This window comes from Macaca fascicularis, chromosome 5 (assembly GCF_037993035.2).
Source record: "Macaca fascicularis isolate 582-1 chromosome 5, T2T-MFA8v1.1".
Taxonomy (NCBI): domain Eukaryota; kingdom Metazoa; phylum Chordata; class Mammalia; order Primates; family Cercopithecidae; genus Macaca; species Macaca fascicularis.
This window is the reverse complement of record NC_088379.1, coordinates 189,738,548-189,809,692: the sequence shown is the minus strand read 5'-3', so window position 1 is coordinate 189,809,692 and position 71,145 is coordinate 189,738,548. Positions and strand designations below refer to the sequence as shown.

At 48.0% G+C, this 71,145-nt stretch overlaps 1 protein-coding gene and 3 long non-coding RNA genes across 6 annotated transcripts; 3 read left to right on the top strand and 1 right to left on the bottom strand.

Moving 5' to 3' along the window:
• Positions 1-102: 102 nt before the first annotated feature.
• Positions 103-2,129, bottom strand: HELT (helt bHLH transcription factor). Its single transcript, XM_074039152.1, has 4 exons — positions 1,971-2,129; positions 1,566-1,730; positions 1,218-1,437; positions 103-784 (listed from the first exon to the last, which is right to left on the bottom strand). The coding sequence occupies exons 1-4, from the start codon at positions 2,127-2,129 to the stop codon at positions 285-287; spliced, it is 1,044 nt and encodes a 347-aa protein (XP_073895253.1). The 3' UTR covers positions 103-284.
• Positions 2,130-13,980: 11,851 nt separating this feature from the next.
• LOC123573674 (uncharacterized) lies at positions 13,981-50,438 on the top strand. 3 transcript variants are annotated; one of them, XR_010587106.2, is made up of 3 exons: positions 13,981-14,084; positions 16,211-16,354; positions 17,064-28,772. It is a non-coding gene; the product is annotated as an uncharacterized lncRNA (long non-coding RNA). The 3 variants fall into 3 exon arrangements; XR_010587107.1 differs by having other exon boundaries at positions 16,211-26,829; positions 28,119-28,748; XR_012435276.1 differs by lacking the exons at positions 16,211-16,354; positions 17,064-28,772 and adding an exon at positions 46,101-50,438.
• Positions 36,083-44,684, top strand: LOC135971047 (uncharacterized). Its single transcript, XR_010587105.1, has 2 exons — positions 36,083-36,369; positions 43,841-44,684. It is a non-coding gene; the product is annotated as an uncharacterized lncRNA (long non-coding RNA).
• A 2,247-nt stretch (positions 50,439-52,685) lies between the features above and the next one.
• On the top strand, positions 52,686-59,966 carry LOC141410365 (uncharacterized). Its single transcript, XR_012435277.1, has 2 exons — positions 52,686-53,350; positions 58,026-59,966. It is a non-coding gene; the product is annotated as an uncharacterized lncRNA (long non-coding RNA).
• The last annotated feature ends 11,179 nt before the right edge of the window (positions 59,967-71,145 follow it).

Genomic DNA, 71,145 nt, shown 5'->3' with positions numbered 1-71,145 from the left:
ATTACTGAGGGCTGTTACCTTGAGCCCTGTCAGCCTTGCGCCCTTGGCACCGCGGAGGGGATGGGTTGGGGATGAGCAGAAGATAATAAATAAATCCCTCTCTTTGGGTCTTTATCAGAAAACGTTTATTACCAGGGGGAGATCCTTCAGAAGACTCATTCGCTCTTTGCCTCCCCCGCCCCGTTTTTTTTGGGTACAATATTTACACAATATATGTACAATATATACAGCATTTCTCCTAAGCAGCGCCCAAAGCGCAGAGAAATCTGGCGGGCGAGTGGGCGTCAGAGTACCGGGGGGTGCTGGGGCGTGTGCAGGTTAAGGGCGTTGGGGTGCGCGTGGCCGATCAGGTTGAGGTAATGCCGGTCCAGGCCCTGCACCGGCGTCAGGAAGGGGCTGTGTTGCTGCGCTGGGCTCGCGAGCTGCACTGACGCGCTGGGCAGGTAGGGCAGTGCGGGGCTGCGGGCCGCGCCAGGCGGCCAGGGGAAAGGCCCGGCACCAGAGCCCTGCGGCAACACAGCGGCCTCGCCCGGGCTGTGGCCAGCGAACTCCGGCCCCGCAGGGTGCAGCTGGTAGGAAAAATCCGGCTCCGGGAGCGAACCCAGCGGCGGAAAGGCGGGCTCCGCGCCCAGGCGGGCCTTGGACTGCAAGAAGGCAAGGATGCGCGCGTACTTGGTGTCCTTGGTCTCCATCCGCTCCACCGTGGTGAGGTAATGCACCAGGTTCTTCATGCACTCGTGGTAGCCATAGTGGAAGTAGTTGGCAAACTCCGCTAGAAGTTCTGCTGGAGGAACGAGAAAGCCCACAGGACGGACACACCCTGAGCGCCCCTTTGCCACGGGAGCCCAGAGCGGGTGCAGGGCACCTCCCACCACATTTTCTGGCCAAAGTTCCCATTTGAGGCCCGCCCTCTCCTCTGCGCAGTCTTAGAGACTGGCAAGGAACGCGCAAACGCCCCCTTTCCCTGAGAGCCTGACCCCACCCACCCACCCCACCCGGGAAGAGGCGATGGAACCAGCCTCTCTGGAAACCAGTTCTCCCTCGCCGCCTTGCTGTCGCCGGGCCGGGAGAGGCGCCTTCGCAAGACCCCTGCCCTCCGGGAGAGTGGAGCTCCAGTAGAGCTCTCGGGAACGCTCAGTCACTCCCCTCCCAGCCCCAGGGTCTCTGGGTGGCGCAGGCGCCTGACCCAGGCGTCCCATTCCCTAACCCGTGCCCACCTTTTTCCCTTCCCCGGGGAAAATCAGCGGAGTGCAGTGCTCTCAGGTACTGAACGGTCATCTCGAGGATCTCCGCCTTCTCCAGCTTCCCGGAACTCTGCAAAAGGAGGAAGGGCCCCTCGCAGCGGCCCGGCGCCTGCTGGGCGGGCACTGTGGCTCTGGAGAGGACCAGCCAGCGGGCGCGGCAGCGGATCTGCGCCAGAGCCTCCTGAGGCTCGCCCTGCGCTCAGGCTCCCTGAGAGGGGCCCGCAAGTGAGGCCCTCTGTGTCTGCAGGCTCGGGCGTCTCCGCAGAGTGGCCGCAGAGGCCTCCCAAAGCCTGGCACCCGGCTCCGGGCCGCCAACGTTACCTGCTTCGCCAGGGCCATGGGCACCGTCTTGCCCAGCTCGTTCAAGCAGCGGTTGATCCTGTCCCTCCTCCGCTTTTCTATCACTTTATGCGAAACGGGGGTTCTCTGCGAACAGAGGGTTGTACGTTTAGGATGGCTTTGCCCGGGAAGTCGTCTAGGGCGCGGCTATAGCAGCTGCGTGCTAACCGCCTCTCCAGCCGCGCACACTGCTCAGATTCGCCCTAGGAAGGGACTCCTGGCCCGCCACGCTCGGGCCGTTTGAGCTCTGCCCTCTCACGACCGCGCTGGCGCGCTCCCCTTCCAGCCACCCTACCCAGGCCTTTGGGGAGGTGGCCACCAGCCTCTGGGCACGGACGTCTCCCTGGTTCAGCACCCTCCTCTCTGTATCCCACCCCCTTCCCAAACCACTCGAGATTCCTCCACACTCAAAGTCCCGTGTAGGCACTTCCCTGCCATCGGTCCACACAAGTGGCGGGTCGCTGAGTCAGACGCCTCCACCACCAGGGCGCAAGTGCCATTTGGGCTCAGCCGACTCACTTTGCGTTCCTTGAGCTTGTCTGACATCCTGGTTAGTACGCGCCCTCGGGAGAGGCGGTGGCGCGGGGCACCCGTCCACTTTTCCGCCTCGTGTGCCTCTTCGAGTGTCCCAGGTAGACTGCAGCCTCCCAGCTCCGAGGGTTGCCTTATAAAGCGGCCATCTAGGGCTCCAAGTGCATTCACGAGTTGAATTATTCCATAGGATTAGGGGAGCTGCGTTTGGAGGATGTATGCATTCAAGATCAGTTTTAAAGAAGTTCAGAAAAAAAATTTAGCAGCCGAGGGGGGCGAGCTGGGGGCAGATCAGCTTTGTTAATCCACGTGGCCCTTCAAAGGACACGTGATCGGCCCGGGAATAACATTTGCATGGCAACAGCCCCGGCGGGAAAAGGAGGCGGTAAACGGGCCGGCGGGCGAGCGAGCGCCTGTAGCAGTCGCGGGCGCGGAGCGCAGGGGCGCAGTGGCCGCGGGCACCGGGGGGCGAGGACCCTCACAAAACAGTGTCGCCTCTTTTAGTTCCACCGCTGAGTCTCACACGATCGCCTGTTTACAAATCCCAGCAAGCCCGCGGTCCCAGCGCCGAGTGCGTTTTAAAGCCTGTCCAGAGTCATTAAAGTAATTAAGTAAGCCTTTAATAGGCTGTTCCGCCGGGTTCAAGGGAGAGCTCTTGGAGACGGAGGCGCCCCGTTTGTTCCCAGGCTTTTCTCACACGACTTGCTGACACGTCCTTCTCCCCCCTTTTTGTTTACACCGCTTTATTTGTCCGGACATCCCGGCAGGTGTGGGGCTGCGGCTGGCACACGAGGCTCCCGCCTCGCCTCGCCTCGCCTCGCCCCTCCCGCCGCTGTTTGGCACGCGACGCTCCCCCCTACCCCCTGACCACGTCGCTGGCTTTCTTTTCTCCCCCCCCCCCTCCGGCTCCCTCTTCGCAGGGGGAAGAGGCTCAATTTGTAGCCTATTATCCTATACGAAAATGTCCATTGAAAAGTATGAATAGTTTCATTGGGTTAAATTTTAATAATGCCAGAGGGTGGGGGAGGAGAGACTGGCGGGCGTCCGTGTGTGTTTGTGTGTGAAGGGGCGGGTGGGAGGATTGGGGGGCAACACGGAGAAGAGTGGGCCGAGAAGAAAAGGGGGAATGCAGCTGGCCCAGGCGAGCATTATGCGACGTCACCTGCGAGAGGGGGCGCCTACAGACCCCTATTCATTTGCCTAATTTTGGTCAATTTAACAAACTTCAGGAGAAATTATTGTGGCTTTGTCAGGGAGGGTGAAGCCTTCTGATCGAATTAACAGCATGTTTTGATCCGGTAAATGTCATTAGAAAGGGAGAAACAATCGCGCTTAGAGGGCTCTGAGTAATGCGCCCAAGTGGAGACGCCAAAGCGCACGGCTCACAAAGGGAGCAAGTAGCTGCCACAGGGAACTTTTGTACCCGCCCATCGCCCAAGTTTTGACACAAAAAGGCATTATTTCATACTTGAATACGTTTAATCCAACGATTGTCTATTTTCTGCAAACATATTTTCACAGCATTGTTAACTTTTTATGTCTCCCTTTCGCGGCCCTCTTTTCTTAACGTTTGGGGGCGGGAGAGCGCAGACACTTTGGGCATCAATATTTGTCACTGAAAAGGGCCCCGTGAAGTTTGGGAAGTTGATCTCTTTTTTATGGTTTTAGAAAGCGAAAATATCGGGGGGAGGAGGAGGGAGGGAAGGCACGAACAGAAACGAGGGAGGAAATTTGCTGGACGGGCCCAAGGGGAAGGAGGGGGGCGGCGGCGGCTGGGAACTCTCTTGGACGCCTGCGCCTCTGCGGGCAGCCTGGCCCCGCGGCCAGAGGCCTCCTCCCCCAGGACTGGCCTCGCTCACAATTGCTGCCTCGGATCCCATACTCTGGGGGCTCTGAGCTTGCGGGGTGTGGGTGTGGGGTGAGCTTTCCTGCAGATGATTTTTGTTTTGTGGCCCTTTCTAGAGCCACCGAACTCTCACCTCTCTAATCTTCTCCATCTGGGAACAGCTGAGACCGCTTCTCACATCTTCTTCTTTTCTGCCTGCCCCCGACCCTGTCTATATTCTCTCTACTCTGCAGGGCAATGGCAGGGCCCAGCGCCCCCAATGGGGTCGTTAGACCTTGGCAGAGGTGGGTAGGCGGCTCTCCTCTCGTTGGTGGGACCTGGAAGCCTCAGGGCGCAGAGCCAGGCCTGGGGTGCCAGACCTCCGGGAAGCCATCGGCTCACCTGCTTCGGCCTGGGAGGTGTGAGGGCGCGGTCTGCACCTCGCGCCCCTAGGGTGTCCCTCTTGATCCTGCCTCCAGTCTCCTCACGACGTTTCTTTTCTGCTTCACGCCAGATTGGACACGATCCACACCCTCCCAGGTTACTCTGCCAGCGGAGAGTGCCCTCTCAGGGGTTGTCAATTTCAGGATATTCACTCGCACACAAAGGGATTAAACACGAACCCTTATCATCCAAATTAACTAACGTGAATGGGTAAAAGGGAGCGCGCACACTTCGCACTCCCACCCCCATTTTTAAGCCAGCGGCCCGGGCGTTGATCCTCTTACTGCCAGTGTTAACCGCCAGCTGCAGGCACCTTCCACCGGCCACATTTTATTCCATGCACAGTTTAATTTCCCGGGCTTGGTCTCGGCGCTGGGCTCAAGGCTTGCCCAGGGCCAAAAGTACCCGCGTGCAGGTGAGGAGGCAAGGGAAGGCGGGTGAGTGGAGACTTGGGCGCAGGTGCGCAGCCTCGCCCGGTCCTTCCGCTGCTGCAGCACTACCTGCGAAACCTGGAACGCCCCCCGCTTCAGGATAGGGAAGGAAATACTTCCTTTCTCCCTTCTCGGCCCGGGTCTGGGTCACACACGCTGCCCCAGAGTGGGGCGCCTCACAGCTGTCTTCTCTTTGCTCCTCCTCAGGGGGGTGATCAGGAGTTCCCTGATCCTGACCTAGTTACCGCACGAAATAAGAGCAGAGTAGGGAAGAGCCGAGGTTTGCTGGAGCCAGCCAGCCTGTTCAGATCCCGGCCCCACCGCCCACCAACTGGGCGAGACTTGAGGCATCTCCTGAATCTACTGTCCCTCAGTTTCCTCATCTGTAAAATGGAAATAATGTGTCTACCATGTTACCGGCTGGTCACTCCAGTGGAATAGGTAAATACAGACGAGGCACCTAAAAGAAGACTGGAGGGTGCAGTTAGGGTTTTATTTTGCCTGCAAATCTTTCCTGTGGTGGCTTTTCTGTGTTTTATAGGGTAGTGTGGAGTTTGCACTGTTTCATGGTTTTTCCACTCATTTCATTTTTTTGCCCTCATCCCGGAGAAATCTCTAGCCCCCCTGAAAAAGTCACAGTAATTCCTCCTGAAGTTTGTTTAATTGACCTAAATCAGGCAAATGAATGGGGGCCTTTGGGCACCCAGGTGACATCACATAGTGCTACTGGCCAGCTGTGTACTCCCAGTGTGTGTGAGGCTGAAAGGGGCTCTAATCACAGGACCCTCTCAGCATCCTGAGATGCAAATATTAGCATCAAAATCAAAAGAAAGCTAGGAAGCAAGACTGCCTGGAAATTAGACAGTGCTTACTAAATATTACTCTGAGTTTAGCCTCCTGGCATCTAAAGACCTCTACTGGAGAATACAGCAATCACAAGCCGACTGTGATTATCATTATCATTATTTTTAATATTAGTTCTTTGGCCCCATAGGTTTGACATGTAGATTGCAAACACTGAAAGATGGTTTCTTTTGTGTTTCCTTCCAATTTTTAGAAACTGAGGATTTGTGGGCTTGGGGGAAGTGGATGGATGGAAAGAAAATAATACGGTAACTTTAGACAAATTGCACTAAGACAAAGAGTTCTGGGTAATTTCAAATCCCTCCCTCCACCCTGCCTGCAATACACAAGTTGACTTTCTAGACACATTAACAGTACTGGAGATTTCATCAAATGTGAGGAGCCCTGGCTGAGAGCAGGAGAACACCAGCATGGCTGGCCCTACTGACTTCTGAGGTGCTGGGAAGATGAGGCCTGGAGGGAGCCCAACTCCCGGGCTCTGTTATGAAGTGAGCAGGATGTCAGGCTGCTCCCTCTGGAAGGGCCCACAGGAGCATGGCTCCAGCACCCCACTTCACGCTCGAGGGTCCTGGGGTACCACGAGGAGCGGCTGCCTGAAGTCTCCCATTTAGCATTTGTTGATTCTCTGTGTGAACTCCTCCAGGGCTGAGGAGGAAGGCTGGCTTCCTCCTGTCACTGTGAAGGAGGACTGGTCAGATTCCTGTGATTAGGGCTGGCAGCCGTTCTGTGGGACACCTGCTGCACGTGGCGTGTGTGTGTGTGTGTGTGTGTCATCATTGCCAGGAGGCATCGGCTGCGTCTATGCCCCCGTTACTCCTTTTTCTACCTTTCATGAGTCCCGTGGTAATGGCACATGGTGAGCACCCACAGTGAGTCCAAGCTGGCAATTCCAAGCAGAAAGGGACTTGGTCCTGCCTATTACAAATGTGCGCTTGAAGAAGGAAAAAGTATTCATACTGATGGTCCCAGGACAGCAGTCTCCACACAACAGTCACTCCCAATGTCTGTGGCAGCAGCCGTGGGTGGCACTGGCTACCCCGTTGGGCTGGCAGCTTCTCTGGACTTTCCTTGCTCAGCACCTCTAATTCCTCTGCACTCTGGTCACCAGTAGTATTCTCAACCCAACAGCGATGCCACCAGGAAGAGCCTGCCAGGAGGTGCTTGTTGGTGCAGTCAGGTGGCCGTGAGAGGGCTCCTGGGGAGCACTTCGATCTCTCTAACCATGAGGACACACACTGAAGGTGTGTGCTGCTATCTGAAGCCCAGGCCTGAAAGGAGCCCAGAGACATGAGAAACATGAATCCAATGCGAGGGGATTTCCCAGGGCTTTCATTTCTAGCCCCTCTGTTCTTGTCTCTGAGCAGCTTAGTTCTTTGCTTTCCAGTGCTCTTTTTAGGTTTAGTACCTGGCAGTGAAGGTAGCAGCAGTGACCACAGTCGCTCATCAACACCACAACCTATCAGATGATTCAAGTGCTTTCACCTTCTCCAGCCTTTGGAAGAAGCATTGGGAGCGTTACACACACTCCACTAGAATCTCATGCCTCCAGAAGTTGGGTTTGTTTTAAGTAAAAACTAAGCGCTCTGATTCTTTGCTACTGGAAATGTGGTCCTCAGAACAGCAGAATCTCACCACCCAGGAGCTCGTTAAAAATGCAGAATCATAGGCCTCTCCCCTGACCTCACTGAATCAGAACCTGCATTTGAACGACACTCCCAGTTGGGGTGTGCATTGCAGAGTTTGAGAAGCACTGCTGCAGCTGAAGCTGGAAGGCACCCTGGCTACCCGACGAGCAAATCCCAGGGGGGGATTGGCCACCCCAGAAGGATAGTGGGGAGCAAAGGTGAAGGAACTTTCAGGTTGACCTAACTGGCATGAATTAACTGCACAGACGAAAAATCTTCCTATGCACAAGATGGGTTTTGCAGCACTCCTTGTTCAAACACTCCAGAGGATATTTCCAGGACTTCCGCCTACTCCTGAATGCAACAGTTTATTTCTTGCATGTCGCTCCAGACTTTGCAAGTAGGAGATGCTCAAAATGGTTGTTGCGTTGTTTTTTTTGTTGTTGTTTTTGAGACAGGGTCTTGCTCTGTCGCCCAGGCTGGAGTGCAGTGGTGAGATCATAGCTTACTGTAGCCTTGAACCCTTGAGCTTAAGCCATCCTCCTTCCTCAGCCTCCTGAGTAGCTAGGATTATAAGTGCATGCCACTGTGCTGGCTAATTTTTATTTTTTGTTTTGTTTTTTGTATGGACAGGGTCTCATCTCAAACTCCTGGCCTCAAGCAATCCTCCCACCTCAGGCTCCCAAAGTGCTGGGATTATAGTCCTGAACCATCTTGCCTGGCCTCAATATAGTTTTGTTGAATGAAGAAAAACTGGGATGGGGACTTCAAGAATTATTTTGGCATCAATTTTGCAACAAATTCTGTAGGCAGTCTCTCACTTGGTCACATTTTACAATTTATTTTTGGACTTTTTTTTTTTGAGACAGAGTTTTATTATTGCCCAGGCTGGAGTACATTGGCATGATCTTGGCTCACTGCAACCTCAGAATCCTGGGTCCTGGGTTTAAGCGATTCTCCTGCCTCAGCCTCCTGAGTAGCTGGGATTACAGGCACACACCACCACGCCCAGCTAATTTTTGTATTTTTAGTAGAGACGGGGTTTCACCATGTTGGCCAGGATGGTCTCAAACTTCTGACCTCAGGTGATCCACCCAACTCGGCCTCCCAAAATGCTGGGATTACAGATGTGAGCCACCGCATCTGGCCTATTTTTGGACTTTAAAAGGCACTCAGGGCCAAGCAGTGGCCTGCACCTGTAATCCTAGCTCTTTGGGAGGCTGAGGCAGGAGGAGGGCTTGAGCCCAGAAGCTTGAGACCAGCCTGGGCCACATAATGAGATCCTGTTTGTATAAAAAATTTAAAAATTAGCCAGGCATGGCAGTGGTGCATGCCTATAGTCCTAGCTACTCAGGAGGCTGAGGTGAGGGGATCAGTTGAGCCTAGGAATTAGAGGCTGCAATCAGCCATGATTGCACCACTGCACCGTGAGACTCTGTCTCTAGAAAAATAAAAGCAGTAAGTGGAGGGAGCATACATATAAGGATTGAGAAAGAATACTTCGAGGGAGGCAGCAGAATAGCTGGAGGTGTTTCTTTCCATATTTTGATGTTAACATCACTTAGAAAGCGTGTTGCAGGTGCCATTAATTGTGTTCATTATGGGCTCTGGTTATTCTCGGCCACTGCCTTTTTCCTTTGGGCTGATAGTTACAACTTCTTGCACTGTGTTAACTGGAGCAACCATCCAGCAGTCATTGCCCTGCAGAGCTTTGGCTTACTGTGTTGAGGGGCATTTTTTTATGGCTCTCAGGGAGGTGAAGTCAGCACTTCACAGAAAGATTTCATCTGTTTTCTGGGGCTCATAATTTGAACTCCTCAAATTTCTCCTCTTTTTCTAATTGCCACTGGACTTTTGAACATGTCGTGCTCATGCTGGCCAGGACCTGGGATGGAGAGATCTGGATATATATCCTGCCTCTGCTCACTGAATGGTCTCGGGCAAGTTGCTGAGTCTGTTTCTGCAACCGTAAAGCAGTGATGATGGCATCCACCTCCTAGGCTTGCTGAGATGACTCAATGCAGCGGTATCTGTGAGGTACCTGGCATCACACCTGGACCAAGAGGGGCACAGGGGCTGAGATGCTCATGCGTTGATCTGGGCGAGTGCCTGCTAAATCCTGGATCGGTGCTGGATCCCATATTACCATGGGGGCAGGATGTAGTCACTGCTCTCGGGGAGTTTCTGGAGTGAGGCAGACACAGGAAGGGAACTTAGTATAAGCCGGCAAGAGGTGGGTGATGACGGAAAGATCAAGGGAAGGCTTCCTGGAGTAGGTGTTTCATGAACTGAGTCCTGAAGAATTAGAATATTAGTTTTCTAGAGCTGTTGTAACAAATCACCACGAACCTGGAGAATGAAAACAATGCAGACGTGTCCCATCGCAGTTTTGGAGGTCACAAGTCAAAAGCTGAGGCAGTGGCACGCCATGCTTCCTCTGAGGGCTTTAGGGGAGGTTTTGCTGCTTGTCTCCTCCAGCTTCTGGTGGCTGCAGGGGCTCTCCAGTTTGCAGCAGCATCACTCCCATTCCACCTCCATCCTCACTCGCCTTCTCCCTTTTGCATGCCCATGTTCTCTTTTCCTATCAGCCCTTGCCATTGGATTTATACTGCCTGGATAAGCCAGGATGATCTCATCTTGAGATCCATAATTTAATCACACCTGTAAAGACCCTTTTCCCAAATCAACTCACATTCTCAGGTTCCAGGTGGACATATATGTGCAGCGGGGGAAGGCGGGAAACCATCCGACCCACTGCAGTGCGTAAGAGGGCACCACACAAAGACAGGTGGGAAGGGTGCTTTCAGGACAGGGTTCGGCATGAGGAAGGGCACAGGGGCATGAATGAGCTCTTTGATCTTGGGAAACCACACGCAGTCTTACTAGAACTGTGAGGGAGAGTGTGGTAGAAAGTGAATGAAGGGTCAGGTCAGGGTGCAAAGATGAGGGGTGGTGGACTTGGCACCAAAGATTTTAACTTCTTTGTGCCACAGTGGTTCAGGTAAAGACCATGAGGTTCTGAATTGGGGTTAGGGATGGGCTGAGCATGTTGGAGAGATAAAATCGGAAGAACTGGTTGGAGGATTAAACATGGTGGGAGAAGAATAGGAAAGATGATTGCTGGCTTTCCTGTCTGGGAATGGACTAGGTGATGACTCTGTTGATTAATATCGGCAATAAGGAGGAAGACAAAGTCATTTTCAAGAGGTGGGTATGTATATGTGGACAGTAAGAGAAAATGATTCCTTTAATTTTGGATATATTTATTCTAAAGTTCAAATGGACACCCCATTAATGGATGCCTGGAAGACAGTTGAGATGTAAAACTGAAGGTCAGGGATAACAGTGTCAGCTGCAGGACAGGGAGCATGACATTGGATGAAATCACTTAAAAAGAGCTCAAAGGAGCCAGGTGTGGTGGCTCATGCCTGTAATCCCAGCACTTTGGGAGGCCAAGGCAGGAGGATCGCTTGAGCCCAGGCATTTGAGACAAGTGTGGGCAACATAGCAAGATCCCATCTTTACAAAAAAAAGTTTAAGAATTAGCTGATCCCAGCCACCTGAAGGCTGCGCTGTGAGAATCGCTTGAGCCTGGAAGGTCAAGGCTGCAGTGAGCTGTGACTGCACCACTGCACTCAAGCCTGGGCAACAGAGTGGAATCCTGTCTCAAAACAACAGCAATAACAACTGCAACAATAAAAACAAAACAAAAAGCAAGAGCTCAAAGGACAAGGTCAGGGTGCCCAGGAGAGAATCGTGGGGGACCCTGATGGACAAGGAGAGTAGGTGAAGGACTTCCACCAGGAAGATGGATAGGAAGGAAAGAGAAGGAGAGCTCAGAAGGCTGCTAGGATACCTAGGAGCAAAGGCGCAGGTGGCTTAAAGGAGGAGGAGATGGTCAGTAGCATCTGGAAGGAGAGGTACAGAAAGGGCTTATAGGATTCTAAAGACCCATTGGATTGAACACGGAGGTCATCATTAAAGTCTGTTTTTGGCTGGGCACAGTGACTCACACCTGTAATCTCAGCACTTTGGGAGGCCGAGGCAGGCGGATCACTTGAGGTCAAGAGTTCAAGAGCAGCCTGACTGACATGGTGAAATCCTGTCTCTACTAAAAATACAAAATTAGCTGGACGTGGTGGCACGTGCCTGTAGTCCCAGCTACTCAGGAGGCTGAGGCAGGAGAATTGCTTGAACCTGGCAGGCAGAGGTTGAAGTGAGCCAAGATCGGGCCGCTGCCCTCCAGCCTGGGCAACAGAGCAAGACTCTATCTGGTCATATGCCAGCTGGAGCTGAATGTGAAATATGTTGTAATAGATCCGAGACAGCCAAGGGTACTGGCGCCCTGCAGGGGGTGGTGTGGTGCCATCCTGCTCTTCTTTCTCATAGGCTGATCATGATAATGGTCAGGTGCAGAGCAGCAGATACTCCTCTGGGCACTAAGCTGCTCTTCACTCATTTAATCCCCACAATGGTGGGATGGGCAATGTGTTTATTTTACATAAGGAAACTGAGGCTTGGGGAACTCAAGGACGCCTGACTCAAGGGCACATAACTGTTAGGTGGTAGAGCAGGATACCAGTTGAAGCTGATCTGACTCCAAAACCAGTGTCCCTTCCAGCAGTGTGCTGGGCCTTGCTGTCGCCTCAATCCCACTGAGATTAGAAGTCATAGGAGGGATTTCTCAGCCAAGAGACTTATAATCACCTTCCAAAGGCCAAGTGTAGCTGCTGCGTAGTAAAGCAGGGGAGCATGGTCTCAGTATGTCTGGGGACCTTGGAGATTTGTTGTCCTTCTTATCATTCCCAAAGGTACAAATCACCAAAAAGTCATCAAATATTCATATTCAGTCTGCTCTCCCCATTTCTGATACCGTTTTATACACCAGAAACCTTTTGACAACACACATTTCTAGAGCCCATCACAGACCTAAGGCTATTAAAAAGAATCTCTGTGGATGTCACCCTGGAATCTGTTTCTTAAAAAGAAAGAAAGAAAGAAAGAAAAACCCCTCAGGTGATTCTGATGCACACTGGGATGCACTGGTCCAAGGTCCTGCATTTATTTGATACCATTGCTATACAGCGGCTTGTCAATAATGTGAGGCTATGTATGGCTATGTATTGACATTAGACATTAGCAGTTAGTTAGGATAATGAGCAAAGATTTTAAAAAATCTTTTACATATTTTTCTGGTAATTTATTAATAAGGCAACCTTTGGTCTCTTTTCTCTGTATTACGACAGCTTGACTCCCTCATCCCGTAACTTACTGACTCAAGTGTAAAGTCTGTTCATGAATGGATAAAGAAAATGTGGTTCTTGGGCTGAGTGGGGTGGCTAACGCCTGTAATCCCAGCACTTTGGGAGGCTGAGGTGGGCGGATCACCTGAGGTCAGGAGTTTGAGACCAGCCTGGTCAACATGGCGAAACACCGTCTCTACCAAAAATACAAAAATTAGCTGGGCGTGGTGGTGCACACCTGTAATCCCAGCTACTCGGGAGGAGGCTGAGGCACAAGAATCTCTTGAACTGGGAGGTGGAGGTTGCAGTGAGCTGAGATCACACCACTGCACTCCAGCCTGGGCAACAGAGGGACACTCTGTCAAAAAAAAAAAAAAAAAAAAAAAAAAAAAAAAAAAAGAGAAACAGAAAGAAAATGTGGTTCTTATACACAATAGAGCGACATTCAGCCACAACAAAGAAAGAGATCCTGTCATTTGCAACAACATGGATGGAACTGGATGTCATTACGTTAAGTGAGATAAGCCAGGCACAGAAAGAGAAACTTTGCATGTTCTGTGGGATCTAAAAATCAGAACAATTGGCCGGGTGCAGTGGCTCCCGCCTGTAATCCCAGCACTTTGGGAGGCCGAGGCAGGCGGATCACCTGAAGTTAGGAGGTTGAGACCAGCCTGGCCAACATGGCGAAACCCCGTCTCTACTAAAAATACAAAAATTAGCCAGGCATGGTGGCGGGCGCCTGTAATCCCAGCTACTAGGGAGGCTGAGGCAGGAGAACTGCTTGAACCTGGGAGGCGGAGGTTGCAGTGAGCTAAGATCGGGCCACTGTACTCCAGCCTGGGCGACAGAGGGAGACTATGTCTCAAAAAAAAAAAAAAAAAAAAAAAAAGATCTCGTGGACATAGAGAGTAGATAGATGGTTGCCAGAGGCTGGGAAGGGTAGTGGGATGGGGGATTGGGAGGTGGGGAGGGTTAATAGGTACAAAAGTATAGTTAGAATGAATAAGATGTAATATTTGACAGCATGACAGGGTGACTATAGTCAATGATAATTTATTGTATACTTAAAAATAACTGAAGGAGTATAATTAGATTGTTTGTCACACAGAGAAAGAATGAATCCTTGAAGGGATGGATACCCCATTTACCCTGATGTGATTATTATGAGTTATATGCCTGTATCAAGATATCTCATACCCCCATAAATACATACGTCTGCTATGTACTCACAAAAAAAACACTTAAAAGAGTAAAGTCTGTGCAGCCAATGTAAAGCTTGCCTCAGCTGCAGGGCTCATTTTGAGAAAAGATAAAGGGTATTCGTATTCTGTGATCAGGAGTCGCAACCCGGTGCTGAGGCTCCCTCGCGATGTGGGCACATTTGGATCCCTCGAGGGTTGGCTGGTGCCCTCTAGTGGTTGAAGCTGTTCAGCCGCTTCTAAGGAGAGGCTGGCTTGAGAGGAAGCTGATTTGGCCGCTGGAGACCGGGCTGTGCCTTGGCGGGACACCGCGCCTCTCTGGCTGCAGTGTTTTAATGTGTGAATAGGAAGGTTGGATGACGGCGTCGGTGAACAGCGGCCTCTCTGGGTGCAGTGTTTTAATGTGTAAGCAGGAAGGTTGGATGACGGTGTCGGTGAACAGGGGCCTCTCTGGCTGCAGTGTTTTAATGTGTAAGCAGGAAGGTTGGATGACGGTGTCGGTGAACAGCGGCCTCTCTGGCTGCAGTGTTTTAATGTGTAAGCAGGAAGGTTGGATGACGGTGTCGGTGAACAGGGGCCTCTCTGGCTGCAGTGTTTTAATGTGTAAGTAGGAAGGTTGGATGATGGAGTCGGTGAACAGGGGCCTCTCTGGGTGCAGTGTTTTAATGTGTGAATAGGAAGGTTGGATGACGGCGTCGGTGAACAGCGGCCTCTCTGGGTGCAGTGTTTTAATGTGTGAATAGGAAGGTTGGATGACGGCGTCGGTGAACAGCGGCCTCTCTGGGTGCAGTGTTTTAATGTGTAAGCAGGAAGGTTGGATGACGGCGTCGGTGAGCAGGGGCCTCTCTGGCTGCAGTGTTTTAATGTGTAAGTAGGAAGGTTGGATGACGGCGTCGGTGAGCAGGGGCCTCTCTGGGTGCAGTGTTTTAATGTGTGAATAGGAAGGTTGGATGACGGTGTCGGTGAACAGGGGCCTCTCTGGGTGCAGTGTTTTAATGTGTAAGCAGGAAGGTTGGATGACGGCGTCAGTGAGCAGCGGCCTCTCTGGCTGCAGTGTTTTAATGTGTAAGCAGGAAGGTTGGATGACGGCGTCGGTGAACAGCGGCCTCTCTGGCTGCAGTGTTTTAATGTGTGAATAGGAAGGTTGGATGACGGCGTCAGTGAACGGGGCCTCTCTGGCTGCAGTGTTTTAATGTGTAAGTAGGAAGGTTGGATGACGGTGTCGGTGAGCAGGGACCTCTCTGGCTGCAGTGTTTTAATGTGTGAATAGGAAGGTTGGATGACGGCATCGGTGAGCAGGGAGCCACTACGTCCGCAGGGCTGCCCAGACCAGTCCTGGGTGGAGCCTGGGCTGGGGGTGGGGTGTGCCCTGCTGGGCCACGCTGGGCTGCCCCCTCCACTGGCGTGTGAGTGCTCTGAGCCTGGGGCCTTGGCTTGCTCATGGTACCCTCGCACCTGGCACAGTGCCTGGCATGGAGGGAGTGCTAATAAGTGTTTGCTGGAAGGTAGATTGGGCTTGACTGCGTCTGCTCAGGAGGTGGCGGGGCAGGAGTGAGTCTTGGGAAGTGGAGCTCGGCACTGCAGCCCCTCACACACTTGAGAGCGGGCCGCACGCTGTCGCCGAGGAGCAAACACGCTGGATTCTGACGCCTGACCTGACGCTTGGTGTCCCCGGGATCCTTCGGCTCCCAGCGTTCCGCCTGCAGGAGTAGAGCCGGCTCCGTGGAGCAGGATCTCTGGGAAGTGCAGGCTGCAGGAGGTCGGCTCTCCTCTAAGGGCCTTTGTTCCTGCTCAGCCTTCCCCTGGTGAGAGTTGGCACAGTTAGTGGAAAGGGCACAGGCTGCCTCGAGCCCTGGGGGCTGGCGCTGACTTGCCACTGGTGCAGTCTCACCTTGAAAAGTCCCTTCCCTTGTAATTTCCTTTCCTGCCGAGAGAGAGGCTCTTCTGGCATGAGTGTGGTCACGGCGGGGCCTTTCTGTTTCACTCCACCTCTCCCGTGTCCTGCAGCTGACGGGACCCCGGCAGGTCTGGAAGAAACCACAGGGAGAGAGAGACACACACAGGAAGGAAAGAAAGGGGGAAAATGGGAGGAAAAGGGAGAGGCATGAAAGAGAAGCAGACAAAGGAGGGAGGAAAAGGTAGAGAATGGAGAACATAAACACATCATAGGCAGGTTTCATGACCCACACACCATCACCAAGGGCTGTTTTTACTTGGGGCGATGGTTAATTTTTTGTGTTAACTTGGCTGCACCATGGTACCCAGATATTTGGTAAAACACCAGCCCAGGTGTTGCTGTGAAGGTATTTTTAAGATGAGATTAACATTTAAATCAGTAGGCTTTGAGTAAAGTAGGTTATCCTCTGAATGTGGGTGGGCCTTGTCCATTCAGGTGAGGGCTTGAAGACGAAAAAACTGAGGTTCCCAGAGGAGGGGTAATTCTGCCTCCACACTCACTTTCTTAGGACTCAAGTTGCAACAGCAGCTGCGCCCTAGGTCTCCGGCCTGCCCACCTGCAGATTTGGAGCTTTCCAAACCTTCACAATCGTGTGAGTCCATCCCCGGAGATAAACCTCTGTCTGGTGTTGCATTTGCTGCTGGATAGAAGGGTAAGCAGACACACCTGTGAGGAGCATGCTGTCCAGTGGGAGAGACTCAGCCACCTTGGGGTCTTGCACTGGGTCAGAGGTTTGGTGATAGACCCGGTGGAGACACAGGGGAGGGATGACTGGGGAGCAGGTGTGGTCAGAAGGGACCTCGAGAGGGACGGCGCTGAAGGGAGCCTTGGCTGAGGGGTGGTGCCTGCTCTAAGCACTACTTGCTTGCTGTAGGTACGTCAGGTGGAGGGAGTTGTGCAAAGAAGGGCCTGGCGACGTAGAATAGCTGACGGGTGAGGCTTGTGAGGCCTGAGGAGTCTCCGCAGCCCCTCCCCACCTGTGTCTGCACTGACTTCTCAGTTTGGCTGTCACTTCCTCAGAGGAGCCTTTCTGGCCTATTTGATTGAAGCCCCCTAAGGTATGGTCCCATAGCATCAGGTACCTCAGTTGTCACACAGAGTCACAGTTAACGTTTATTTGAGGGATTATGTGATAAGCAATCTGTATCTGATGCCAGAGTGGGTTGGAAGAACTTGCTACTGGCGACAGGTGAAAGAATTAGGAGGCTCTTGCCAAGACCGTGAGAGAAATGATGGAGGTAGAAATAGTGGGGGCTGCTTTGATGCTGAAAAGGGAACGGACTAGACAGGTGTCGAGGACATGGGTCTGTCCCCATCAGAGGTGCAGACCATCTCTTTCCTGCCTATTATTCTCCCCCCAGAACCTAGTGTGGTGGCTGGCAGAGAGCGAGGACTGAAAAATGTTCGTTGAAAGGATGAAGGAACGACTGATAGCTGCGTTTCCTGGCACACACGGTGCTTCCTAAGTCATGGTTTAGGGCTACATGGGTGAACGGCTCCGCTGCATCCCAGCGTTGTGTCTCTACGAGAGCCATGGCTGCTGGAGCGTTGCCGTCAGGGCTGAGGCATCACGATGCTTCTGCGTCCTGCGCCGCATTCTAAAGGCTGCTGTGTGAGGGTCAGAGCCACCCGGACGGTATGCATACAGAGAGGCGTCCTATGGATAATAGGTTTGGGAGATTCCTTATTTCCCTTTCTGTTAAACAGAAAGCCTGGTTCCATTCTGGGACTGCAGGCTGAGAGTGTGGCCTTCCTCGGACTTGCTCTGGGAGTGAATCCTGACACACATCTGGTTTGCAGTATGTGCCAGGAATGGGCTTAGGCACTTCACACACGTCATCTTATGTAATATTCGTAATTCTCTGAAGAGGTACAATCTCAATTTTCCATCACAGGAAACCAAGACAGTCAGGCTAATGACTTCCCCAGGGTCACTTGGCTGGTAAATCCTAGAGTGGGGAGGGGCATCCCGCAGGCTTGAAACCCCTCTCTTTATGCCAGTGGGTCTCAACCCAGGCTGCCCACTCCAGTTCCCTGGGGAGCTTTCTTCCAGGCCCAGGCCTGTGACATTAGACCCTCTGGGGTGGGGCCCAGAATGAGAGGCTGTCAAAGCTTCAGGGGTTTCCAGTGGGCAGCCAGGGTTGAAAAGCACCAACCCACAGCCTCAGCCACCATCTGTGTCTCTTAAAAATCCAGATTCCTGCCAGGTCATTCCACCTGGATGTCCCAAATTTGGGACATCCTAAACAGCACTCCCTCTCCAACAGCCTCGATTTAGAATTCCTTCACTAAAACACTCCACACAGAAATGCTTGAGTTGTTCTTGACTTCCGCTTTGCTCTGACCACATCCCACAGGCATAAAGTTCTGTTGATTCCTTCTTGACACCCCTTCAGTCCGACGCCCCCTCCCCAGCCACCACATTGCCACCCCACAATTTCTCTCATGGGTTTTTGCAAGAGTCGCTTTATTTTTTGCCCATCACCAGAAAGCTTCTGCGTACTGGTATTAGGGTGATCTGTCTAAAATGCTTGACAACCTTCGGTTGCTTCTGTTGACTTTAGGAAAAGTATCCCAACTCCTCTCGTGTCGTGCCTTGCCCTGAGAGACCAGTCCTCTCCTGCTGTGTTATTTCGGGCGGCCTGCAGTGTTAAAGTACTCGTAGTTTTCCCTCCAAGCACTCAATGCCCTGGGCCTGTCTGCCTCTGCACAGGCAGTTTCTCACGCTTACAATGCCCTTTCCTGGGTAAATCCAATTCATCCTTCAACACCCTATTCAGAGGCACCCTCTTCCAGGGGTCCCCTTAGATAACCTCTGCCCAACAGGCTGGTTTAGGTATCTTTCTGCCCTTTCTTTTTTTTTCTTTTTGAGATGGAGTTTCGCTCTTGTTGCCCAGACTGGAGTGCAAAGGTACAATCTCGGCTCACCGCAAACTCCGCCTCCCGGGTTCAAGCGATTCTCCAGCCTCAGCCTCCTGAGTAGCTGGGATTGCAGGCATGCACCACCACACCTGGCTAATTTTATATTTTTAGTAGAGACACGGTTTCTCCTTATTGGTCAGGCTGGTCTCGAACTCCCAAACTCAGGTGATCTGCCAGCCTCGGCCTCCCAAAGTGCTGGGATGAGAGGTGTGAGCCACCGTGCCCAACTTCTTTCTACCCTTTCTATGTGCCACAATTGTAGTGCTTTAAATTAGGTTGTATTTTCCTATCTGGTTGTCTGTCTTCTCCACTGGATTGAGAGCCTCTTGATATTGGGCTTTACCTTACTCATATTTGCATTCCCTGACCCAACATTGCCCAGCATCACATGGCCACACGGCATGCATTTGCCAAATCAAGAAGAGCTAAAAGATGACATAAAGCATGGACTCTGACCCCAGACTGCAAAAACATAATGCCAGAGGGCTGGGTGCGGTGGCCCACACCTGTAATCCCAGCACTTTGGGAGGCCGAGGCGGGTGGATCACCTGAGGTCAGGAGTTTGAGACCAGCCTGGCCAACATGGTGAAACCCCATCTCTACTAAAAATACAATAATTAGCCAGGTGTGGTAGTACATGCCTATAATCCCAGCTACTCAGAAGGCTCAGGCATGAGAATTGTTTGAACCCCAAAGGAGGAGGTTGCAGTGAGCCGAGATCATGCCGCTGCACTCTAGGCTGGGTGACAGAGTGAGACTCAGTCTAAAAACAAAACATAATGCCAGAGAATTCGGTAGGATGGCTTGGAGAAAGCAGAAGAAAGGTGGGAGTCGTCGGAAAAGATTCTAGTATCCTGGGTAAGAAGTTGTAAGCTTAGAATGAAAGTTTAGGCTGTAAGGCCAGGCGCGGTGGCTCACACCTGTAACCCCAGCACTTGGGGAGAACGAGGTGGAGTGTTGCTTGAGGCCAGCAGCTTAAGACCAGGCAGGCGACATAGGACGACCCTGTTTCTAAAACATAAAAGTTAAGATATTTAAAAAAAAGAGAGCTCAGGACATAGAAACGGGGAGGAAGACATGATCCTAAAAGCAGCAAGAAAGGCAAAACTTATGATCACAGATTATTTTCTGATAAAGGTAGGGACATTTTTAGACAACCTCCTGCATGCATCCAAATACATTTTTTTTTTTTTTGACACGGAGTCTCGCTCTGTCGCCCAGGCTGGAGTGCAGTGGCGCGATCTCACTGCAAGCTCTGCCTCCCAGGTTTACGCCATTCTCCTGCCTCAGCCTCCCGAGTAGCTGGGACTACAGGCGCCTGCCACCTCGCCCGGCTAGTTTTTTGTATTTTTTAGTAGAGACGGGGTTTAATCATGTTAGCCAGGATGGTCTCGATCTCCTGACCTCGTGATCCGCCCGTCTTGGCCTCCCAAAGTGCTGGGATTACAGGCTTGAGCCACCGCGCCCGGCCCCAAATACATTTTTTAAAAACCCAACTACCTACAAAGTTATATCAGGGGAATACCTGGTTATAGGTTCTTGAACTGTTTTTAGCGAGAAGCTAAGTATCTATATCTGAAACTACAGTAACACTAACATAAAGGTATTTATCATATTTGTGACAAATATGGTCTTCTATGTCCTGGAGAAATCCCCATATTATGAATTCTCCTCTTGAAGGTAGAAGCTACAATTCAGTACCCAGCCTCCCTAGAAGCTAGAGCAAAGGAATTGACCTAGGCTCTGTCAGTCAGACTTTTATTTGGAAGAAGACGGTATAAGAAAGGAGAGCTGTGTGGAATCTTTTCCTCGAAGGAGTGGTGTGTTGTGGTGGAGAGAAATCCAGCTTTCAGAAGAGCAGTGGCAGAGATTCTCATCCAGTCCTCCACTGCTCAGTGTTAGGGGTGTGAATGCAGGGTCAGCACCCAGGTGTGATGGGCCATGCCTGAGAGAAGTCCTGTGGGGTGAATGGATATTGCCCTGGCTTCATAGCCTCCGGGACGAATTCTTTGGCTCTCCCTGAAATACTGTGAGCTATCAAGTACCCTTTAGTAAACTTCTTTTCTTTTCTCTTTTTTTTTTTTTTTTTTTGAGACAAAGTTTTGCTCTTGACTCCCAGGCTGGAGTGCAATGGCGTGATCTCGGCTCGCCATAACCTCCGCCTCCCGGGTTCAAGCGATTCTCCTGTCTCAGCCTCCTGAGTAGCTGGGATCACAGGCATGTGCCACCACGCCCAGCTAATTTTGTATTTTTAGTAGAGATGGGTTTTTCCATATTGGTCAGGCTGGCCTTGAACTCCCGACCTCAGGTGATCCGCCCGCCTCGGCCTTCCAAAGGGCTGGGATTACAGGCGTGAGCCACCGCGCCTGGCCAGTAAAATTATTTTCTAAATAAATTTCTGACAGAATCACTAAAGTGGATTCTGTTGCTTGCAACCAAAAACCCTGACTGATATGATTGCTTATATATAAAAGTGTTCAGAAGAATGATGTGATCAAAATAGAAAACAAAAGACAGACTACAGTATAACAAGCAAATACAAATAAAAAGAAAGTAGAGGTCTCAATGCTAGTATCAGACAAGATGGAATTCAGGTCGAAAAAACCATTAAATAAGTGCACTTTATAATGCAAATAAGTGTAATTATCAAGAATATATAATTGTATATATGGCTGTTTATGCACCAATAACATAGCAACTTGGTTAATAAAGTAGAAATTACAAGAGATAAAGGGAGAAAGTACAAACTACATTAGTAGACTACTTCTTCTAGTTTGTAACATTAAGTAAGGTAAATCTAACTGATATATATTAAATAAACTGTACCCTGGAAATAGAAAATGTACCTTCTTTTTAAGTGCCCATGTTACATTTGTGAATGACAGATATCCCAAGAGTATAAATAGTACAGGAGATATTCTCTGATCATCATGTAATAAAATTAATCATAAAGCCAGAAAAAAATTCTCCCTTGTACTCAGAAACTAAAAAATCTTTATTTTCATATTGAAATGTTTATAATAAGATGATAAGATATCTGGGATTTGGAGTAAGATGAACCAAGATTCATCATATATTGGTAATCATTGAGCTGTGTAATGGGTATATAAAATCCTTTATCCTATTTCTATACTTTTCTTTATGTTTAGAATTTTCAATTAAAAAAATTTAAAACCATTTTATCAAATACTCTTTTTTTAACAGGGAGTCTCACTTTGCCACCCAGGCTGGAGTACAGTGGTGAGATCGCAGCTCACTGCAACCTCTGCCTCCCAGGTTCAGGCAATTCTCCTGTCTCAGCCTCCCAAGAAGATGGGATTACAGGTGCCCGCCACCACACTCAGCTAATTTTTGTGTTTTTAGTAGAGACAGGGTTTTGCCAGACTGGTCTCAAACTCCTGACCTCCAGTGATCCACCCACCTTGGCCTCCCAAAGTGTTGGGATTACAGGCGTGCGCCACGGCACCCAGCCCAAATACTCTTGATATAAAGAAGATATAGATATCAAAATTGTAAAATTTCTAGAAAACAGCAGTTATGAAACCTATAAAAAATAAAGCAGAGCTCATGGGAGATTTTAGTCTTAAGTATTTAAGTATTTAAATCAATCCAGAAAGAAATGGAAAAAAAAGTGAATTAGTATCCAACTCAAAAAATTAAGAAAAAGGTACAATAAAATAAACCAAGAAAAGAGGGGACACAATAAACACAGATAAAAGCAGAAATTACTGAATTAGAAAATAGAAAAAGGTAGTGCCAAATCTTAAAGCTGCTTCTTTAGTACAAAATAAATCGCTAAATGACTAGAACTAACTGGATCACAGGCTTATTAAAATAATGCTAGAATGTATGGCTTTTTACCCAGAAATGTTTGCAGCGATTGCCCAGTTAGACCATAAACTTGATTATACAGTTGTTAATAGCAGAGGCAGACCCGACTCAGTACTCACGCAGGAGGGAAAGTATTTTGAAAAAGAAATTTGGAAAAGATAAAATGAAGCTGTTGCACCATAACTAATTTTCACAGTTAATTTCTGCCTAAAATTGAGATGTGCCCATAGGCAGAATATTTTTCTTTCTGCTTATTATTTGGGCCTGGATGACCTCTCTTAGTTCTTGCTTCTTGCTTCTACATACCAGAACCAGGTACAAGTAGCACGTACAGCCTCCTGCAAGCCATGGCTTACCTCAATTTCAGCACTAAAGTATTAGGTTGGTGCAAAAGTAATTGTGATTGTTGCCATTGAGGATTAGAAATCATTCTACTATAAAGACACATGCACACTGTTTATTGCAGCACTGTTCACAATAGCAAAAACTTGGAACCAACCCAAATGCTCATCAATGATAGACTGAAAAAGAAAAGTGGCACATATACACCATGGAATACTTTGCAGCCATAAAAAAGGATGAGTTCATGTCCTTTGCAGGGATATGAATGAAGTTGGAAACCATCATTCTCAGCAAACTAACACAAGAACAGAAAACCAAACATTGCATGTTCTCACTCATAAGTGGGAGTTGAACAATGAGAACACATGGGCACAGGGAGGGGAACATCACACACGGGGGCCTGTCAGGGGGTGGGAGACAAGGGGAGGGACAGCATTAGGAGAAATGCCTACTGTAGATGACGGGTTGATGGGTGCAGCAAACCACCATGGCACATGTGTACCTATGTAACAAACCTGCACGTTCTGCATATGTATTCCAGAACTTAAAGTATAATAATAATAAAAAAACCACGATTACTTTTGCACCAAACTAATACTTTTTTTCATAAATTTCTAGCTAGCAACTGGCATCGCATCCCCACTGTCTCCAGCCCCTCGACTGCTGTTCCCTCTCTTTCTGCCTGTGCTTCCTCTCCCCAGCTCAACGTGGCTCTGTTGAGGTCACCTTGCTGCATCTCGCCTCTCTCCCTCCACGGCTTGGATCTATTATCCCTGGGAAGTACTCCACCTGTGGGAGTCTATCTGCCTCTCTGCCATGATCCAGTGTCTCCCAGACCTTTCAGCTCCCTCATTAAATATTGAACAAAAAATTAATGGGCACCTGGTGTGTAGGAGGGACTGTGCAATCGACTGCGAAACAGTGAAGAGTCACACAGACATGGCCCCTTCTCACGGAGACCTGCACCTGGGGCAGAGCACAGCGATCCAATAATAACTTACCTAAAGGCTTAGTTACAACCAAGGCAAGTGCCGTGAAGAAAGCACCGCTTCACATCCCCCACATCTTCCAGGTCTGGTGAGTCACTTCCTATGTTTGCTTTTGTGCTTTCTAGCCCAGACCCCACAGAACAGCAATTCCAACACTCTCTTACCAGCTCCCTCCACTCCATTGCTCCTTGTTCTTTGGCAAACCACCAAGCATGGAGTAAATTCATTTATTATTGTGTATTTTGAGATAGGATCTCCCTATGTTGCCCAGGCTGGATTTGAACTCCTGGGCTCAAGCAATCCTCCTGCCTTGGCCTCCTGAGTAGCTGGGACTACAGGTGTGAGCCACCATACTCAGCAACATGGAGTAAATTCAGATTGACACCTTCCTTCTTTACACCAGGAACCTGAACGATGCTGATGAACCACACTTCAGCGGGAATGGGAGCTCCAGTGCTTTGATGCATCCAACCCCAACTGCACTGCACACTTCTTTTTTTTTTTTTTGAGACAGAGTCTCACTCTGTCACCCAGGCTAGAGTGCCGTGGTGTGATCTCCGCTCACTGCAGCCTCTGCCTCCCGGGTTCAAGTTCTCCTGCTACAATCTCTCGAGTAGCTGGGATTACAGACACACGTCACCACGCCCAGCTAATTTTTGTATTTTTAGTGGAGACGAGGTTTCACCATATTGGTCAGGCTAGTCTCGAACTCCTGACCTCAGGTGATCTTCCCACCTCGGCCTCCCAAAGTGCTGGGATTACAGGCGTGGGCCACCGCGCCCGGCCTGCACTGCCCACTTCTTAGCAATGTTCACACACACACTCCTCGTCTCCACAGTGGCTGCTCCACACTGCTCAGTACTGTCTCCAGATGATCTCACCCTCATTTCACAGGGTGCCTTTGTGACTTACTTCGCAAAGAAAAGAATCACCGCCATCAGGAACTCTCCTCTCTTGCTCCACCCACTCACCTGCTTACATGATATTCCTTCTCACCTCCTTCTCCCATCGCTCTGATAAGGGCCCCTTCTGTCTTTAAGGTGAATTTCTCCTTCCGCTGCCTCCTGCCCTGACCCTGTGCCCTGGGTCCCATTTAATTTCCGCTGCTAAGAATTGGTTCCGTTAGTCACGCGTCTTTTTCCATGTCATCCTTCTCTATCCCTCGTCGGTCCCTTCCCCTTAGCATACAAACACACCCAGCATTTTCACATCCTGAAACAGACAACAATAAAATTCCCTTTCTCTTGCCTCTGTTTTTCCTTCTAGCTCTCTATTTCCCTCTGATTACTTAGCCAAGCACCTGGCAAGAATGCGCTCCAGGGATTCTGAATGTTCCCAACACAATGACAAGTGTTTGAGGTGACGGATCTGCTAATTGCCCTATTTGATCATTGCACATATGTACATGTACCAAACTATCACACTGTACCCCATAAATATGTATAATTATCATGTGTCAATTAAAAATAATAGTAAAAGAAAAAAAGGCCAGGCACAGTGGTGCACACCTGTAATCCTAGCACTCTGGGAGTCCGAGGACGGTGGATCATGAGGTCAGGAGTTCTACACCATCCTGGCCAACATGGTGAATCCCCATCTCTACTAAAAATACAAAACTTAGCCGGGCATGGTGGCAGGTGCCTGTAGTCGCAGCTACTTAGGAGGCCGAGGCAGGAGAATCACTTGAACCTGGAAGGCAGAGGTTGCAATGAGCCGAGATCGTGCCACTGCACTCCAGCCTGGTGACAGAGCGAGACTCCATCTAAAAAACAAAAACAAAAACAAAAAAAAAAAGAAGGGTTCCATTCTCTGTCTCCACTCACTGTGCCCACCTCTCTTCTGCTTACAACCCCTGCTGAAATCGTTGGTTTCCATTTTCACCAAACCAGTAAAAGTATCCCGTACATCTCTGTGGTCACATCCAGGGGCTTTCTGACTTCTTTTGGCACTTGGTACAGGTGAGCCCCTCCTTGCTGGAACTCCTTACTCTTGGTGTTCATAACACCACTTCCCTGGTCTTTATAGTATTTCTGGCCTCTTCTCAACCTCTTTTGTGAATTTTTGGTTTTACCTCTGCTGTCTTTTACGTCTGTATCCCCGGGATTCTGACCTTGCTATCAAGGTTCTTTGTCTACTCTTTCTACTCAGCTTGAGTGATTTTGCTCACAACCAGGTTTTCAGCTGTCACCCCCCTGCTCTTTGTGCCAAGTTCTCTCGCCCATTCTTTCTCTGGAGAGCTTCCTCCTGACCTCCAGACATGCTCCCCGACTTGGCTATACCCTTGGCAGATCCGTCACACTCAGCACTTCGGGCCTGCATCTGTCTTCTTCCTCTCCACACCTCGGGACACGCCAGGATTTCTGTCCTGCGCTTCACATCTCAGTGGATTGCAACACTGCAGGCAACTGCCCAGAGAGCAAAGCGTTATCGCAGGGGCCTTCTGTCCCCAACTTGCCAACACCGCTGACACTTTCTCTGAAATATATTCACCCCTGCCCTCTAAGCAGCCTCTCTCCCCACCCCAGTCGTGCTGCCAAAACCTAGGTTCAGATGCAGAGAGGCCGTGGGTAAATTTCCAGCCTCCTGCTTCCATCCTCTCCCCATCTACGCTGGCTTTCAAAAAAATCTGAACAGATCTTTGTGTCCCACAGATAGGATCATGCTTTCCTCAGCAGAACTTGTCCTGAGCTCCCCGTGGGCTATAGGACAAAGCCTAGTGTCTTTTCCCTGAAGCCAAGGCCCTTCATTGAGGTTCCCACTGCGGTGTCCTCGATCCTGCGATCTATGCTCCTGTAGCTCGGACTTGCTTGCCACACTCTCTACTGAAGGCACCCCTCTTCCATTTGTCCTTCTAGCAGATGCTTCCTCTTCCAAAGGACGCAGCTCCGATGTGCCTTCTGGGAGGCACCACAGAGATGCTTGGCACGCGTCTCCCACTGCCCTTCCTTCTCGACTTCACTGCAGGAATCGCCCTGCAGTGGCACCACTTCTTCTCAAGTCTGACAGTAAGCCCCTGCAGACCAGATGCCACATCTTCCTACAGGTACGTCCCAAGTTTCTAAAGCAGTGCCTAGGACCTTGCTAATGCCCAGTAGATGTTCGCTGGGATGATCTTATGCCCCCAAACTCCTTGTTAGTTGCTGCCTCTTTCTCTGTTGCAAACACAGCTTCCATGTCGGGATTGCTGAGGGGCTGCCCCACCTCACAGACGTGCTTTCTCTTCCTTCTCCTTTCTTCACCATGGAGGTGTCCCTTCTCCAGTCTCTCTGTGGGGAGAAAATGCTCTCTCGTGTCATTCTGAAATTTATCTTCCTTCTATGTCCTCTTGACACCTGGCTTGTTCTGTGAAAATGTCCTCTGAAGTCCCCAGCCCAGCCCAGCTCTGTGGTGGGGCAAAAGGGGAGCCTGGTACCAGGGTCGTGGGAGCTCTGTGCCCTGGTGTGCCGCCTTGCTGGGTTCATCTCAACTAATGAGCTTTTTGTATCCCTGTGCCAACCTTTGGGCTATTTCCTTTTCTAGTCTTGGTTTTGAGTTTCTTCTTCTGACATTTAATTACCAGGAAGAAAAGTGGGAGGGATGTATTTTCTCAGAGAACTCCATGATTGTAAAATCATGGTGCCTGGTGTCAGGGGTGTGACACCCACAGGGACACGGCTGGGTGCTTCTGTAGCTCATTCTTGCTTCCCCGTCACACTGGCCTTCTCTGCAGAGGTCAACGCCCTCCTACAGACCCCCTGCCCAACTCTCCCAGCCTCTTGCTTTTTCTCTCAATCAGGCTAGAGAAAAATATTCCAATCTCCAAATTGGGACCCTCAACAAAGGAGGTTTTATTCTTTGTGAAATTTGTTTGCATAATAAGCCTTAATAAGCCTTACAATTATGTGGCATTTAAGTGAGATCTATAATAATTTTATAGAAAAAGCATAAATGATACTAAATTGGAACTGTTTGAGAGAATATGGACTGTAAGTGTGCTGAGGCAAGTAAAACCACTGCAGAAAAAGGATTTAAAAGCAGGGAGAAATAAAACACTCTTAGCCATATTTTCCAGTAAGAGACATTCCAAAGCCTACTTCAATCAAAACTGCTTTTGTGTTAGTCAAGAGTGTTGGCATGTAAAATCTATCATTTAAAATAGTTTCCAAATACATTAGAAAGTGAGAAATGACAAGGTCCATGAGAGGATTCCTGTGCTGTCACTAAGTATCCTTGCCTGGGAAGTCCAGGCAAGGGCATGTTATAGGTGAATTGTGTCCTTCGGAAGGATACATCGACATCCTGTCCCCGAGAACTAACCTTGAAAGTACAGTCATTGCAGATGTGATTTGTTAGGACAAGGTCATGCTGGACAGGGTGGACCCCTCATCCAATATGACCAGAGTCCTCACAAGAAGGCGGTGTGAGGACACAGAGGACACCATGTGACAGCAAAGGCAGAGGCTGAGTTTTGCCATCGCCAGCCGAGATCACCAAGGGCTGCAGCCACACAGAAGCTGAACGACGGGGACTGGTGAGAGCCTGGCCCTGCCGCACCTCGATTTTGGACCTGCAGCGTCCAGCACTGTCAGTGAACACATGTCTGTAGTCTGAGCCAGTTTGTGGCAATATGCTACAGCAGTCCTGAGAAACTAACAGGCAGGAGATGAATGTCCAAGGCTGTGCGTTTCTTCGAAGGGTGAAACCTGGCTGCTGTGTGGCCTCGTTCACCATACCATCCGGGTTAACACTCCGGTAGTTTGGCTTGCCATATGAAGGAAGCATTAGTAAAAACGAATGCGGGATGGCTCCGCGCTGAGATGGGACAAATTGTTTGTACATTGTGGTGAATTCATACATAAAATTATTGGTCTTTTGCCAGCAACACTACCCTGTAATTAGGTGTCTTTCATTTGTGAAAGGGTGTGGCGAATGTTGGTTTAATGTTGGTCAGTTTAATAAAAACCGATTTGCCAAGATTTAATTCTGCAGAAATAAAATTTGCCTGATGATAAATTCATCAAATTTACCGCATTTGTTGACTTACTAAATTTATCATTCATGTTGAGTCACTTTACCGGCAAACAGAGCTCTGGAAAGAGTTAATTCATTTCCAGTTTTGTCGGTGTTATCTGGCAGTATTTAAGTAAGGTTCAATTTCTCGAAGGCTGGCACTTGAGGGTAATATAGTCCTCTATGAATGAATGTATGTAGAATCCAATAATGCATATTTTACCGTCAGAAACCCCAGTTTCAGGATTTTATACGAACATTTTTTTCTGTTAGAATATCAATTTTTGCTTGACAAGCTTTTCTGCAGATAGTGGTTATAAGATTCTTTTTCCAACTTCTCAAATACTCCATCAACCTTCGCTGGTGATTTCTGGCCATTAGTAGCCCAAATATTAGCACATGTTAGAGTCATTCCTGTCACTTCCTAGTTTGTTTCTTACTCTATCCATATTTTAACTTTTAAAGCACTATTTTACTATCTTTTATTCTTCACATTTTTGTCGTTATGGTATAGGCATATTACATTACTACAGTCTTTTGTAGTAATACCTTAGGTCATCGCCACCTCGAAAGGTTTTCTCTCTTCACATTGAATCTTTCTCCAAACTGCCACCAAGGCTGTGCATCCTTAATGCTTTCTGTTAGAGCTCACAATGTGAGCACTTCTTTAAATCTAAGTGTTTATAAAATGCTGAATAGGCCCAGTGTGGTGGCTCACACCTGTAACCCCAGCACTTTGGGAGGGTGAGGCAGGAAAGATTACTTGAGGTCAGGGGTTGGATACCAGCCTGGCCAACATGGGCAAACCTGACTCTACCGAAAAATACAAAAATTAGCTAGGTGTGGTGTGTGTGCCTGTGGTACCAGCTACTCAGGAGGCTCAAGTGGGAGAGTCACTTGAACCTGGGAGGCAGAAGTTGCTGTGAGCCAACATCGCGCCAGAGTGAGACCCTGTCTCAAAAAGAAAAACAAAACGCAAAACAGTTAATAAACAAATATAGCAGTTGATAAATTTAACAATGCCTTGTGCTGCTTTCGATGGTTTCAACAGCCTGAGTCTATTTTATAGTTTTAGTTATAATTTAGTAATTTAGTTCTAATTTAGAAGTGACGGTTTCGCAGCAGCCTCTGTGTAGCCTGCTCATTGAATGTCAGTTTCCTGTGTTTCACATTTCAGATTCTGTGAGTTCTCTTTTGCATAAAACATAAGGAAAATATTCATCCAATAGAATAGCTTAACAAATCTGTGGATCGGGGGAAATAAAAAGGCAATTGACTAAGTTGCAAATATGTCATTGGAAGAAAAAAATGCAACTTGTCATTTATGACGTCATTGTCACTTCCACATAGCCTGCCCTGACACTTCATAATCTAACCCCTAATAGTTCACTGTCAAATCTGAGGCGCAGATAGTGATTTCATCTGAAATGTTAAAGTACATCTCAAGTCAGAATGAATTCCTTACAGGCCAAGGCATCTGAAGATGGTGTCTCTGGCTTAGTTGCTCTTTTGTTTGTTGAAGATAGGATATTGGGTGACATTTGATTCAGATAATCGGGTCAGAATTCAGCTCTGTGATGTCCTGTGCGGCTCCGGTCTCCTGTGACTTCCCAACGCAGGTGCTGGAGAGGAGGGCGTAGCCTCCATGTAGCCCTCAGTGAACGACAGACCCGAGGCATCCACCAATGCTCATTAAAGTGGTTTCCAAGCGTTCCAGAATATGTGGGAGAAAATATACCCTTGGAAATGTTGAAATGTTTTATAAGCAAGCACATCCAGTTCCTGGGCAGCTCCAACTTGCTTGGCTCTCATTTGCCCGACGGCTCAGCTGCAATGCTGCCAAGGAAAACAGTCATTGAAAGTCACACAGGTAAGGTGTGGTGTCACAAATCAGTCACACCCTGCTTCTTGCCACAGGGACAAATTGATGACATTGCAGGAGACACAGATATCCTCATCTCTGAGTGGAAGACTGATGTGGCTCCACTCCCTCCATAAGAAGCAGTAAGCGAGGACAATGCTCAGAGCCGACCTCTGGGTGGTTCCCAGAATGTGGGGTGACCCAGCTGCATACACGAACCTGTCACACCACCACAGGCTCCCTGTCACCAGCACTCATCTGGGCGGCACAACCTTCTCAGAGTGGACTGGGATGTTCTCATCATACTGCATGCATTCATTTTCTTTTGCTGCTGTAGCAAATTACGCAGACTTGGTGGCTTCAAATGACACAAATTTATTCAGAAGTCCAAAATCAGTTTCATGAAGCGAAAGTAGAAGTGTTGGCAGGGCTGGCCTCCTCTGAAGGCCCCAGGGGAGAATCGCTTTGCCCTTTCAGCTTCTAGCAGTCACCCGGATTCCTGGACTTGTGACCCCTTCCTCTGCCTTCACACTGTCCCTCCAGTTTCTGTTACCATCATCACAGTCCCTACTCCTGTTCTGCGGTCAGATCTCCCCCGCCTCCTCACAAGGACACTTGTGAGGACATTGGGCCCACCTGGGTAATCAGGAGCATCTCCGCATCTCAAAACCCTCAACTTCATCACATCTGCAAAGTCTCTTTGGCCATATAAGGTGACATGTACAGATTCTGGGGATGAGGACATGGATATCTTTAGGGGCTATACTCAGCCTTGCATGCTGGGCCAGGGTGTGCAGTCACCATTGATGAAAGCTCAGTTTATCACTCGCCATTCCGAAAACACGTAAAGCCAGGGGAGGGCTGGGGGAGATCCTCCTTCACTGGGGCTTGTAGGGACCATGCAACCATCTTGGGTGGAAATAGGTCTTTCAAGGCTGTTGCTGCTACTCTTGCAAAACACACACACGCATGCACACATGCATGCACACATGCATGCACACTCACACATGCACGCACACACACATGCACACATGCTCATACACACACTCATGGACACACACACTCACATGCACACTCACACTCACACACGTGCCACACTCACACTCAAATGCAAATGCACTAACACACACATGCACACTCCACATGCTCACACACTCAAATGCACTCACATTCACATGCACATACACTCACACACTCATGCACACACACTTTCACACACATTCATGCACTCACACTCACACACATTCACATGCACACATACAGACATCAATGCACACACTTACATGCACACACATGCACTCACACACATGCACACACTCACACACGCACACACACAGACACACCCTCTCACACACACATGCACACACTCACATGCACGCACACACACTCACGCACACACACACACGCACACACTCACACACACGCACACACTCACACACTCACATGGACACACACCCTCTCACACACACATGGACACACTCACATGCACTCACACACACACGCACACACTCACACACGCACACACACACTCACATGGACACACACCCTCTCACACACACTTACATGCACACACATGCACTCACACACACACACACACACGCACACACACACTCACATGGACACACACCCTCTCACACACACTTACATGCACACACACATGCACACTTTCTTATCTCTAGTAAGTCTGTCTCGCTGGTTACATTTCATGCCAGTTTATTTTCTCCAGTAAAAACCCCAGGCTCTGTCACTAGGGCTGGTCTGATTCGAAGGCCTTCACCAACCTCAGTGCCATGTAGAAGGGAGAGCACTGGGAATGACAGCAGGCACTGGATTGTAGCCCTGTTTCTGCCATTCATAGTTTAACCTTGGCTAAGCCACTTCATTTCTCCAGGCTCAGATTCAATGCCCCAGTATGAGGTGGTCTAGAGCTGGATTTCCCCAGAATGTGGGGTATAGCATAACAGCTGCTCCTTGGAAAGAAAGGGTATCTTGACCAAATACACTGGGACACTGTTTCAGCGTGTATATACCTCCATCCCTCTTGGAGAGTCATAATGCACATAAACTTGACAAAGGCTCTGAGAAGTCCTACGTAAATGCAGTTGGGTAACTCTTTAACCTAGTATTTTGTAAACGTTTAAAAATCACAGAACACCCTCACTTGTTTTTTTCTTTTTAAATACTGAAGAGCAGACTTTGAGAAATGCTCATCATGGTGGTCTCTAAGGAAATCAGGATTCCTGCCCCATTACCTTGAGGGTGACTTTTGAAATTGAGATGTTTTGCCAACAAGCTGACCCCTGAGAAAGGCAGAAAATGTCCCATGTTGCCTTACCTGGCCTCTTGGAGGCCTTGTTCATCATCATTAATCTTAAGGGGTGCCAGGCTTGCCAGCTGGAATCCATGAGCCAGCCCTGATAGTGAGCCAACCCACATTATAGAGGCCCTTCTCCCTGCCATCCTCCCTTAAAAACTCATTTTCATTCCCCAAGGATTTCTTCATTGTCTTCTAGGAGTTTAGGCCTGGGGATGGGGACAACAGAAAGACCTTGAGAAACTTAATGTTTCTGTTGAGGAAATGACCATCTCCCCACAAGCCAGGGAAAGGAAAAGGAACAAGCAGGCACTGAGCCTTGGCCAGGAGAGGGCTGTGCTCCCTTCATTTTAGTTGAGCCTTGTGAACATCTTCTAAGGTAAAGGTTACTCTTCCCTTTAGAAGACAGAAGCCCAAGGCAGAGAGAAGTTAAGTCACTTGTCCAAGGCCACTTGCTTAACTTGTGGCAGAATCAGGATTCAGCATTACTCAGGTGAGGTATAAGAAGGCATGGCACATACAAGTAGAGAGGGCCAGACCCAGGGGAAGAAGGAAGGTGCACACCAGGCTGGAGGAATCTGGGGTTGTGGGGAGAGCCATGGCTGGGAGACAAGATAACATCCAAGTTCAAGTCCTGGGTCTGTGCTGTTAGCCTTTCTGGTTTTCTCAAGTGAGGAGACTGGAAACGACTCTCTTCTAGCTGTGACGTTAATGAATTCACTTCTAGTTAGGGGGTGAGACTTGAGCAGGTCTGGGAAAGAGATTAGAAGGCAGAGGCAAGCAGTGACAAAAACCAGAACGTGAAGAAAAGCTTGTGTGCACCCAGAAAAATATTCATTCAGTGCTATCTGGCAGACACCATGCTTGGACCTGTGGGTATCACAGTGAACAAAACAGAGCCAAGCCCTGATCTTCATGAAGGTTACACACTTGAGGGGAGACACACGAAAAAATGAAAATTTTAGAAGGTGATGAGTGTCAAGGAAAAAAATAATGCAAAGGAAAAGGAACCAGGAGTGGGGTTCTATCCTAGATAGGATGGTCAGGGAAGGCCTCCAGTGAAGGTGATATGTGAGCAGAAACTTAAAGATGACTGAGAAGTGGATGGGGTAGATTCTGGAGTATTCTGAGCAGAGGAGTAGCCTGTGTGTAGGTGCTGAGGTGCGTAGATGCTGTGGCTGCCATCTTCAGGGAGGGACAAGGAGGAGAGTGAAGAGATGAGGCTAGGAATGTTGACCTCTTTCAGGTGAGGGAGGAGGAGAGTGAAGAGATGAGGCTGGGGATGTTGACCTCTTTCAGGTGAGGGAGGAGGAGAGTGAAGAGATGAGGCTGGGGATGTTGACCTCTTTCAGGTGAGGGAGGAGGAGAGTGAAGAGATGAGGCTGGGGATGTTGACCTCTTTCAGGTGAGGGAGGAGGAGAGTGAAGAGATGAGGCTGGGAACGTTGAGCTCTTTCAGGTGAGGGAGGAGGAGAGTGAAGAGATGAGGCTGGGGATGTTGACCTCTTTCAGGTGAGGGAGGAGGAGAGTGAAGAGATGAGGCTGGGAACGTTGAGCTCTTTCAGGTGAGGGAGGAGGAGAGCGAAGCGATGAGGCTGGGAATGTTGACCTCTTTCAGTATGCAAAAACTTGGGGAGAAAAGTTCAGTGGTACAGGCATTCTATTTGTTGGATAAAAATATTAGAAATTTTAAAATAAAATGTTTTGTGACTTAGTCCAAAATTCTAGAGGACACGGGCCTTTGTCCTTGGTTAGACTCTGTGTCCAAGAAACAAATAGCATCCCAAGAATCAACTCTCCCTCTCCCTGGGGACCTAGGTACCACATCTCTGTTCTGCTCTCTCAAGGATATCCAAGGCTCTGCTCACGACTGAAGCATGCACAGACAATGGTTGGTAACATTTGTCACATTTTTACGTTGCTTTACATGACTTTTGTCAACATGAAAGTGGAAACCAGACTCTCTACCATCGCATGAGTTGGGTTGTAAAAGTCATGGGTTTCTTGTTCTTTAGAATGGCTTTTCCTAGCAGTGGACTCCTCTGACTTTACAACCAATGGTGTGCTCCTGATTCAATCACTTAAATCACTCTGGGTGTTGGATTATTGGTCTGTCCGGTGGGTGGGTGTAGACTAGATGATTAGTAAAGTTCCTTTATTAAATAGATCTGAAAACCCCTGTTGTACCCTCTCTAGCAAACAACATTCCTTCATTCAGTGTCTGTCTTCTCAGAGGTCAAACTAGTAATTATCCATCCCTTTTGCCTGTGTGTACGACATGCATAATTCATAGGTAGCCTTGCAAAATGGAAACGGAATGTCCATTCCCCAGTCCCCACATGACTAGTGCTCATGCACCAGAAAGTTTACCAGGGACAAATTCTGTTTTTCTTCCACCACCAGCCCCTCTCATTTCTACCAGCCCCCAAGGTGTCTATATAATAATCAATTGCAAGACTATTTATCACCTGTTTATACAATGTTAGCTCTTGTAGTTCCATAGCCTCATGTGACAGCTAAGGAAACTGAGGCTCAGAGAGGTCGCTGACTTTCCCAAAGCCACACAGACATGCCATGGGGCGGGAACGAAACTGCAGTTTCTGAACACGAGCTGAGATTCCTTCCCCAACCTCTTGTTGCCTCTATTTTGCCAAGTGCTAACTGTGCCCTGCAAATTATAAGATGTCTAAAAATACGTTTTGAGGATGATGATGGAGAACTCTGAAGTTTTTTTGTTTTGTTTTTAAATACGCCCTCATAGATCCAATGCAGTTGAAACAGCGATCAAAGCCAATTTCCCTAGAAACACCAGATCGAAAACACGTGGTGAGGCTCTGATCTGTAGTGCTTCATCGTAAACAATACATTTTACAATCCCTGAAAAATAAAGAAAAAGGAAAGACTCAAAAGAACATTCTGGGCCTGTCACGGTTGTTTTTCATCCCTTTCATCACTAGATGTCCCCTTGGTTAGCAAACCCCATCTGGAGGGCTGTGTCCCTGCACATCCTTCCTGGAGGGCAGGTGCGGGGAAGAGTCCTCCGCAGTGGGAAGCTTCCTGCCCAGTGGGCCGGGCAGGGGCGGGGCTTCCTGAAGGGGCGGGGCTTGTGTGCTGGCAGAGCCGCTAGTCTCACACAGAGGAAGAGCCATCCTTGAGCTAAGAGGACTGGCTGTAATTAGCATGGAGAGATTAAATATGAAAGGAACACTGTCAAAAACCCATTTCCACCACAGGAAATGAGCGTGGCCTAGAATAGATGCAGAGCATGATTAAACTGCAGGACGGGCTCGGGAGGGAGGGTGAGCCGGCACACATCTCCCGGGGGCCGCCCCAGACCTATGCTTGGGACCACTGCTGAGTCAGATCCATGGAGGCGGTTCTCTGCAGATGATGCGGAGAAACAGGATGCTAGGCGTCTTTGTGAGTAGGCTCCTACTGTAACGATCCAAAGCCATTTTCAATACTTAATGTCTGGTTTCTAGGGCCCCATGGGAGCCACAGCTCTGGGTACCCCCACTACTAGGCCACACTTAATCATCAGTCTGTTGTCTGGATTCCTGCCCTTTAGGAACTCAGGGTCTAGTGGGAGGCACTCACACTCGTGGAGAAATAAAAACCTGTGCAAGGGCTTTCAGAGCTGTGGCTGCTGGGGGAAAGAGATGTGGCTGTGTTGGGGAAACTTTCCTGGAGGGCCTCGAAGGATGAGTGAGCCTGCCAGCTGGATAAAGGGAGGCATGCTAGCATCGGGCACAGAGTGCGAAGGGTGCCGCATGCACGCCTCGGAGAGCGGCTGGAGGGCTGGCAGCCGGGAGGCTGGTGGGAGAAGAGCTGCACAGTTAGCCTGCAGGTCAGACACTGAGGGCTGCAGGGTTTGAATGGATCCTTTGATAGCCTTAAACAGACTGGTCTCAGGAAGGCAACCCTGGGGCAGAGTGAAGGGCAGGAGAGGTGGAGGCTGGAGGCAAGGAGGCCTGTTGGTGGAGGGCTGCAGTAAGCTCAGGGAGGAGGTGGAAGCCTCAGAGACAGTCGGGCAGGACGCCCAAGTGGTATTTCTGACCCAGTGTCTATGGGTTTTGGGACCAGCTGGCTGGGGATGGAGGAGGACAGGGAGGAGTGATGACTCTCAGCTCGCCAGTTTGGAAGACTGCACGGGTGCTTCTGAGGAAGCTGAGAGTTCCGTGTTGAGGCTTGTGGCCTGGAGGCACACGTGGAAAATTTAGTAGGGATGTCCAGGTTGCTGGAAATGGAGGGGTGGAGCTCAGTCCAACTTGGCGAGAGATTTGTGGATTTTTGGAGGCCGGGGAGTGGCTGAAGCTCTCGAGACAGGTGAAGGTGGCCAGATCACTCAGAGCTTTTAAAGGCTGTGTGAGCTATTTAAAGTCTGAGCTGCCCACCAGATCCTCACACCTCTTTGCAAGTGTAATGAGTGACAGTGACAAGGGTTGAGGTCCAGCTTCTTTTCCCCGCCATAAAGATCCTGCTTCCAGTGCTGACTGAGCCATCCAGGGTCCCACAGAGGCCAAGTCCTGGCAGTAAAGAATGTGGAGACCCATACGGGCAGCGGGCAGACAGCCCGAGAAGGCCAGAGGCGGATGCCAGGTGTGTGCAGATGTTACCTGGAGCACTGACATCAAACCTGCAAAGGGGTCCAAGGTCAGGATTCCTGTTCTCGGGGAGGGTGTAGGGAGCAGGGCAGGAGCTCGGGAGCAGGGGAGGAGGACTGAGGCAGATACTCCAGCATGGGGAGCAAAACAGGACTCTGTTTCCTGGTGCTGGGGTATGAGGCAGAAGGCCCAGTGTTCAGAGTAAGGTTAGGGAGAGTCAGAGTAGCCCTGCAGCTGGCTCACTGGATGCTGGCTGCCAAGTTACTTATTGGTCCTTCCATTTCTCCTGCAGTGGGAGGCTAGATTTAGAGTTTTAGACTTGCACTGTCCAATATGATAGCTACTAGCCCCATCTGGATATTTATTTATTCATTTTTTTAGAGACAGGGTCTCGCTCTGTTGCCCAGGTTGGAGTGTAGTAGTATGGTCATAACTCACTGCTGTCTCAACATTTCAGGCTGAAGTGATCCTCCTGCCTCGGCCTCCTGAGTAGCTGGGACTACAGCATGTACCACCACACCCAGTTAATTTTTAAATTATTTTTTAGAGATGGGGCTATTGTTATGTTCCCCAGGTTGGTCTCACATTCTTGGCCTCAAGCAATCCTCCTGCCTCAGCCTTTTAAAGTGCTGGGATTACAGGCTATGAACCACTGTGCCCTATTTCATGTGGCTATTTAACTTTATTTATTTACTTATTTAGAGACTGTGTCTCACTCTGTCACCCAAGCTGGAGTGCAGTGGCACGATCTCGGCTCACTGCAACTTCTGCTTCCCAGGTTCAAGCGATTCTCCTGTCTCAACCTCCTGAGTAGCTGGGATTACAGGTGTATGCCACCATGACTGGCTAATTTTTGTAATTTTACTAGAGATGGGGTTTCACCATGTTGGCCAGGCTGGTCTCTAGCTCCTGACCTCAAGTGATCTCCCCGCCTCAGCCTCCCAAAGTGCTGGCATTACAGGCATAAGTCACTGCGCTTGCCCTTAAATTTAATTTTTAATTAACAAAACTTAAAAGAAATTAAATTCAGGTTCTCATTTGTACTAACTACATTTCCAGTACTCAGTAGCGACTTGTGGCTAGTGTATGGGACAGCGCAGATGCAGAACAGTTCCCGCCATGGCAGGAAGTTCAGTTGTATCGCGCTGGGCAGTGCTGAGCTCTGGCCTTCGGGGTGGAGTGATGGGAGTCACTGGGGCAGGATATTCCTGACACTTCAGAGGTCAGGAAGCAGAGAGGTCCTATAGTCAGCTGTGTTTTGTGGTGGGATGTAAGAGGCAGCAACAGTACTGCCGTCCCTCGCTTCTGCATAACACTCGTGGTTGCTCTCTTCCATGTGCCAGGATTCCTGAAAGCCTCATGGACACTCCTTTAAAGCACTTCCTCCAAAGAAGGCCTTGTAAAAATACACACGTGATTTTAAAATGTTCATGCACTTGGATCCGATGATTCTACTTCTGGAAATGTATCCAAAGGATATACTCATAGATATTCAAATAGAGATCCGTAAAAGGGATATTCTACATTACATTATGATTTTTCTCGGGTCAGATTTAGGTGGGGTATGCTTTACATACAATAAAATGGATCCTTATACGGTAGACAGCTGGATGAATTTTGCCAAACGTATATAGTCGTATAACCACCCCCATAATAGAAAAACTTCCCATCATTCCAAAAAGTTCACCCATGCTACCCTTTGTGGTCAGTCCCCTCCTGCAATCCCTAGCCCCTGGCAGCACTGATCCACTTTGCAGCTTGTAGTTTTGTCTTTTGCGAACGTCACACAGATGGAATTACAGATGTGGCCATCTGCACCTGGCTTCTGCCACTTAGCAAATGTTTTTCGATGCATCCATGGTATTGCATTCACAGGTGGTTTGTTCCTTTTTTGGTGAGTAGTATTCCAGTGTGTTGTCATGGGTTTGTTGACCCGTTGTCCTATCGGTGGGCCTTTGGGATGTTTCTGGTGTCTGGCAATCAGGAATAAAGCAGCTAAAACATTCATGGGCAGGTCTGTGTGGACCACGGGGTGCAGACCTGCAAATGAATGTTGCTCTGCACATGAATGGTTCCAGGAGTCGAATCATTTATATACAGAAGTGAGGGAGGGCAGTACTGTTGCTGCCTCTTACATCCCACCACAAAGCATGAGTGACTGTGGAACCACCCTGGTCAATCCAGCAGGCAAGGGCAGGGGCAGAGCCACCAGACACACAACTCAGTAGACTGTGGGTAAGGAAGCCGCTCAGGACAGCTGGGAATGGAGCGGGCCCCAGAACACAACAGACGTCCCAATATAATACAGAAATGTATAAACGCTCGTTGATCAATGGGTGCAAATATGTAGTCAGATAGAAGAAATGAGACATAGCACTCGATAGATCCGTAGAGTGACCATACTTGACAATAATCTATTGCACAACTTGAAATAGCTAGAAGAGAATAATTCAAATGTTCCCAGCATAAAGGAAAGATAAATATTTAAGGTGACAGATACCCCAATTCCCTGACTTGACCTTTATACAATATAGCAATGTATCAAAATATCACATATGCCCTGAAAATATGTACGGCTCTTATGTAACACTAAAAAAGATTAAAAGAAGATTTAAAAAATGTTTTAAACTGGGAGCTTTTTATAATGGGCACCTGCTACTTTTCAAATGGGAGACAGGAGCAGTAGAACATTACATTGCACAAGAAAAAACCCATTTTCTGAGAAAGATAAGAACATTCTGGCGAGTCCTGGCTGAAGATATAAGCACTCGTGACTCCATTCATGTTGGCTGTCTCCCAGGACCAGAGGGCAAGGCTACGAGAAGGGCCCAGGGACCTCGGTCTGTGGAAGGTTAGAGACAGAAAGAGGCCGAGAACACTGGGACCTCGGGGAGGGCGGAGCTTGGGGAGGGCTGAGAGCATGAATTCACTTCTTATGTTCTTTCTTGTTGTTTTTTGCATTATAAATATGTTTTGCTATCCATGAATATAGCACTTGACATTTACTAAATATTTATAATTCTTCTCATTTTTACTTCCTGAGGCAATTTTAATTGAAAAAAATGTTTCCAGCTTTACTGAGGTATGATTAACAAATACAAATCATGTATATTTAGTGTATACAATGTGATCTTTTGATATATATATATACACACACACATTGTGAATATATACACAATCAAACTAATTAACATATCCATTACCTCCCATAGTTACCGTGTGTGTGTGTGTGTGTGTGTGTGTGTGTGTGTGTGTATGTGTGCTGAGAACACTTCAGCTGGTGACTGTAGCTAATAATAATGCATGTGTACTTTAAATTTGCCAAGAGAGCAGATCAAAAGCGTTCCTCTGTTGCCCAGGACAGCCCTGAAGGAGGTTTGAAAGCACGGCCATGCTGCTCCTAACAGAGCCCACATCCATTAGATTTGCTGTTTTAAAACTTTTGTTTCCATAGAGATTTATACCTCACACCTCCCCTAAACACACAGAATTCTTTCAGCTGAAAACTTGAACGATTTACCTAACTCTACTGTTTTCATTCTTATCATTGTATAGACATAATTTTCTCCAGTTGTAATCAACAAGTATGTGTCTTTGTTCTTTTTATTCATACACACTTTTCCACATATTGACAGAGTCCACATATGTATTATTTTATTTTATTTTATTTTATTTTATTTTAATTTGTTTTGGAGACAGAGTCTCAATGTCACCCAGCCTGGAGTACAGTGGTGCGATCTCAGCCCACTGCAACCTCCACCTCCCAAGCTCAGGTGATCCTCCTGCCTCAGCCTCCCTCCCAAGTAGCTGGGACCACAGGTATGTGCCACCACGCTCGGCTAATTTTTTGTATTTTTGGTAGAGATAGGGTTTCCTCATGTTGGCCAGGCTGGTCTCAAACTCCTGAGCTCAAGGGATCTTCCTGCCTCGGCCTCCCAAAGTACTAGGATTACAGGAGTAAGCCACCACACCTGGCCTACATATTATTTCAATGACTTTATATTCTTTTGCAGGTATGTCTGGGCATTTGAATTGTTTACAGATATTTTTGCTATTTTGAAAAACATAACTTCAAACTATGCATCTGACAAAGGTCTAAATTAGCATCTATAAGGAACTTAAATTCACACACACAAAAAACAACCCCATTAAAAAGTGGGCAAAGGATATGAACAGACACTTCTCAAAAGAAGACATACATGCAGGCCACAAGCATATGAAAGAAAGCTCAACATCACTGACCATTAGAGAAATGCAAATCAAAACCACAATTAGATACCATCTCACACCAGTCAGGATGGCTATTATTAAAAAGTCAAAAAATAACAGATGCTGGTGATGTTGCGGAGAAAAGAGAACACTTATACACTGTTGGTGGAAGTGTAAATTAGTTCAATCATTGTGGAAAGCAGTATGGCGAGTCCTCAAAAAGCTAAAAGCAGAACTACCATTCCACACAGCAGTCCCGTTACTGGGTATATACCTAGAGCAATAGAAATCACTCTACCATAAAAACACATGCATGCAAATGTTCATTGCAGCACTATTCACAATAGCAAAGACATGGAATCAACCTAAATGCCCATCAATGACAGATTGGATAAAGAAAATATGGTACATATACATCACGGAATATTATGCAGCCATAAGAAAGAATGAGATCATGTCTTTTGCGGGAGCGTGGAAGGAGCTGGAGGCTATCATCCTTAGCAAACTAACACAGGAACAGAATATGAAATACCACATGTTCTCACTTATAAGTGGGAGCTAAATGATAAGAACTTGTGAACACACAGAAGGAAACAACAGACAATGGGATCTACTCGAAGGGGGAGGGTGGGAAGAGGGAGAGGAGAAGAAAAGATCACTACTGGGTCCTGGACTTAATACCTGGGTGATGAAATGATCTGTACAATAAACCCCCATGACATGTGTTTACCTGTGTAACAAACCTTCACATGTACCCCCAAATCTAAAATAAAAATTAAAGAAAAAAGAAAAGCATAACTTGAAATAATTTAAAAATAGGGCTTGTTCCCATTTTGGTCAATAATAACTATACTCTTTTAAAAACCACTTTAATATGTTTTGTTTCCTATTACAAAACTAAAATATGTTTATTGTAGACGTTTTAGAAAATACAAGCTACTTGGCATGTTTACTTACAGTCTACTTGGGGCACAATTACAGATTCATTTTTTATTTTTTGGTTAACTGTCTGAGACTTGGCTCATTGCAGTTGGGGTCTCCTTTTCCCTCAATTGCATGATAATCCCAGGGCTCGAGAAGCGTGGGTTCTTATTCCAAATGCAAGACACAGAGGATGCCGGGGAGCCTAAGCAGCCCTCTGGGGCCCGGCTGACCTGCTGTCCTGCCCTCTTACTAGCTACAGTGTTGTTGTAGAAAATTGGTGTGGATCAGCCAGGCACGGTGGCTCACTCCTGTAATCCCAGCACTTTGGGAGGCCAAGGCAGGTGGATTATGAGGTCAGGAGTTCGAGACCAGCCTGGCTAACACAGTGAAACCCTGTCTCTACTAAAAATGTAAAAAGTTAGCTGGGCATAGTGGTAGGCACCTGTAGTCCCAGCTACTTGGGAGGCTGAGGCAGGAGAACCATTTGAACCTGGGAGGAGGATGTTGCAGTAAGCTGAGATCACGGCACTGCACTCCAGCCTGGGCAACAGAGCGATACTCTGTCTCAAAAAAAAAAAAAAGAAAGAAAGAAAAAAAGAAAAGAAAATTGGTGTGGATCCTAGCGCAGAAGTTTCCCACACAAGTCACGGTGATGCCAGCAATCAGGCTTCCAAAGCTACTAGTGTTTTGTTTTTGTTTTTAAGCCTACACTCATAACTTAGCCACCGCTTCCAAAAGAGGGTGCCAAGTCTAGCAGGGAGCCCTGGCTGAGCCACGCCCTGGGTGAGTGTCAGCCATGCCCTGTGGAACTACTGGATCCATTTGCTGAGCTCTCATCACCTGTCTTGACTTCTTCCCCAATGAATTGGAACCATCGCAATTTGTCTAGAATGTTTTAATAAGGTCGATCTTTAAAAGGGAGCCTCAGTGATTCCCTATACAGATTTTCCTTTCCTCCCACCCCACACCCCAGAGCTTTATACACCTGAAAACTCACTACTTCCCAGTTATTCAGCTACAGTTGGATAAGAGACCCAATTCTAACCCATGAGACATCGGATAAAGTTTTCTGTGATTTCTGGGGAAGTTTTTCTTTCTTGATAAAGAGACAGAAGATGCCATCATTCTTTCTTTTTCCCTTTTCCTCTTTAAAGGTAGACGTGGTGTCTGGAGCTACGGTAGCCATTACATGATCACGAGGTGACAGACACGAGCCAACAGGGAGAGATTTTCACAGAGCCACTGGACCAATATCAATAACCACCTACACCTGACTATGTGTTAGGCTGAAGCCACTCTGAGTTGGGGTTTCTGTTAATTGCGGCTGAACCCATTCTTAACTAATATTTTAATTATTAGAAACAAATTTGCAATAAAAAACTTGTGGTTAAATCTTTGTACATAGTTTTATAGAATATATTCACGTAAGAAAAAGTGGGGGATGTTCTGGGCTGAATTGTGTTCCCTCTGACACACAAATTTATCTGTGGAAGTCCCAACCCCCAGTACTTCAGAATGTAGCCATATTTGGAGATAAATTCTTTAAAGAGTTTATTTAGCTAAGTTAAAATGAGGCCTTTAGGGTGGCCCTAATCTAATATGGCTGGTGTCCTTTTAAGAAGAGGAAATTTAGACACAAATGTGCAACCACACACAGAGGAAAGACTACGTAAAGACACAGCAAGAAGGTGGGCTGGGTGCAGTGGCTCATGCCTGTAATCCTAGCACTTTGAGAGGCCAAGTTGGGTGGATCATTTGAGGTCAGAAGTTCAAGACCAGCCTAGACAACATGGTGAAACCCTGCCTCTACTAAAAATACAAAAATTAGCCAGGCGCAGTGGCACATGCCTGTAATCCCAGCTACTCGGGAGGCTGAGGCAGGAGAATCGCTTGAACCCAGGAGGTGGAGGTTGCAGTGATCAGAGATTATACCACTGCACTCTAGCCTGGGTGACAGAGGGCAATTCCGTTTCAAAAAACAAAAAAGAAGAAGAAGAAGGTGGCCATCCACAAGCCAAGGAAAAGGGCCTTAGAGGAAATCAACATCACAGATGCCTTTTTTTTTCCCTTTTTAAAAGACAGGTTCTGCCATCATACCTGACTGCAACCTTGAACTCCTGGGCTCAAGTGATCCTCCCACCTCAGCCTCCACACCTGGCTAATTTATTTATTTTTATTTTCAAGGTGGGGGTCTCACTATGTTGCCCAAGCTGGTCTCAAACTCTTGGCCTCAAGTAATCCTTCTGCCTCAGCCTCCCAAAGTACTGGGATTACAGACATGGGCCATCGCACCTGACTGCTGATACCTTGATCTCAGACTTCTTGCCTCCAGAACTGTGAGAAAATATCTGTTGTTTAAGCCACCCAACCTGTGGTACTGTGTGTGTGTGGCAGCCCTAGCAAACTAATACATGAGACCAAAAATATTTTTCTTATCTGTAAAATAAGAATAATCATATTATAAAGTACTTAGGTGGATTAAATGAAATAATGTATTAAAACATACAGATTGATATGTGATATACAGTAAACATTTAGTAAATGATGGCTATTACTACCAGGAAACCTGAAGACAAAATTTTCTGGACAGCTCTTTCCTGTCAACTCTTCCAAAAATTAACTGAGGACCTTACTGGCCTCAAAAAGGACCACACTGGCCTCAAAAAGGACCACTGAGTTCAAGAGAGCGGTGACGTTATTGCAGCAGAGTGGGTGCTGTGTGGTAATCAGACCATTTTCTTCTCCTGTGGAGGTGCAGGAAGGATGCCTTTCCCAGCTTCTCCCTCACGCCTCTCGGTGGTACCACGTGGGTCACTCTTGCTGTGGAAGGTGAGCAGGAGTGCCACGCCACTTCCAGTTTGTGGCTGTGTAGATCAGGCGCCTTCTCTGTCTTCTCTCTCTTTTCCACTCACATGACTAGAGGGAAGGAACTCCAAGATGGTGAAATACCAAGAAGGAAGGAGACCCTGAATGATTTTGGAGGAGGACCAGGCAGGAAAGCCACCTGACCCACAAGAGCAAGACAGAATCCTAGGCTGAGTGAAGCCATTGAGATTTCAGGATTTATCCTTAGGGCAGTTGCCTTTGCTTACTCTGACTAATACATTCAATGTTCTCCTCTATGAACTCCTGACAATACAACACTATTTCCAGTGAGTGAAGTGTTCAGAGAGAAGGGTGTGTGCAAATTCATGGCTAAGTTTCAATCAATCCGCTATAAATTGATATGGTTTGGGGCAAATGGGAAGAAGAGGATATTCAGTTGTTGTTATTTATATTGTCATGTATAGGATGCTGTTATTTCCTTGATTCTCTCTTCTTTGGGCAAAGAGCAGACTCATACTCAGAGGATAAGTCTGAGAGCAGATAGGAAATGAATTCCACAGTCATCTTTATATATTGGTCTCTTTTCAGGCCCAGCCCGGTGGGATTGGATCTGATTGTTTGTTGGTGTCATTTATGTCTGCAATAGATGTCTAAGAATACAGCATAAAGATGCCCAGGTGCTCAGCCCTGCACTGAGCTGGAGAGAGGGCCGAAGGCTTACCTTTCATGCATTGCCATGGACCTCGCAGCCACGGAGCAGGGAGGGGTTGACAACACCAGGAGCTCAGCCTGACACCTTCCACTCATGTCTCCTTGGACCCTTCCTGTGCTAATTATGATCCTTCTTGGAAATAAAAAACCAAACATTTGATGGCAGATACAGACAATGAAATCCTATCCAGCTTTAAAAAGGAAGAGTATTCTCACACATGCTACAGTGTGGATGAGCCTTGAGGACATCATGCTGAGTGAAATCAGCCAGCTACAAAGGACAAACACTGTGGGATTCCACTCATATGAGGTTCCTAGAAGAGCTGAATTCATAAATACCAAAAACAGAAAGGTGGTTGCCAGGGGCTGGAGGGAGGGAGGGAGGGAGGGAGGGAGGGAGGAATGGGGAGTGAATGGGACAGAGTTTCAGTTGAGAAGATGAGAAAGCTCTGGAGATGGGTGGTGGTGATGGTAGCACAACAATGTGAACATACTTAACACCACCAAACTGCTCATTTAATAATGGTTAAAATGGTAAAATTTGTGTTAAGTATTGTTTACCATAATAAAACTTAAAAAAAAAAAACAAACCAGAAACCATTTGCACAGCCTCTCTTACATGGAGGAAGGTGACCTGGAGGGGTAGAGAAACATGGTTAGTGTCATGGGAACACAAAGGAATGTGACAATCCTGTCTTTGAGGAGCTTGCAGGTTGTGGGGGGAGAGATGGATTTGACAACAATAATTGGGAAAACGCAGATGCAGAAGGAGGGAAAGAGGGAGGCTGAATCAGAACTCAGAGGAAGGAGCTGTTGGAGTCTGAGGGCTCAGGGCAGGAATTCTGGAAGAAGAAATGCTTGCCTGGGGCTCCCAAGGTGTATTAGTCTGTTTTTAAACTGCTGATAAAGACATACCTGAAGCTGGGAAATTTACAAAAGAAAGAGGTTTATTGGACATACAGTTCCATGTGGCCTGGGAGGCCTCACAATCATGGTGGAAGGTGAAAGGCACGTCTCACATGGTGGCAGACAAGAGAAGAGAACTTGTGCAGGGAAACTCTCCTTTTAAAAATCATCATATCCTGTGAGAGTTATTCACTATCATGAGAACAGCACAGGAAAGACCAGTCCCTATGATTCAATTACCTCCCACTGGGTGCCTCGCACAACACGTGTGAATCCACAATTAGATTTTGGTGAGGACACAGCCAAACCATATCACATGGTCTGGTGGGATCTTGCATTTTGAAGAGTGGGAGTGAGGCTGAGCTCAGCGAGGTGGGGACCAGAGCAAAACACTTGCTGGGGGCTGGTGCTGAGGCCCTGGAGGAGCAACCTAGGCAGAAGAGTGGGTTCCTAAGGAGAGCGGAGGGAGGTTGTGGTGGCTACAGACCATGGGAGTCCTGACTTTTTTTTTTTTTTTAATGAACTTTCTAATTTTGGAATAAATTCAGAATTACCAAAAAGTTGCAAAGATAATACAGAGAGGTCCCATATACCCCTCAGCCAGTTTCCCCTAGGGTTAAGATCTTACATTACTGTGGTACATTTGTACAACTAATGAGCCAATATTGATATATTCTTAACTAAAGTCCTCACGTTATTAAGATTTCATTAGTTTTCCCTACTGTCCTTTTGCAGGATTCCATCCAGAATACCCAACTTGCACCCATCCAAAGTCGCAAAGCTATCCCAGTACACTCCACAATCAGTTTCCCTTATTATTATGAATATCTCATATTAGGGTGGTACATTTGTTACAATTAATGAACCAGTATTGATACATTATCATTAATAAAAGTCCATGCTGGATTCAGATCTCATGAAATTTGTACCTAACACCCCTTTTCTGTTCCAGGACCCCACACTGCATTTAGTTGTCACGCCTCCCTCGACTCCCCTTGATGTGACAGCTTGTCAGACTTCCCTTGATTTTGATGACCCAGACAATTTGAGGAGTCCTGATCAGGGATTTTGTAGTACAATCCTTAATTTGGGTTGATTTGATATTTTTCTCATATTTTTCCATTCAACTCTCACAGGGGTTCTGAGTTTTTGAAGAAAGCATTGAGGTCCAGTACCCCACTCCTCACACTGCACATCAGTACCCCGCTCCTCACACCGTACATCGGTTTGCCTTCTAGCTTCTGCATTATCTTCATCACCTGGCCAGAGGATTGGTTCTCCACTGTAAAGTTATTTTTTCCATTTCCTGCACTCTAGTCTTTGGAGGTAGGCATTGGACGGTTTTGAGTAAAGAACATGACTTGATGAAAGTGGCATTATGGGATGAAAAGTCCCTCCATGGCTGATGTGCTGGGCGGGAACATCTCGACCTGCAATAGCACTGATGCTGGACTACATGCTGCATGCCACAGACTTCACACATATGGCAGCATTTGATCGTCCTGTTGACTCCCAGTTGAAAGATGAGGAAGTGGAGGCACTGGGAGGTTAAATAACCTGTTAAAGGTCATGCAACCAGTGAGTGATCACCCTGGGATCTGAACCTGAGGAGTGTGGCTCCAAATCCATGTTCTCACCATGTCCCTTGGTGACGGATTAGCACAATGAATTCAGACTGTGTGGAGCATCGGGATTTACATTCGAAGTCAGATTTTCCAGTCTCACCTCCAAGATTTGGTGTCAGCAGGTGTATGGCAAGACCCAGCCCTTTGTACCTTAGCCAGTTCCCAGGAGACTCATGAGGCCCAGTCTGTACCCAGCAGATTCAAGAACGAGGCTGGAGGTTGAGAGACCCTTTGGAACCTGCTAGTGACCATTTGGGTCATCACCCAGGGAGGCCTGACCCAAGGGACAGTGTGAAAGGTGAGGACGACTGGAGAGGTGCTGCAGGAGGCTGCATGGCCTGGTCATGACTGGCTTTCAGGCAGTGAGGGGCAGACAACATTCAGCCTGGCCACGGAGGGATCGCAGTACCCAAAACAGAGATGCGGGACTCTGAAGGACCATGGAGGACCCACGATGAATGAGGCTTTGAACTTGTAGGAGGCATGGGAGGAAATACTCAGCAAGATGAGGGCAGCACCTGCAGGGTCTCCAGAGACCCAGGGGTGCCAACAATGTCCCAAGTATATGAGCTTTCTATGTGACAACACCACTGTAAAGGGCAGAACATTGGAAAATGCCCCCTATTTAGAGAAGGGGTCATAAAAAGGGGGGCTGCAGGAATGCGGAGCTCAGTTTGCCTCTCCCTCAAAATAAACCCAATTGAACCCCTGAACTTTTTACCTTATAGGCAGAACCCCACTGTCAGTGAAAGACAAGATGGGAGCACCAGCTTTGAATGGTGCTCACAGGGACAAGGGGAATTTCCAGAGTCCCATAAAGGATGTCCCTCCACGGCGGTGACATCTAGTGCCTTGAAGGGTCTTGAATCCAGGAGGCTCCACCCTGCCTTGAGTCACTGATGTAGAGAAGCAATGCAGGTAGTTAAGTAGAAGGCAGCCTTGACGCCTGTGGTCTGAAGCCACTTCACAGCCCTGGACTCTGGAATGGGATTTGCAGCAGCCCTGGAAGGGAAGGCCAGGTTCCCAGTTATGGAGTCAGCTCAGTTGAGGGGTCCTCGTGACCCAGAGTCCCAAGTGGCTTTGCTCTAGGGATCATCTCCCTCAGCCTGCACATACCCTGCCCCTGCCAGGCCAAGCCAGTGCCAGGACTTGTTTCTCAGCTGCCTCCTCACCGACCTGGAATAACCTTTCCCCTGTTCCCAGGGCCTGCCCTGCCCAGGAGTGTGGCCACTCCTTGCTTAGGAGGGGGGCACCTCCTCCAGCCCGTGGTTCTGAAAGAGGCCAGCTTGGGTGAGTCCAGGCAGCCTTTGCTTCTGGCAAATTTTGTCATTGACGAAGAGAAAGAAAACCCAACCCATACATTTCGTCTTCTTTTGCTGTAACTGATTTAGGCCAGTTGTAGAACTAAGAGTTTGACAGCCTAGTAGAGGGATGCAGAAAAAGCTTGAATAGATTGTCAGTTGATTTCCTCTAATATTCAGTTTCCACACTGTTAATATCAGCTCCTGTTTTTGGTGGGGAGAGGGGTCATTCTTTCCTTTTACTATCGAGTATCTCAAAAATGCAGAAAATTATGGAGTAATATGGAGAACAGGACTCATGATAAGCAACTGAGTTAAAATTGCTCATTCTGACATATTCGATTCAGATGTTTGAGAAAAGAAATATTACAGGTACCCTTTTGTGCCGCTGTGTTTCCGTCATTCTTCCCCAAAGCCAACTGGTATTTGGAATTCTATTACATCATTTCTGAAATAATTCGTAAGCTTTTAAAAAATACTATTATATTAATGTCCCACCACAACTGTTAACAAGGCCAATATAGCAAATGAATTCCTCCTTCCTTCCTTCCTTCTTTCCTTCCTTTCTTCTTTTCCTTCCTTCCCTTCCTTCCTTCCCTTCCTTCCTGTTTTTCCTTCCTTCCTTCCTGTTTTTCCTTCCTTCCTTTCTTTTTTCCTTCCTTCCTTCCTTTATTCCTTCCTCCTTCCTTCCTTCTTTTCCTTCCTTCCCTTCCTTTCTTTTCCTCTTTCCTTCTTTTCTTTGTTTCTTTTAGAGTGAGAATATTTAAAATCTACTCTCTTAGCAAATTTCAGGTACACAATGCAGTATCATTACCTCTAGTCACCATACTGTACATTAGACTGCCAGAACTCATTCATCTTAGAACTAGTAGTATCAACACTGTGATTCAACTTCAGTGTAAATTTGAAGCCATTAGATTCAAAGGCAGAGAGCAGCAGAAAATTGGTTCTTGTGAACAAACAAGTACGTTTTGAGGATGTGCCCTGAAGCAGAGATGAGCGCCCTGGCACTCATCCTGGCACTCCATCCCGGCACTCCATCCTGGCCAGCATACACTGGCTGCACTCCTGCGGTGTGCTGGACATACAAAGGCAACAAATACAGGCCTGATCTCGGATCTCTTAGTGCTTTGTACCCAGAGGAGATGGCTGTTACTCAAATACATACATCAATGCATGTAATTATATTCCATTACAGATTGAGACGTGGCACAGCTCTACAAAAACAAAGCCCTAGCTTAGACTAGAGGCAAAAAAAGAGTTTAGATTTCTTACCCTTTGGTTGCGACCCAGGACACGTGGCAAACAGAAAACTCAACAGCAGGACATTTTTAGAATTCGTGAAGCTCCATATTGTAAAGATACTTAACTTTAAAATATCAACATCAATTCAGATTCTTGTCATTTCTCTATCTACAGATAGCATAGGACCTCACACGGGGAATGGAAGCAAATCCTATTTAAGCAACTCACAAACACAGACTTTGAAATAACCCACTATTCTCCAAGCACAGATTCATTCTCCATTTAGGGTCCTGCAACAAGAAGTCACCCGTAACTATTTCTGAAAAGGAAGCAGGCGGCACGTGCCCTGTGGACCAAGAGTTAGTGACTGACAGTGGGAGCGCTGACTGCTATCCAGGTAAAAGCCTACAGCGACGTCCTCTCCTTAAGGTTTTCTGAAAGAATGTAGGTCGCTAGCTGCCATCACAGTTCACTGTTCACAGTGGCTGAAAGAGATCATGCCGTTTTTTGGTGGGTTTTGTTGTTGTTGTTGTTTTTTGTTTTGTTTTGTTTTTTACGGAGTCTCGCTCTGTGGCCCAGGCTGGAGTGAGTGGCGCCATCTTGGCTCACTGCAAGCTCCGCCTCCCAGGTTCCCGCCATTCTCCTGCCTCAGCCTCCCCAGTAGCTGGGACCACAGGCGCTGCCACCTCGCCCGGCTAATTTTTTGTATTTTTAGTAGAGACAGGGCTTCACCATGTTGGTCAGGCTGCTCTCCATCTCCTGACCTTGTGATCCGCCCGCCTCGGCCTCCCAAAGTGCTGGTTTCACAGGCGCGAGCCACTGCGCCCGGCCGCCATTTTTACTGTCATCCATTCATGGTGCGTAGCAGAGAGCAATCCATTCAATTCAACCTGCAAACACCTAGTTTCATTGCCTGAGTATTAAACTTAGTATTTAATGTTAAATTAAATCTGACTCTCAACTATTTCGCTACACTCCAGGTACTCCTCAGCTAAATCCATTGACACAAGTAGAAGGGAATTTAGACTTTAGTTAATCTAGTAGTTACCAAAGTTTTAGATCTCACAGGCTGATAAAATTTTACAAAGAAGAGTTGGGGCCGGGTGAGGTAGCTCACGCCTGTAATCCCAGTACTTTGGGAGGCCAAGGCGGGTGGATCACCCGAGATCAGGAGTTCAAGACCAGCCTGGCCAACATGGTTAAATCCTGTCTCTACAAAAATACAAAAATTAGCTGGGCATGATGGTGGGTTCCTGTAATCCCAGCTACTCAGGAGGCTGAGGCAGGAGAATCGTTTGAACCCAGGAAGCGGACGTTGCAGTGAGCTGAGATCGTGCCACTGCACTCCAGCCTGGGTGACAGAGCGAGACTTCGTCTCAAAAAAAAAAAAAAAAAAAAAGATTTGGAAGAACTGTATTGAGTTGCTAACTTTTTATTCACTCAGATGGAGTAATTAGAACACATATCACCCACTTTGCCACCGTGATAGAATTCACATGCAAAGTGAATTATAACAAAACAGAACTACTCAGCATTTTAATAGAAATAAATTAGCTTCAGGACACAATTATTCCTTTTTTTGGTTATTGTGGTTTTCTCTTTTCTCCATCAACCTGTGAAAATGAAATCTTTTTCAGTCTAGCACCAGTTCTTGCACTAGAATTTGAGAACCCCTGACTTAAATCAGTGATTTAAATCCCTCTTGTCCTTATTTACAAAGGAGGCTGGCCCTGAGGGACCGCACGTGCTGTGCCATCAAAGTTTCCAGCTCACAGCTGAGGAATAGCCCTGGTTCAGGCCAGGGCTTCTGAACCCACGTTCAATGTGTCTGCCCTCTGCCTTATTGCCACGAGTCTCTGCAGGGCCCAGCAGGGGGCCCCGACCCTCTGATCATGTGATCGGCACCATACTGTCCAGGGAACACTGAAGGAGGATGGCTGAGGGACACAGAAGGAGAAGCAGAGGCCCTGTGCCTCTCTCTGCAGCCCACATGCCCTGGGCTGGATTCTGAGACGGGCTCTTTCTCCTGCCAGCACGCCTTGATCTTCAGGTATCCTTTAGTTGGGCCCATTGATTCTTTCAGACCATTGGGAAATATTTTGTGCACTACTAATGCCTGTAGTGTCCATTCCTCTGCCTCCCTCTCCTCCATAAAGAAGGGGCTCCAGGCGTTGTGGACTTCACTGCCTGTATTTTCAAAGAATTAAATATGACTTCAAAAGTATCCCAGGATGTTCAAGGTTTTGTTGCCAAGTCAGGGTTTAACCTAAAACAAAATAGAGTCACTTGGGAACAGAAAATCAAATACCACATGTTCTCACTTATAAATGGGAGTTAAGCTATGGGTACGCAAAGGCATAGAGAGTGGGTACGATGGACACTGGGTACTTGCAACAGGGGAGGGAGGGATGAAAAATCACCTGTCGGGTACAGTGTACACTATTCCAGGGACGGGTACAGTGTACACTATTCCAGGGACGGGTACAGTGTACACTATTCCAGGGACGGGTACAGTGTACACTATTCCAGGGACGGGTACAGTGTACACTATTCCAGGGACGGGTACAGTGTACACTATTCCAGGGACGGGTACAATGTACACTATTCCAGGGATGGGTGCACTAAAAGCCCAGACTTCACTACTACTCAATTCATCCATGTAACGAAAAACAACTGGTACCCTTAAAGCCCTTGAAATAATAAATTTTAAAAATAAAAGAAAATGAGAGATTCTGTGGTACACAGTGCTAGTGGCATACCACATTTGGGAATTTTGGATTTAAGCAATAGAAAAAGACTCTGGTTTATTCAAGTGGAAAGGGGCTGTATTGGAAAGGGTATTGGGTGTCCTGGTGGAATCGCTGGAGAATGAGGCCACTAGGAGCAGCCATAGCCCAGAACCTCTGTGGCTGCTGCTGGGACCAGCAGCTATTTACAGTGAGGTCCCCAGAGCTTCCAGAACCTCTGCAGCTGCCACACCCATCCTCAGCGCAGAGCCGGCCTCACCCCTGCTACCTCACATCAGCCACTTACAGTCCACAGCCTGGGCTAGGGCTGGGGAGCAGGCGGAGCCTGGGCCACTGCTCACTGTGGGGGTCCAGGCAGGTGGTCTCCAGCACTTTCATCCTGTGCTATACAAGGTAGGCTTTTCCTCCACAGGGCAGGGGGTTCCTGAAATGGACAAATTGAGATTCTGAGCAGCCAAAAAGAACAGCGGATTTAGGGTTTTCTTTCAAATTAACTTCTCTGAAAGTTGAGGAGGTGGAAAATCTCTTTCAGAGTAGTCAACACACTCCTCAGACTTGGGTCCAGATTTGATCGTTGTTCGAACATCTTTTTCTTGCTTTAGAGAATCCTCTCCTAAAAGAGGCTCGGTGCCTATGGATGCCCACCTCAGGGTCACCCACAGGGACTTGCTGGAGTCCCCTTTTCTTGGTGACTGTGTGAATCCCAGAGCTCTGCTGGGGCTGCTGAGATCTAACAGGGGGTCTGGCGTGCCCAGCAGGGTCTGTTCAGGGCTCGTGAACCATCTCAGAGAATTCTCTTGGTGGGATTTCACTGCGGCACATGAAACTGTTCTTTTTCTTTTCTTGTATTTCTTTTTTTTTTTTTGGAGACGGAGTCTCCCTCTGTCGCCCAGGCTGGAGTGCAGTGGCTGGATCTCAACTCACTGCAAGCTCTGCCTCTCGGGTTTATGCCATTCTCCTGCCTCAGCCTCCCGAGTAGCTGGGACTACAGGCGCCCGCCACCTCGCCCGGCTAGTTTTTTGTATTTTTTTTTTTTTAGTAGAGACGGGGTTTCACCGTGTTAGCCAGGATGGTCTCGATCTCCTGACCTCGTGATCCGCCCGTCTCGGCCTCCCAAAGTGCTGGGATTACAGGCTTGAGCCACCGCGCCTGGCCCTTTTCTTGTATTTCAACTCCCTTCAGGCTCGCTATAGTCAAAGTCTTTAAAGTGGAGAATATTAAGCTGTTCAACAGCGTGGGCTTCTCAGGTTTCTGGGCGGGGCCTCCAGCCAGGAAAACTGCCACCTGCGCCTTTCCTAAGGCGGGCAACTCCAGAGAGAGTTGACCCTGGCTCAGACTCCCCAAACTTTCCAGTCAACTGCTCCTGCAGGCTGAAGGCGAGAGAGCAAAGAACCCAAAAGGGCAGGGTGTCTAGCCAGAAGGGAGACAACATTTCTTTGAAGGCAAGTTTCATCTTGCAAATCCGTGCAGATTTTGAGAGTGGACAATGTCTATGTGTAACCGCGACCTGAAGAGCCTGGAGATTTTCTCTGTGGCGGGAGGGCTGCCATTTCAAAGTCGCCAGCAGTTTCTGCACTGGAGGGCGAAGCTCTTAACGCCCTAGAAAGACTTCTTTTGTTTCGAGAAATTGAACCAGGAGGGGTCTTTGGGGACCGTGAATGCGAGGCATACTCATTGTTCTCCTGGGGCCCCCGCACACCCTGAGTGCATTGGAGAGTGCCCGCTGAACTGCATCCTGCAGTTAGGAGACACGTTTTGTTCTTCTCCCCACATGTGGCTTTGGCCTGAGCAGGAAAACGTTGTGCTCTTGGGAAATGTTTGTGTGCCTTTTGGTCTAAGCTTGCTCACAGGAGGCCTGCAGCCAATGCTGGACTCTGCCCCCAGATCTGGCCTCTATCTCACTTCACACCGGAGGGAGATGGTGACAAGAACAGTCCAGATGCAGCATGGTGCAACCTGGACTGATTTGTTAAAATTGTGATAAAACGTGCATAAGATAAAAGTCCCCATTTTATTCATTTTTAAATGTACAGTCCTGTGGCCTGATGCACATTCACATTGCTGCACAGCCATCACCACGCCCTATCTCTGAAACGTTTTCATCCTCCTGAATGGAGCTTCCTCTGTACCTGCTAAACCCTAATTTCCCCTCCCCCTCCCCCAGGCCCTGACAGCCACCAATCTATGTCTCTATGAATCTGACAGCCCCACGCACCTCCTAGAAGTGGAGTTGACCGTGTTTGTCCTCCTGGATGGATTCCTGTTTCTTTTTGTAGAGACTGGGTCTTCCTACATTGCCCAGGCGGGCCTCGAATTACTGGGCTCCAGTGATCCTCCCACTTTGGTCTCCCAATGTGCTGGGATGACAGGTGCCAGCCACTGCACCTGGCCTGGACGGATTCTCAATGGCATCTGAGGCAGAATGGACTGGGCTTTGTGAAATGCATCATCAGTTGCTCTATTGACTGACACCGGCCGGCAGAGACCAGATCCCGTGGGTCGGAGTGGCTGTTTCCCTCTGAACAAATAGATGTTTCCACTGTTAGTCATCCTGAAAAGAGTTTAATCCCAGAGTAGAAAAAGAAGGGACTGAGACTGGGGAAAGTAAGGCTTTTCTCTCTGCAGCTTACTTGGCCTTCATTCCTAGGGGTGGAGCTACCTGGAGATTCTCCCTGGTGGGGTGTGGGTGGTGGCGCCTGTGCCCATGGAAGAAAGCCTGCTGCGGGCAGTAGCAATTGTGATGGCAGCCAAGCCCTTTTAGTGCAGGCATCCCTCACTCTGCGTGGTCCTCCAGCTGCCCCAGGGCGCAGCACCACATGCTTGCAAGAGCTCATCATCTCAGCCGAGCTGTGGGGATGGGAGAGGAGGGGGTCCTGGCCACCAGGCTGCAGGTGGGAGGTAGTGGTGGGCATCAGTTGGACCCCCCGGCAGACTGTCATGCAGGTACAGAGGCCGGAGGCAACACAGATAAAAAAGTGAAGCCAAGTGAGATGTCCCGGAGTCCTGTGGGCAGCGTGCTGTTGCGTTCACAGAAGTTCCAGCAAGCAGCCTGGTGTGAGCTCACGACATCATCATTTCCATCTGGAAAGAGAAGATAATTTACTTTTTAGACACAGATTTCTGCCTAAAGAGGCCAGAGACACTGAATTAAACACATCTGACTTAATATCGTAATCTTTCAAATTATTTTCCATGAACTAAAGTGACACTCAAGGAAGCCCCTCCCCGCAACCTGCCTCCGCTCACCCCTGCCCCAGCACCCTGGCTGGAGACACAGAGCCCTGGGACCCGCCTCCGCTCACCCCCGCCCCAGCACCCTGGCTGGAGACACAGAGCCCTGGGTTATTTACAACACGCAGTGACAATTTGCTTTCATGCTCAAAACACGGGAAAGACTTTAGAGTGTGCGGCTGTTCCCGTTTCTGTGTAGCTCACACCAGGGCAGGTATCTCGGGGCCTTATTCAGCATTGTGCCCAAACAACCCCAGGCAGTGTTCAGGAGCCGCTGGGAAGGAGCTACCAGGGTTTAAGCAGTTAAAGAATATGAAAATCAAATAAAACCTGGAAAACAGGGTTTTCGTATCTATGGAATCTGATGGGTTTGAAGGTAAAGTGCCCACAGAGAGTTCACAGCTTCGAGATTCTTCATGGTGCAGTTATTCAGGGAGCTTGCCAATTGTGAGCTGCAAAATCATAACACAAATACCTAATAATAGGCGTATTCCTGTTACTCTTTATTATCCCGGTCATGCTCCCAGCTATTCTCTCCTTTCTCCTCTTAAACCATCCCTGGGGAGAGGCTGACATAAATTATTATCCCTCCTTTATGGGTGAAGGCATTAAAGCACAGAGACATTAAATGACGTGCCTGAGGCTCTAAAATTAGCATGCAGCACAGGCGGGGTGAGAGCCCTTGTCTCTGTTTCCCCCAACGTTCTGCTGCTTCTATGGCTAACTGTGGGTATCCAACCTCTCTAGGTCCAAACGTCTCTGCCACCCTCATAAACAGCCATGAAGTCTTGGGAAAGCCTGCTGCTCTGCACCTGGGCCTGTTTCCACCTCACATTAACGCACCTTGAGAGCAATGTCTAGGAGCCACCTCTTCTCAGAAGCTTCCCTTCCCACCTCCAGCCGAGATGGTCGCCACCTCTGGCAACCTTCCGCCACACCTGGGATCAGCCTCACACCAACGCCGCCGGGCATGTAATTATACACTTTCTGGAACTATGTGCTCACGGCTTGCCAACTAACGGGTGAATGTTCTGAGGGTTGGCCTCCAGCTGCATCCCATGAGTCTTCTTTGGTGTCCTTCAAGGCCTCTGGAAGCAAGTTGGGCAGCACAGGGGCCTAATAAACTTGCTCAGTGATGTGTTGGATGCTGTAGGACGTGAGTGATGGGCAGGATGGATTCTCTCTGAAAGCTCCGCTGCTTGTTCCAGTCCCTCTCCGTCCTCTGCTCCATTTCACTCCGCACACGTAGCTATCACTACTACTGTGCTACGTGTCTGTCTGTCTGCATGTTTACGGCTGTCTCCCACGGCAGTGTCAGCTCCAGGGGAGCAAGGCCCTACTTGCTTCTCCAGATCCTCGCACACATAGTAGCTGCTTGTTCCATTGGGATGTGTATCCCTCCAAGTCTCACGTTGACGTGATCCCCAGTGTTGGAGGTGGGACCTAGTGGGAGGTGTTTGGCTGATGGGGGGCAGATCTCTCTTGAATGGCTTGGTGCTGTCCTGGCAAGAGCGAGTGAATTCTTGTGAGATCTGGTTGTTTAAAGAGTGTGGCACCTGCAGCTTCTCTCTCACTCTGCTTTCACCATGGGATGCACCTGCTCCCCCTTCCCCTTCTACCTCAATTGCTTGTAAGCTTCCTGAGGCCCTCAGGTGGCACAGATGTCGGCGCCAGGCTTCCTGTATGGCCTGTAGGATCGTGAGCCAATTCAAACTTTTTTCTTTACAACTTGCCTAGCCGCAGGTGTTCCTTTGTGGCAGGGGTCTCCAACTCCCGGAACCAGGAGGTTAGGAACCAGGCCACAGAGCAGGAGGTGAGCAGCAGGCAAGCGAGTGAGTGAAGCCTCCTCTGTAGTCACAGCCGCTGCCCATCACTCACATACTGCCTGAGCTCTGCCTTCTGTCAGATCAGGGGCAGCGTTAGATTCTCCAAGAAGGGTGACCCCTTCTGTGGATGGCGCATGCGAGGGATCTAGGGTGTGCTCCTTAAGAGAATCTAGTGCCTGACGATCTGTCACTGTCTCCCAACACCCCCAGATGGGACCATCTAGTTGCAAGCTCAGGGCTCCCACTGATTCTATACTATCATGAGTTGTATAATTATTTAATTATATATTACAATGTAATAATAATGGAAATAAAATGCACAATAAATGAATCATCCTGAAACCACCTCCTGCTTCCATGGCCTGTGGCAAACTCACCTTCTGTGAAACCGGTCCTTGGTGCCAAAGCGGTTGGGGACTACTGCTTTTTTTTTTTTTTTTGAGACGGAGTTTTTGCTCTTGTTGCCCAGGCTGGAGTGCAATGGCACAATCTCAGCTCACTGCAACCTCCACTTCCCAGGTTCAAGCGATTCTCTTGCCTCAGCTCCTGAGCAGCTGGGATTACAGGCATGCACCACCATGCCCAGCTAAGTTTTTGTATTTAATAGAGACAGGGTTTTGCCATGTTGGTCGAGCTGGTCTTGAACTCCTGACCTCAGGTGATCCACCTGCCTCGGCCTCCCAAAGTGCTGGGGTGACATGCGTGGGCCCCTGCGCCTGGCCAGGGACTGCTGTTTTATAGTAACAACCAGACTAACACACAGCGCTCAGACACTTCTTTTTTTTTTTTGAGACAGAGTCTCACTCTGTGGCCCGGGCTAGAATGAAGTGGCATGATCTGGGCTCACTGCAAGCTCCGCCTCCCGGGTTCACGCCGTTCTCCTGCCTCAGCCTCCCAAGTAGCTGGGACTACAGGCACCCGCCACCATGCTGGGCTAATTTTTGTATTTTTAGTAGAGACGGGGTTTCACCATGTTAGCCAGGATGGTCTCGATCTCCTGACCTCGTGATCCGCCTGCCTTGGCCTCCCAAAGTGCTGGGACTACAGGCGTGAGCCACCGCGCCCAGCCTCCAACACTTCTTGAATGAGTGAATGAAGATCCAGACCTGTACCCCACTTGGCAGGCTCACCAGCCCACTTGCATACCAGTCACCTAAGATGCTTGTTTAAAACGCAGATTCTTGGGCCTCATCTCACAACCACCAAATTAGAATTTCTGGAGGTGGGACCCAGGGTGTAGCCATGGTGATTTTGATATATGTTAAAGCTGAGACGTGGTGCCCGTTTTATAGATGAGAAAAGTGAACTTCAGAAAGAGACTTGCTCAAGGTCGCCAGACAGGTTATGGCCAAGTCGTTATCAAAGCCCAGATTTCAAACTCTCCATCTGGAGCTCTGTTCCACCAGGCTGCCTCATCTGTGTGATGGTAACATTTTCAGAAGGATCGAGTCCATAGTCTGTGTCAGGTCATTTAATGTTCAAAACAACCCGGTGTAGTAGATATTATCGTGACCTGCAGCGTAAAGACCAGAACTGAGAGCAGTGGCTGGCACTGAGGCGTGACCACCCAGCCTCCCATGGGGTAGGGCTGCTGCCCGGCTCTTGCAAATACAAAGCCCTTGCTTGCTCCAGACACAGCACTGCTTTCAGTGATGGAAATTTTTTTTTTTTTAAGATAAAGACAACTAAAAAATAGCTTGGGTAGGTAAGCTGTAGATGATGTTCAAATTCTGTATACGCAAAGGAATGCATGTCTTCAGTTGGGCACCTCCATACAAGAAAAAACATATGTAATTAAAAAGATTTAGACTCTGGGATATTCTTCCCCAGTTATCTACCAGTTATTCCAGGGGAACCCCTCCCTAAAGTTGGAAAAAGAATCAGGATACAAAGGATAAGGCCTCTTCTTCCCGCCAGGAAGTGTGTGTTCTTCAAGCTCAGAGGGCAGGAGGGCTCAACGTGTGCCCAGGGCCAAGGCTGAGCTCCCCAGAATTCCTCAGGGGGTCTGGGACCAGTGAACTTGCCCTTCTCCGTGCCCTCCTCCCTCCACACTCAGAGGTCTGGGACCGGTGAACCTGCCCGACTGCCCTTCTCCGTGCCCTCCTCCCTCCACACTCACATGTGCCCTGCCCACCTGTGCATTTCAGCATCTGCGGGAAGACTTCTGAGTACATTCAAAGAGGAAGTCAGAGGGCATGTTCCAAATCCATGCCCGGGGTTGGCCTTTCCCACTCAAGGCCCTTTCCCAGGCAGGAATTCTTCCTCGCCTGCTGGTCGGAGGGTCACACGAAGAAGGACTCTTCCATGTGCTCACCGGTCTGCTGACACAAGCCGCCTCTGTATCTGGCAACAAGAGCTGGGAGAAAGGAACCCATGGGTGAGGGTGGCACTATTTCTGGGCACACAGGTGTCTTCCTGGCTTCCCGGGCAGGATGCAGAGCACCCTGGGGACCAGTCCCGGCTTTGAGAGGTGCGGCGGTGTCCCTAAGCGCCTGCCTGCACTCCCAGGATGTAGCCACTCCTGCGGTAGAGGAGGAGGAGCTCATCAACCTTGGATATTGTTAAGGGCCGAATCGTGTCCCCCGAAATTCCTGTGTTGAAGCTCTAAACCCCAATACCCCAGACTGGGATTGCATTTGGAGACAGGCCTTTTAAGAGGTGATGGTAAAGATGAGGTCATCAGGGCGGGCCCTAATCCAGTGTGACTGGTGTTCTTCTAAGAGGAAACATAGACGCACAGAGACAACAGAAATGTGCGCACATAGAGGAAAGGCCCTGTGAGGACACAGGGGAGATGGCGATTCCCGGCAAGCCAAGGAGGGACCTCCGGGGAAGCCAGCCCCACTGACACCCTGGCCTGAGCCTTGGAGCCTCCAGGACTCTGAGAAGTCACTTTCTGTCGTGTGAGCCACCCCGCCTGTGTTTTCTTGCTAAGGCCGCTCTAGCGAATGAATACAAATACCGGACCAAGAAGTCCTGATGGCTGTGAGTCTGTTCTGTCTTTTCACACGTGTGGGATGTCTTAGGTCTTCCCTGGGCTGAGGTCTGCTGATGGGTGGGTTCACGCTGCAGGCATTCCTCCCGGGAGCTTTCCTGGGCCTTCTCTCTCGAGTCCCAACCTCAACCATCCCTCCATGCTGACAACGCCCAACTGCCCAACTCTGACTTCTCCAGCCTGTATTTCAGCTTCCTCCTCCCATTGTCACGCACGAGTCCCAACAGGAATTTATTATCCGAACCCCCAAACCCGCTCCTCCTTCCAGTGAATGGCATCAGCATTCTGCCCTGCAGGTTTGAAAAGGCAAGTATCGTGGGGTGCCTTGAGGGTGGTGCCCGGAGCCACTGTCTTTCTGGAAGTTACTGAGCTATTTTCAAACTGTGCATTGAAGATCTGTTTGTAGCACAGCGATTTCTACTGTGTGATACTGAAGTTGAGTCGTTGTCTCCAGTTTAGGGGATTACATCCAAAACATGATCATCAAGCCCTCCCACCTCAGGGGCAACTTGTCTGGAATCACAGTCCCTGTCTTGATTTCTGGTACCCCTTCCTTGTTTCAGTTCTTCATCTCCATGTCACCAGACTGTTGAAAGGCTTTCTAAGAGGCTGGGTGTCCCTGGTTTCAACTCTAGATATTCACGCCCCTGCCAGAATAATCTTCTGAATTTACTTTGAAGGCTTTTGATTATACGCAGGGTAAAATCTAAATCTCTTTCGATGGCATTCAAAGCCCTCCAGCTCTGATCCTAACCGGCCCTCCCAAGGTTGTTTTCCATTCTTCCTCTTCTCACACTGTATCCTCTCACTCAACAGAAGCAGCCAGGCTTGAAGCCGGACAGCCTGGGTTCAAATCCTGGCTTCGCCACTTACTTGCTGTGTGACCTGGTGAGGGTTTCTTAGGTGCTGGGTGTTAATATCAATAGGTAACTCTCACTCAGCACTTAGCTTGTATCAGGCCCCATGACGAGGCTCTCAAGGATTATTTTACTGAATTCTCCTGCCAGCCTGATTCTGTAGGGAGCCCTAGGTCTTACTATTGTCTCCCTTCTATGTAGAAGTCATTTAGGTGACTTGCCCAAGGCTTGAATCTTCAGTTTTTGCATCTGTAAAATGAAGATAATCATTATTTCTCCCCATGTTAGTCAAGACCTTACCCAGTTGCAAGCAACAGAAACCAACTCTAAGGAGCTTAAGTAAAACAAAGGAGGCGCCCCTTCCAGGGCCAAGGGACGTCCTCGGTCCACTCCAGCTCTGCCCTCGCCTGATCCAGCCTCCCACAGATGGACGTGCTTAGGATGCAGAAATCCAGCCTCACATGCTCCCTGATGCCTGTGATCTCAGAAGGCAGGATGCTCTCTCCCCCAGCACCCAGACAACCCAGGTCAAGGGGCCAGCCCTGCCTGCGGGAAGTGAGCCATGTTTAGAGGCTCCACTGGGCAGTTCCCCAAAGGGAAAGATTCTGGGGCAGCTCAAAACTAACAAGTGTTTGCTAACTTGGTAAATTTATTCAACTCAATAGTTTTGGAGTGCCTGCCCTGTGTGGGTGTGGGGAACCTGTATGGAGCCCACATGGAGGGAACTCTGTGAAGGCACCACATCTGGTGGCTTCTCCAGGGGACGTGCCACACATTGAACAGGGGTGGGCTCAGACTTCTCCTGCCAACACCAGGAAACACCTCCAACCCTGGGCCTGTGGTTTATGATGCGGTGCCCACGTCACTCCTCCCCTCCTCCCCGGTGACACAGGACAGGTGTGTGTGTGTCTCAGCGCACACAGCAGAACTTGTGCTGTGCATCCCTAAGCAGTCTCAGATAAGGGCTGTGCTTACTAGACGCACTGATGAAAGGATGGAGAGGGGCACTGGGCTTTTTTTTGCCTCGAAACTGGCACAGAAGATTCAGGTTGTATCACTGTTCAAGTGCAGAAACATGAAGCTGTTTTGTATCAATATGCTTTTCTTTGATTTTGCTTCATCCGCTTTACAGAACATCAGAGTGTCTCAGTGCAGAGGTCCCTGTGGGTCAACGTGTCCCCAGAACCTGCATCTGCACAACAATCCTCTCCCAGGGTCTACTGCATGCATCCCCCACCCCATACGCACCAGACGCCAATATGCATGGCCACGCGTCCCCCCACCCCATACGCACCAGGCGCCAACACGCATGGTCACATGTCCCCTACCCCATACGCACCAGGTGCCAACACGCATGGGCACATGTCCCCCCACCCCATACGCACCAGGCGCCAACACACATGGCCGCACGTCCCCCACCCCATACGCACCAGGCGCCAACATGCATGGCCACGCATCCCCCTACCCCATACACACCAGGTGCCAACACGCATGGGCACATGTCCCCCCATCCCATACGCACCAGGCGCCAACACGCATGGGTATGTGTTCCCCACCCCATACACACCAGGCGTCAACTCGCACGGTCACACTGCACCCCGTTCAGTGGTGTCATTCAAGGCCCTTTGGTGGCTGTTTATTTTTTAGATATAATTCACATGCCATAACATGGGCCAATGAAAGATACAGTTCAGTGGTTTTTAATCCTCACAACATTGCACAACCATCACAGGACCCAATTCCAGCACATTCTCTCCATCCTAAAAGGAAACCAATATCCACTGAGACAGCCACCCTCCATTCCCTCTCCTCCCCATCCCCTTCACTAATCTGCTTTCTGTTTCTATGCATTTGCCCCTTCTGGACATTTCACACAAAGGGAATGGTTCGTTCAACACATGGCATTAGTGACGGGCTTTTTCACTCGGCATCGTGTTTCAAGGCCCATCCGTGTTCCATGTGAGTCAGTACCTCATGCGTTTTCATGTCCGAATAACAGTTCACTGTCTGGATAGACCACATCTTGCCTCACCATGGACATTTGGGCTGCGTCTACGTTTTGGCTCTTGTGAATAATGCTGCTGCCAACATTTGGGTACAGGTTCTTTTGTGGACATGTGCTCTGAGTTTCCTTGAGTGTATGTCTCGGAGGGGAGTGGCTGGGCCATATGGCGACTCGATGTTTGACTCCTGGAGGAAGCACATTTCACATTCCTACCAACAACGCCTGAGACTCCCATTTTCCCACATCCCCACCAACAGTTGTTAGCGTACACGTTTGGTGGTAGCCATCCTAGCAGGTGCGCCCACAGCTCTGGCTTCCTCACACAGTGGTGAACAGCTCCTCGTGCACCGTGCCAGTCCCGCCTCTCCCCAGCAGTTCAGGCTGGCTTCAGCTTCGTCTCCTCCGGGAGGCTCTCCGTCGCCACTCCGGCCCTCTGCATCTTGTTCGTGACTTTTTCCAAAAGGGCTTGAAAGGGCACACCACCTGTCTGTGTTGAGGCTTTGATTTTATTCTGCATGCAGTTCCTGTTCTGGCTTTTTGGAAGAATCTCTCCTCCTGCTCTGTCACTTTTCTGACCAAATATTCCTTCTCCTTTGAGATCTAGCTTCTCCTCTGCCTCAGAGCCTGGAATCTTCGCCCCAGGCTGGGTGCTTACTCTGTCCTGTGAGCCTGCTCCACAATGGTAACCAGCATTTTATTTGTTTATTTTCTGAGACAGGATCTCACTCTGTCACCCAGGCTGGAGCACAGTGGTGCAATCATGGCTCACTGTAGCCTTGACCTTCCAGGTTCAAGCAGTCCTCCCACTCAGCCTCCTGAGTAGCTGGGACTACAGTCACGTGCCACCATGCCTGGCTAATTGTTGTATTTTTTCTAGAGACGGCATTTTGCCAAGTTGTCCAGTCTGGTCTCAAACTCCTGGGTTCAAGCAATTCACTCATCTTGGCTTCCCAAAGTGCTGGGATTACAGGCATGAGCCACTGCGCCCGGCCTGCAACTAGCATTTTATACTGCCATTGTTTTGCTTTCTAGTCTGTCTCCTCTGCAAGAATGTAAGTTCTTCAAGGGGAGGGTTAATGTCTTGATTTTATTTGTATCCTAGAATACAGGACAGAAATTGGCACTCGGCAGGCACTGAATAAATGTTTTTTGAAGGAAGGACAGAAGGAAAAGTATTTTCTGAGTGGTTTGTTCATTGTGTTTTCCCAGCTAGTCTGTAAGCCTCTCATGGACAAGGATAGTGTCTTTTAACCTTGTGAATATTTTCAGTTCCCCCAACTGTCTTGTGATGCTACCATATCCGTAGCTTCTTCCTCCACCAAGTTTCCGAGGGAAGGGGTCCAGATCTGCTCCATAAGCTGTCATGGCCAATGTCACATGTGTGGCAGGAGACAAAGCTGCCCCTCCAACCATAGCTGCTTGGACCAGGGGTTGGTGACTGAGCCAAAGGCACCCATGTGATGAGGTGGACCCAGAGAGCCTGGCTGCCTCCAGAAAACTTGAGCTGTTCCATATTTCACGTGGAAAGGTGGTACATGAACCCAATGACATGTTCACTTTTGAGCTACACAAATGACAGGTGAACAAAGATCAAGCAAACCACTTGAGCTGAAATTTTGGTTCCAAGAGATACCGAACTTATAAAATATATTAGCAGCCAATATCTTCTGTGCACTTACTCTGTGCTGCTTTTACTAAGCACTTTACAGTGGTGATGATAGAGTCTCATACTCTCAACAGTGACAGAGCTAATGTTCAGAGAGGTTAACAATCTGCCCCTACCTCAGCATAGGGACAAGGTCCCGACCATTGTGCCACCCAGGGGCTCTATGGAGCTTGGTAGCTGCCCCATGCTTGGAAACCCTGTCACTCACAGCACCTGTGAACTTATCTCCCAGTTCCACAGTCCTGAAGATCTCAGCAATCAGCCTTCACCCCTTGCAGGGGATCGTGACCTATAACCTGCCCAATCCAACGCTCTTCCCAGGAACAGCCTTGCCCATGGGTGGACCAGGCGGCTGCCCATCTGGTCTTCTCTGGGGGCCCCTGGAAGGGTCCTCAGGCAAAACAACCCCCCACCCCACAAGCCTGCCAGGAATGCCTGCTTTGCCAGCAGGATTTTGCTTCCTTGAGTCAAGGATGAAGGAGCAAGAGTCACAGCACCTTGAGGTGGTCTTAATCTGCTCTACAGCCTCACACTCCTCTCGTGTCTTCCCTTGCCTCCGTGGAGAGATTTCCCCTCAATTCTCTTTCTTCTTCATTCTATGATGCATTTCCTCACTCCTGGACTTTGAATAGAGAAAACAGACAGTTGCTGCTATGTAGCATAATATTATTTGGGAATCATGATCTAATCCAAAATCTCACCAAATATGTGAAAACTGCCTCCAGAAAATAGGAACGATCCTTCTGCGTCTGCTCTTACATCACAGAAGATGGAAAGGGCACCCATTTAGTGGTTTCTATTAACCACAAATAACCCTGGGAGGGTAACACATTAAAATGCTGTCATTCGAATATAAACATGTGCGTGGAGCCCTTTTCAGAAGACCTTTAGCCAAGAGCATGGGTTCAGAATGAGTTAGGGATAAGAGACACAGTGGGAAAGCTAATGTTTGGGGAAAGCCTAAATTTATGCACAATTCTGCATCATTTGACAGAGTAAGTAACTCTGAGTCTGACCCTGTGGGGACAGTGGAAAGCCACGGAGGAAGAACAGAAGCTTGGCAGAGGGTGGGATGGGGCAGTTGGAAGGATAGGGACGATGTGGAGATGGAGTCCACCTACTCAGTGCCAAAACTGTGGCCAGGTGCAAGGCAGGACACTCTACAGAGTGCCACCAGAATCTGCTCTCCTCTTTCTACCCATCATCCCATCATCATTTCTGCTAGAGCAAGAATAGATGGGTAGGAGGAGAGGAAGGAAATCCTCAAGGCCAGCAACACTCGCAGGAGCAAAACAAGCTTTAACTTAACAAATTACCTACACGTGGCCTGAGGGGTGTTTCCAGGCGGATGCCATTCATTGCAGAGCTGTTGACAGCCAACCATGTTCAAATACATCTGGGGCACATCTCTCTGCTGTGTACGCTCTGAGCAGTATTTGGGGAAATCCTAGTGCAGCCTGTGCCTGAAGTTAAAAATTGATGCCAATGGAATGGCATTGAACAAAAGCAAGGGCTTCGCTCAAGCAGCTACTCAAACAGCCTGCTGTTTGCTTCCTTTCCTTTCTCCCTTCCTTCCTTCCCCCTTCCTTTTCCTTCTTTTCTTACTTTCTCTCTTTTTTACTTTTCATTTTGAAATAACTTTAAACTCGTCAAAAAGTTGCACAAAAAACTCCTGTATGCCCTTTATTCACTACATTTAACATTGTGCTACGTCTGTCTTACCATTTTCTCTCTCTTTACAGCTATTTTTTTCTGAGCCATTTTTTTCTGAGAGTAGTAGGCACTACATACGTCATCCCTTAATTATTCTGTGTATTTTCTAAGGAAAAAGGACATTTCCGTAACCACAGTACCATTATCACATTCAGGACATTTAACATTGACATTGACACAATACATTTATCTAATCTAGAGCCCATTGTCTCCTTCATCAACTATCCAAATAGTGTAATTTCTTATGATTTTTTTTCTTCTGGAACAAGATCCAATGCAGGGTCATATTACATTCAGCTGTTTTCTCTTTATAGTTTCCTTTAATTTGAAACAATTCCTTGATCTAAATATATCCTGATAATATAAGATACATGACATTAGCATAACTGAAGGATACAGGATAGTTATTTCATGGAATGGTCTTCAATTTAGGTTTGTCTGAGTTTCATTATGACTACATTCGGATTTTTCATTTTGACTTAAATACTACAGAGGATCACATCCAGACGCTCATTATGTCCATTTGTTTCTCACTGCTGTTATGTCTCCCTTTCTTTTATCCTTAAATTAACTGTTTTGGAATACCTGTATGTGTGTAATAGAAGAAAATTAAAAGCTTCTTTCCATTTCAAAAATGTTACTTTTCTTTATCAAAATAATCTCTTCCTTCTGTATTCTGTATCCATAGGAGAATATGTGATTGTCTGTTATCTCGGAAAAAAATGACTTATCTCTACTAAAATTTATAATTATAGATGGAGTTTTCAATATCCTTCTTACTTCAATTGATAGGAGTAAGGAGACAAGGAGACAATTGGTAAAGCTACACAAAATTTGGGCAACACTGTTGTATTAGTCCGTTTTCACACTGCTATAAAGATACTACCTGATACTAGGTAATTTACAAACAAAAGATGTTTAATTGACTCACAGTTCCACATGGCTGGGGAGGCCTCAGAAAACTTAAAATCATAACAAAAGGCAAAGGGGAGGCAAGGCACATCTTCACAAGGCAACAGGAGAGAGAGAGAGAGGAACAGTAAGAGGGAAACCGCTCCCATGATCCAGTCACCTCCCACCAGGTCTCTCCCTTGACATGTGGGGTAACAATTTGAGATGAGATTTGGGTGGGGACACAGAGCCAAACCATATCAGTTATCAATCAACTTGACTTAAGTGACATTTATAAAACCTTCCACCCAACAATAGCAGAATACACTTTCTTGAGAGCACACGGAATATTTACCAAAACAAACCATATTCTGGGCTATAAAACATAGTTCACACCTCAATAAACTTAAAAGGATTAAAATCAGACAAAGTATGTTCTCTGGTCACATAGTATTAAATAATAAATCAATTACCAAAAAAATCTCTTTAAAAATCCTCAAATATTTGGAAGCTAAATAGTACACAACTAAATAACTCTTGGATCAAAGAAGAAATCAAAAGATAAATCAGAAAGTAGTTTGAAATGAAAGAAAATGAAAACATAACATATCAAAATTTGTGGAATGTGCCATTAAAGTAGTACCTAGAGGGAAACTTAGAGCAATAAACACTCATATTAGTAAGGAAGAACTGTTTTCAATCAATGACCTCAGCTCTAATTAGGAAATTAGAAAAAGGAGAGCAAATTGAACTCCACATAAGTGGAAGAAAGTCCATTAAAGCTAGTACCATTAAAGATCAGAGCAGAAATCAATGAAGTAAAAAAAGAGAAAAATCAATGAAACCAAAATTGGTTCTTTGAGATCAATACAACTTATAAATCTCTAGACAGATTGATCAAGAAGAAAAAGAGAGAAGATACAAATGACCAATATCAGGATTGAGAGATATGCCATCACTATGGATTCTGCAGAGATTAAAACAATGGCTCTCAACTGGGGGCTATTCCCCCCACAAAGGGTATTTGGCAATGTCTGGAAACTGGGAAGCTGAGGAGAGGCCATCACTATGACATCCATCCAGTGGGTGGAGATCAGAAATGTCATTAAACACCTTACAATGTGTAGGACATGCTGCCTCGGTAAAGAATTATCCAGTCCAAAATGTTAGTCATTCCCTGTTGAGAAATCCTGCTTTAAAAGGATTTAAGAGAAGCCAGGCATGGTGGCTCACGCCTATAATCCCAGCACTTTAAGAGGCTGAGGCAGGCAGATCACTTGAGGTCAGGAGTTAGAGACCAGCCTGGCCAACGTGATGAAACCCCATTAAAAAACAACAACGACAACAACAACAAACAAGCAAACAACAAAAAGATTTAAGAGACAATATTATATATAACTTTATGCTACTAAATTCAACAACTTAGTTGAAATGGACAAATTCCTTGAAAGACACAAATTATTAATCTCATACAAAAAGAAATGGATAGCCCAATATTTATAAAGAAAACTACAGATCAGTCAAATTCAACTACAGATGTGGGTGTGTATATGATAATACATTATGTATGCATATGTGTGTACATATAAGATAATATATTATGACCAAGTAGGGTTTATTCTAGGAGTTCAAATTTAGTTTAATGTTTGAAAAATAATGAATATCATTCATTAAGTTAGTAGAAAAAGAAAAACCATATGATCATCTCAATAGATGTGAGGAAAGGATTTGACAAAAATCCATCATCCTTTCCTGATAAAAACTCTCAGCACACTAAAAGTAGGTGGAAACTTTCTCAACCTGATAAAGGACATCTATGAAAATCCTATAGCTAATGTCCTACTTAATAATCATAAAAGACTGAATGCTTTTCTTCTAACTTCATGAACAAGTCAAGTATATCTGCTCTTACCA

Coding starts and splice junctions, on each gene's coding strand:
- HELT (XM_074039152.1), bottom strand. CDS start 2,129: ATGTCAGACAAGCTCAAGGAACGCAAAGTGAGTCGGCTGAGCCCAAAT. Junction 1,731..1,970: donor GTGTGGAGGAATCTCGAGTG/GTTTGGGAAGGG, acceptor CAGCTGCTATAG/CCGCGCCCTAGACGACTTCC. Junction 1,438..1,565: donor CCATGGCCCTGGCGAAGCAG/GTAACGTTGGCG, acceptor GCCTGAGCGCAG/GGCGAGCCTCAGGAGGCTCT.